Source organism: Mesoplodon mirus, assembly GCF_964341445.2.
Source record: "Mesoplodon mirus genome assembly, chromosome: 7".
NCBI classification, from domain to species: Eukaryota; Metazoa; Chordata; class Mammalia; order Artiodactyla; family Ziphiidae; genus Mesoplodon; species Mesoplodon mirus.
Genome location: NC_138983.1, coordinates 116574230 through 116635177, shown reverse-complemented (window position 1 = coordinate 116635177; position 60948 = coordinate 116574230). Strand labels below are relative to the sequence as shown.

Sequence of the window (60948 nt, the reverse complement as noted above, 5' to 3'; positions counted from 1 at the left end):
AGCCCATATGCTTGAAGGCTTGCTTATATTTCAGGATTTGAATACAGTGCAAAGAAGTGTTGCTAAATTTTCGATCAACATCAAAAAAAAAGGGTGGAAATGCTTTTTCTTTTATTATGAAACTGCAGGAAAGGCAAGCCTTATAAGCAGCATGAGGCCCAGTAGAATTTTCCCTGATGATAGTGGTAATTTAGGAGAAGAAGAAGGATCCACAGCCATAGAACAATTTTGAAAGCAAAATAAGACTGCTGAGTCTTCACCCAGTGTATGAGATTAAGTTTTAACGGCATATGATGAAGTGGCCATGACACAGCCAGCAGAGCTCGTTGAGTTGTTGAAAATGGCTCTTGAAGCTACAGGAAATGGACAGTAGACATAGAACAAGAAAAAGGTAAATCCAAAAGAATGGAAGGACAAAATTAATCAAGAGAAAAGTCAAAAATAGAGGAGAAAAGCAGTAAACTTGACAAATAAAACCAAAACGTTGTCCTTTAGAAAGACCAGTAAAATAAGCAATATTTGGCAAATATGATAGAGATGGGACTAGCTATAAAACAGAGAGAATTTTTTTTAATTACAAAAGAATACTATGCTAGCTTTATACCAAAACATTTGAAAATCTGGACAAAATGGCTTAAGTTTTTCTTGTCTAAATAAGGACAGTATACTATAACAACAAAACATTTGCTGATAGTGATCCTTCATTTTTATTTTTACAAATATTTGCAATAAAACCTTTTGCTTGGATCCTTAGATATCATTATAAAACATAAAATTTTCAGGAGCAATAAATCAGAGAACAAAAATTAATATAAAACTTATCTTCTCATGTTCAGGCAAAATTAAGGGAGAATAAATATTTCAGAGAATGGTTAAAAACCTGGTACCTTAAACAAGGAATCGTTATTTTAGGCCTAGTTAATAACTCTGTGATTGTTTACTTTATAAGTAAACAGTGCACTTTTAAATCCACTTTACTATTTAATATTAATTAATTAACATTAGAGAATGTAATTCCTGGTAAAATCTTTTCAATCAGATTATATATGCACAAAACATCCATTTCAAACTGTCAAGAAAAATGAGTAATATTGACATATTTGGATATTATGGTCAGTTATATGCTAACAAAGTGAGAATGGAGGCAATTATGTAGATACTCCAGTTTCCAGAAATGCTCTGAATCAAATACCTTACAAAATAGTGTTAGCATGGGTTTATAACTTTTTAAAATGCTTTCATTACATCATTCTGTTGTTAATGTTGGTATTTATCCTGAAATGACACCCAATCTGTTCTTAGTTCTTTGGCATGTATGAAGTCAGCAGAAGCACTCTTTCCTGGGTTTTACTGCTTCCTCAGAAGAATGCACAGTATTTGGAACAAAACCACTCTTAACCCCTTCCCAGCCATCCTGAATACAAATTTCTCCCCTTTTAATAAGCTCATATATGTCTCTTGTCAAGATAGTGAAGGATTCCTCAACATTTGTAGCATCTTTTGCTGAGGTTTCTATATACTTCATACCACAGTCTGCTGACAGTCTTTCAGCTTCTTCCCTTGTAACTTGACGTTGTGAAGCTAAATCACATTTATGTCCCACTAGCAGAAATACAATCTGAAATGGCTGTACATGCATTTTTGCTTCTTCTAGCCAATCTTTCACATGTTCAAAAGATCGTCGGTTAGTAATGTCAAATACTAAAAATCCACCAACCGAGTTGCGGTAATAAGATCGAGTTATTGATCTGAAAAATAAATAGAAAAAAAGGTTGTAATTAATGTGATTTAACTACAGTTTATAAGTCAAATATGAAGTGTCAAAGTGAACAAAAAAATTCTATGAAACTAATATGCAAGCCAGTTTCATCCACTGATATTAAAGTAGATATTTTTAAATAGACAAATAAGCACTTACATGTCATCTCACACTCAGGATTACTTGTTTTTATTTTTAAATATCTGATAGAATAATTATCACATTACTGTGGTTAAAAGTAGGCACACAAAAAGATTTGGTGTGGGGCAGAGGTTGCACAGCAGACCAGATCTTAAGAATCTCTCCCTATCATTTAAATCAACAGGCTTCTCTTTCTGTCAGTTAAGGAAGAAGAAACAAGGGCAAACTTGTTATAATGTCAGTTACAGGTTTAGTCCTGGGCTATACCTATTCAAGAAACGGGAAATTGTTCAGACCTGGGATATGAATCTGAGATGTGCATAATTTTATGATCGTTTGCCTCTACAGATCTAGTCTCTCTTTTTTTTTTTTTTTTTTTTTTTTTTTTTTTTGCGGTACGCAGGCCTCTCACTATTGTGGCCTCTCCTGTTGCGGAGTGCAGGCTCAGCGACCATGGCTCACGGGCCTACCCGCTCCGCGGCATGTGGGATCTTCCCGGATCGGGGCACGAACCCGTGTCCCCTGCATCGGCAGGCAGACTCTCAACCACTGCGTCACCAGGGAAGCCCCAGATCTAGTCTCTTCTGATCCAGGTTCCTGTTGGGTAGCCCTTCTCCCATGGCTATGGCTTTCACCAGGTTCTGGCAATCTCATTTCCTTTCCTTGCCCCTTCTGGCCAGGTCGTTAATGGCTTCCCACTGTTGCTATTACTGAATGCATCACCATCCTTTGTTGGTGTCCTTGACCTTGCCCGCATTTCTGGAAAGTCACTTCATTAAACTCTTTTCAGTTAACCTTTCAAGTGTGCCATTTGTTTCCTGACTGAATCATGAGGCAAGGGGCCAAGGCTATACTGTTTTATATTTTTGCCTTTACATATGTTGTTTTCTCTACCTAGCATGTCTTCTACCCTTTTTTTTTTTTTTTTGCCAGCAAACTCCTATTTCTTCTGAGTCAATTCAAAAATCCTGTCATATAAGAAGCCTTCCCTGTCACTGTCTTCTCCCCCTCTACCTCTCTTAGGCACTTCTCTCTCTTATAATTCCATTGAACCTTTGGCCTACCACCAGCCATTATATCAGTTTTCATAATGTGCTGATTGGGTTTGTTGGTATGTCTCCTACTCAATTCAAAGCTCCTTGAGGGTTAAACATATTCTGTCTATGTATCTAAGAACTTCCTGGCAAGTGATGGATGTAAGTTAATATTTGCTATATTGGATTAATTAATCTTATCAGAGAGGGAAAGTGTTAAATGTTGTATTAGCCAGAAATCACATATGTGTCTCAGTTTCCAAGTTGTCAGTGATCTCGTTATTTCTGGTCGTGCCACGTGGCTTGCGAGGTCTTAGTTCCCTGACCAGGGATCAAACTCGGGGCCCCCTGCAGTGGAATCGCAGAGTCCTAACCAGTGGACCACCAGGGAATTATCCCAAGTTGTCAGTGATCTTAAGCATTGAGATCATCCTTAAGCAAGTTCATCTGTTACTTGCCTGAGGCACCAAAGATCTTTGTGGAGGGCCAGTGTGTTATTTGGTACTTTCCAACTTTTACATACCTTCTTTATCCTTATTGCTGAAATCACAGCTCAGTTCAGTGACCTGATACCACAAGTACCACTTGTTGAAGAAAGTTTACCTCCCCTTTCCATATCTCCTGCTTCCCCTTCTCCTCAGAATTCATGGTAGAGAGGTTCTCAAGCGACTACTTAAAAAAACAACCTCTCTCAAGGACTACTGTACCGTACAGTTGTTGACAGTAAGAAAAAAATCTCCCACTATCACTGGCAGGCTACAAATAATGCAGTTCATTTAAGTTGTTGTTGTTTTTTTTAATTTTGAGGGATAATTTGTTATTGTTTTGCTACTCATCTGTATATGTGTGAATTTAGACAGATGTGCAGTGTCTTAAGAGAAACCTAATTAAGGCTGTTATTAGACTGAAAGCTTTCATTTACTCAGCATTACCACCCACCCCCTGCAATTAATTTACCATTAGTATAATTTAAAACAACATGCTTTTGTGTTTAAAAATTCAACATTGAAATGCTTGTCTATTAGGCAGAGGCATATAGGAAATACCATATTTTCTAGCACTTTGTATTTAATTTTGAAAACATATTTGGAACACAGTTTCCAAATCATTCTATAGAATAAAATTATAGTGAAGTATATGTAACATATTCTGTAAAATAGCCCTTATTAATAATTAGTCAGAATAAAAGGTCTTAATAGGACATCTGCCTTTTTCTATATAATAATTTGATCTCCAGTTTGTGTCTGGATATTAGATTTAGAATTCTGATATGGGCCCTCCCTCCCGCCCGGCCTGAGTCCCCGAAGAGGCTGCTCCTTTAACCCTGTCCTGTCTGAGCGAAGAACAGACGCCCTCCGGCGACCTACACGCAGAGGCGGGGCCAAATCCAAAGCTGAGACCCAGGAGCTGTGAGAACAGAGAAGAGAAAGCGAAACCTCTCCCAGCAGCCTCAGAAGCAGCGGATTAAAGCTCCACAATCAACTTGATGTACCCTGCATCTGTGGAATACATGAATAGACAACAAATCATCCCAAATTGAGGAGCCCGGAGTCAGTGCTGTGCCTCTGAGGTGGGAGAGCCAACTTTAGGACACTGGCCCACAAGAGACCTCCCAGCTCCACATAATATCAAACGGCGAAAATCTTCCAGAGATCTCCATCTCAACACCAGCACCCAGCTTCACTCAACGACCAGCAAGCTACAGTGCTGGACACCCTAAGCCAAACAACTAGCAAGACAGGAACACAACGCCACCCATTAGCAGAGAGGTGGCCTAAAATCATAAAAAGTCCACAGACACCCCAAAACACACCACCAGACGTGGACCTGCCCACCAGAAAGACAAGATCCAGCCTCATCCACCAGAACACAGGCACTAGTCCCCTCCACCAGGAAGCCTACACAACCCACTAAACCAACCTTAGCCACTGGGGACAGACACCAAAAACAACAGGAACTATGAACCTGCAGCCTGCAAAAAGGAGACCCCAAACACAGTAACATAAGCAAAATGAGAAGACAGAAAAACACACAGCAGGAGAAGGAGCAAGATAAAAACCCACCAGACCTAACAAATGAAGAGGTAATAGGCAGTCTACCTGAAAAAGAATTCAGAATAATGATGGTAAAGATGATCCAAGATTCTATTTCCCAGATCCAAAATCTTGGAAATAGAATAGACAAAATGCAAGAAACAGTTAACAAGGTCCTAGAAGAACTAAAGATGAATCAAGCATCGATTAAAAACACAATAAATGACATAAAAAATACTCTAGATGGGATCAATAGCAGAATAACTGAGGCAGAAGAACGGATAAGTGAGGTGGAAGATAAAATAGTGGAAATAACTGCTGCAGAGCAAAATAAAGAAAAAAGAATGAAAAGAACAGAGGACAGTCTCAGAGACCTCTGGGACAACATTAAACGCACCAACATTCGAATTATAGGGGTTCCAGAAGAAGAAGAGAAAAAGAAAGGGACTGAGAAAATATTTGAAGAGATTATAGTTGAAAACTTCCCTAATATGGGAAAGGAAATAGTTAATCAAGTCCAGGAGGCACAGAGAGTCCCATACAGAATAAATCCAAGGAGAAATACGCCAAGACACATATTAATCAAACTGTCAAAAATTAAACACAAAGAAATCATATTAAAAGCAGCAAGGCAAAAACAACAAATAACACACAAGGGAATCCCCATCAGGATAACAGCTGATCTCTCAGCAGAAACTCTACAAGCCAGAAGGGAGTGGCAGGACATAATTAAAGTGATGAAGGAGAAAAACCTGAAACCAAGATTACTCTACCCAGCAAGGATCTCATTCAGATTTGATGGAGAAATTAAAACGTTTACAGACAAGCAAAAGCTGAGAGAGTTCAGCACCACCAAACCAGCTTTACAACAAATGCTAAAGGAACTTCTCTAGGCAAGAAACACAACAGAAGTAAAAGACCTACAATAACGAACCCAAAACAATTAAGAAAATGGGAATAGGAACATACATATCGATAATTACCTTAAATGTAAATGGACTAAATGCTCCCACCAAAAGACACAGAGTGGCTGAATGGATACAAAAACAAGACCCATATATATGCTGTTTACAAGAGACCCACTTCAGACCTAGAGACACATACAGACTGAAAGTAAGGGGATGGAAAAAGATATTCCATGCAAATGGAAACCAAAAGAAAGCTGGAGTAGCAATTCTCATATCAGACAAAATAGACTTTAAAATAAAGACTACTAGAAGAGACAAAGAAGGACACTACATAATGATCAAGGGATCAATCCAAGAAGAAGATATAACAATTGTAAATATTTATGCACCAAACATAGGAGCACCTCAATACATAAGGCAAATACTAACAGCCATAAAAGGAGAAATCGACAGTAACACACTCATAGTAGGGGACTTTAACACCCCCCTTTCACCAATGGACAGATCATCCAAAATGAAAATAAATAAGGAAACACAAGCTTTAAATGATACATTAAACAAGATGGACTTAATTGATATTTATAGGACATTCCATCCAAAAACAACAGAATACACATTTTTCTCAAGTGCTCATGGAACATTCTCCAGGATAGATCATATCTTGGGTCACAAATCAAGCCTTGGTAAATTTAAGAAAATTGAAATTGTATCAAGTATCTTTTCCGACCACAATGCTATGAGACTAGATATCAATTACAGGAAAAGAGCTGTAAAAAATACAAACACATGGAGGCTAAACAATACACTACTTAATAACGAAGTGATCACTGAAGAAATCAAAGAGGAAATTAAAAAATACCTAGAAACAAATGACAATGGAGACACGACGACCCAAAACCTATGGGATGCAGCAAAAGCAGTTCTAAGAGGGAAGTTTATAGCAATACAATCCCACCTTAAGAAACAGGAAACATCTCGAATAAACAACCTAACCTTGCACCTAAAGCAATTAGAGAAAGAAGAACAAAAACATCCCAAAGTTAGCAGAAGGAAAGAAATCATAAAAATCAGATCAGAAATAAATGAAAAAGAAATGAAGGAAACGATAGCAAAGATCAATAAAACTAAAAGCTGGTTCTTTGAGAAGATAAACAAAATTGATAAACCATTAGCCAGACTCATCAAGAAAAAAAGGGAGAAGACTCAAATCAATAGAATTAGAAATGAAAAAGGAGAAGTAACAACGGACACTGCAGAAATACAAAAGATCATGAGAGATTACTATAAGCAACTCTATGCCAATAAAATGGACAACCTGGAAGAAATGGACAAATTCTTAGAAATGCACAACCTGCCAAGACTGAATCAGGAAGAAATAGAAAATATGAACAGACCAATCACAAGCACTGAAATTGAAACTGTGATAAAAAATCTTCCAACAAACAAAAGCCCAGGACCAGATGGCTTCACAGGCGAATTCTATCAAACATTTAGAGAAGAGCTAACACCTATCCTTCTGAAACTCTTCCAAAATATAGCAGAGGGAGGAACACTCCCAAACTCATTCTACGAGGCCACCATCACCTTGATACCAAAACCAGACAAGGATGTCACAAAGAAAGAAAACTACAGGCCAATATCACTGATGAACATAGATGCAAAAATCCTCAACAAAATACTAGCAAACAGAATCCAACAGCACATTAAAAGGATCATACACCATGATCAAGTGGGGTTTATTCCAGGAATGCAAGGATTCTTCAATATACGCAAATCAATCAACGTGATACACCATATTAAGAAATTGAAGGAGAAAAACCATATGATCATCTCAATAGATGCAGAGAAAGCTTTCGACAAAATTCAACACCCATTTATGATAAAAACCCTGCAGAAAGTAGGCATAGAGGGAACTTTCCTCAACATAATAAAGGCCATATATGAGAAACCCACAGCCAGCATCGTCCTCAATGGTGAAAAACTGAAACCATTTCCACTAAGATCAGGAACAAGACAAGGTTGCCCCCTTTCACCACTCTTATTCAACCTAGTTTTGGAAGTTTTAGCCACAGCAATCAGAGAAGAAAAGGAAATAAAAGGAATCCAAATTGGAAAAGAAGAAGTAAAGCTGTCACTGTTTGCAGATGACATGATACTATACATAGAGAATCCTAAAGATGCTACCAGAAAACTATTAGAGTTAATCAATGAATTTGGTAAAGTTGCAGGATACAAAATTAATGCACAGAAATCTCTGGCATTCCTATATACTGATGATGAAAAATCTGAAAGTGAAATCAAGGAAACACTCCCATTTACCATTGCAACAAAAAGAATAAAATATCTAGTAATAAACCTACCTAAGGAGACAAAAGACCTGTATGCAGAAAATTATAAGACACTGATGAAAGAAATTAAAGATGATACAAATAGATGGAGAGATGTACCATGTTCTTGGATTGGAAGAATCAACATTGTGAAAATGACTCTACTACCCAAAGCAATCTACAGGTTCAATGCAATCCCTATCAAACTACCACTGGCATTTTTCACAGAACTAGAACAAAAAATTTCACAATTTGTATGGAAACACAAAAGACCCCGAATAGCCAAAGCAATCTTGAGAACGAAAAATGGAGCTGGAGGAATCAGGCTCCCTGACTTCAGACTATACTACAAAGCTACAGTAATCAAGACAGTATGGTACTGGCACAAAAACAGAAAGATAGATCAATGGAACAGGATAGAAAGCCCAGAGTTAAACCCACAGACATATGGTCACCTTATCTTTGATAAAGGAGGCAGGAATGTACAGTGGAGAAAGGACAGCCTCTTCAATAAGTGGTGCTGGGAAAACTGGATAGGGACATGTAAAAGTATGAGATTAGATCACTCCCTAACACCATACACAAAAATAAGCTCAAAATGGATTAAAGACCTAAATGTAAGGCCAGACACTATCAAACTCTTAGAGGAAAACATAGGCAGAACACTCTATGACATAAATCAGAGCAAGATCCTTTTTGACCCACCTCCTAGAGAAATGGAAATAAAGACAAAAATAAACACATGGGACCTAATGAAACTTAAAAGCTTTTGCACAGCAAAGGAAACCATAAACAAGACCGAAAGGCAACCCTCAGAATGGGAGAAAATATTTGCAAATGAAGCAACTGACAAAGGATTAATCTCCAAAATTTATAAGCAGCTCATGCAGCTCAATAACAAAAAAACAAACAACCCAATCCAAAAATGGGCAGAAGACCTAAATAGACATTTCTCCACAGAAGATATACAGACTGCCAACAAACACATGAAAGGATGCTCAACATCTTTACTCATTAGAGAAATGCAAATCAAAACTACAATGAGATATCATCTCACACCAGTCAGAATGGCCATCATCAAAAAATCTAGAAACAATAAATGCTGGAGAGGGTGTGGAAAAAAGGGAACACTCTTGCATTGCTGGTGGGAATGTGAATTGGTACAGCCGCTATGGAGAACAGTATGGAGGTTCCTTAAAAAACTACAAATAGAACTACCATATGACCCAGCAATCCCACTACTGGGCATATACCCTGAGAAAACCATAATTCAAAAAGAGACATGTACCAAAATGTTCATAGCAGCCCTATTTACAATAGCCCGGAGATGGAAACAACCTAAGTGTCCATCATCGGATGAATGGGTAAAGAAGATGTGGCACATATATACAATGGAATATTACTCAGCCATAAAAAGAAATGAAATTGAGCTATTTGTAATGAGGTGGATAGACCTAGAGTCTGTCATACAGAGTGAAGTAAGTCAGAAAGAGAAAGACAAATACTGTATGCTAACACATATATATGGAATTTAAGAAAAAAAAATGTCATGAAGAACATAGGGGTAAGACAGGAATAAAGACACAGACCTACTAGAGAATGGACTTGAGGATATGGGGAGGGGGAAGGGTAAGCTGTGACAAAGTGAAAGAGCGGCATGGACACATATACACTACCAAACGTGAGGTAGATAGCTAGTGGGAAGCAGCCGCATAGCACAGGGAGATCAGCTCGGTACTTTGTGACCGCCTGGAGGGGTGGGATAGGGAGGGTGGGAGGGAGTCGCAAAAGGGAGGGGATATGGAAACATATGTATATGTATAACTGATTAAATTTTTTATAAAGCAAAAAAATTAAAAAATTAAAAAAAAAAAAAGAATTCTGATATGGTTAGCCTTCAGATTCATAATTAGTTGTCCGAAAAGGCAGGGTTTTCCCTAAAACAACTGGGCATCCCTGCTGTCAGTTATTTAGGGGAAGAGACAGGCCTTCAAGACTGAAAAATGGAACTTGAAAGGCAGGTCTTACAGAGATGATGAGGGAACATCTATCTTTCTCTGGAACTTCCTCTCTTGGGTCGAGACACTTAGGTCTTCAGAAGTTCTTGAAGGTATTTTAAGGAGGCAGGGAACAGACCCTAAAAGAACAAGGTAGATAGGCCTCCCTGTAAAGAATCCAAGAGTTGTAAAGAATGATGAGTAACAATTTTTTATAAGCAACAACATCTTTTGCATGTTATTTTATATCTATTTCCTTCTGGGCTTTGAAAGTCTCACTGAATGAATAAATGATTTAAAGAAAGCCTGGGAAAAGTTCCACTGGACAATTACAGATGTGACATTTTAGAATACAGACATGTCCTCTTTGTCATGAGCTATTACACTTTTGAGAGACGGTTCTTGGCTTAAAACCTGGCTTTGAGACTAGACACCTGAACATCAGGTGACTGTGCAATCTGAGTGCTCATCAAGAGCTATGTTCTCTGATTCACCAGGCGGGAACTTTGTCATCAAGAAGAAGTCATATATATAGGCAGGAATAGGGGTGGGACCTGAGGGGACCCAGAGTAACAAGGCTCACACACCCAGCATGTCTACTTCAGCAGCACCCTCTCAACCTATGGCCTTATGTGGATTTCCCTATAGTTAAAGGGGAAAAAAAATTCAAGTGTGCCTTACAGATAGATGGCTCTAAATAATACGCTGGCATCAGTCTACTCCACTCAATAGTGGAAACGAGAAATCCTTCCATTTGTGGAACTTTTCGTGGTACTTTTTCCAGAGGAAGAGATGGGGAGATGAAGGTTAAGGATCTACACCAATTCACGAGCAGAGGCTAAGGGTTTGGCATGTTGGAAAAAACAAAATCAGAAGACTGATAACAAGGAGGTTTGGCATGTGTGGGTGGGTCTTGAGTATGCAAATACTGTATCCTATGTGAATACTCACCAAAAGCCCCCTCTTTGAAAGAGTTCCTAATAATTGGTGAAACAAAATGTTCTGTTCTATAGTCATCAGTCAGTATTTTTATCCCAGTTTGGACTCACAGTAATCATGGTAGGAGGCTGGGACTGGGCTGAGCAGAGACTTTCTCTTGCCTCAACTGTCACTGCTTAATACCCAATTTTCCAGCAGTTACTGACACCTTGGATATGGTACCTTACTCTGGGAAAACCATCACAGAGGAGACACTGATATGTCCTCACTGTAATAGACATTTAACGTGGACTCAAGCCATGCTAGCACCACCATCCATGAACTTATGGAATATGTTATACAAAGTCATGGTATCCCACACTTTGCTATAGAACAAAGGTTTCAGTTAACAGAGGAAGAAATGGGCTGATGCCATAGGATTCGTTGATCTTATGTCACTATCACCTAGAGGCATACACCTATAAAACTGTGGAATGGGTTATTAAGATTCAGTTATGTTAACAGATATACACAAACACACACACACACACACACACACATATATATAATATATAAGCAACAAGGACCTACTGTATATCACAGGGAACTATATTCAATATGTATTACAATAACCTCTAATGGAAAAGAATCTGAAAAAGAATATATACGTATATATAAAACTGAATCACCTTGCTGTACTCCTGAAACTAACAGAACATTGTAAATCAACTATACTTCAATTAAAAAAAAAGATTTAGTTATGCTCATGTCCAGGAGTTGACACCCTGTAAGATTTTAGCATGATTCTTCAGGATGTATACGTTCTAAGCTAGTGAGTAATACAGTAGGTGGTGTTTTTTTCCCCATGAATAGATGCTGTGGTATGGGAAACAAAGGGTAAAAGTGGGGTGATGGTACCTCTTGCAATTACACTTAATGAGTCACTAAAATTTTTTGTTGCTTCTAATTCCTGTGACTCTGAACTCTGCTGATATAAAGGTTTTAGTATCCAAGGGAGAAATGCTTTCACTAGAGAACCTCGTGATGCTTCTATTGAATTAGTAGCTGAGACTGCCAATTGTCCATTTGGGACTTCTTATGGCAGTGGGTGAACAGGCAAAAAAGGGGCAACAGTATCAATCGGGACCACACTGGCCTCCTGTGGTCCTTGCTGCCCAGAACTTCTGGGATCTTTTGGTTCATTTCAAGCCTGGTCCCTCCAGCTATCCTGTCAAGTCTCTGGCACGTAGACATGCTTCCAGTAACTTTCGTTTTTGATTAATGTCCTCAAGTTGGTTTTGTTGCTGGCAACCAAAGACCTGATAGAGGCTACAGATATTTTGTAGGAAAAGAATGATACAAAACAAAGTTGCAAACATTTTATAAATTTCAACATAGCTTTATGAAGCCAAAATTCCTTCATTTAAAAAAATTGTGGTAAAAAACAGATGAGATTTACCCTCTCTGAACAATTTTTAAGTATACAGTATTATTAACTATAAGCACAATGTTGTACCACAGATCTCTAGAACTTTTTCATTCTGCATGACTGATACTCCCATTCCCATTGATCAGCAACTCATTTCCTACCCTCCCCCCAGCCCCAAGCAACCACCATTCTACTTTCTGCTTCTTTGAGTCTGACTACTGTAGTTACCTCATATAAGTGAAATCATGCAGTATTTGTCCCTCTGTGACTGGCTTATTTTGTTGCAGGAAAATGGGGAGCGAGAGGACAGTCCTGTCCCAGGTCTCAGGTGAGTTCCTGGGACAGGCCGCCAAGTAAGGGTCCTTGGCTTTGTGCAGGAAAGAATTCAAGAGCGAGCCATAGTAAAGTGAAAGCAAGTTTATTCTGGGAGATACACACTATATAGGCAGAGTGTGGGCCATCTCAAAAGTCACAAGGCCCTGAAATATGGAGTGGTTAGTTTTTATGGGTTGGGTAATTGCATAGCCTAACGAGTGGGAGGATTATTCCAACTCTTTTGGGGAAGCGTCAGGGATTTCCAGGAATTGGACCACTGCCCACTTTTTGGCCTTTTATGGTCAGCCTCGGAACTGTCATGGCACCTGTGGGTGTGTTGTTTAGCATGCTAAGGCATTACAATGAGCATATAGTGAGGCTCAAGGTCCACTGGAAGTCAAATCTTCTGCCATCTTGGGCCTAGGTTGGTTCTAGCCAGTTTATGTTGTATAGTCAATGTCATTCTTTTAAAGGTTGTGACATTTAAAGTGTGTGCCCACTTCCCTCCTGTCTCAATTTCACTTAGCATAACATTCCCAAGATTCATCCATGCTGTAGCATATGACAGGATTTCCTTCTTTTTTTTATGGTTGAATAATTTTCAACTGTATGTATATAACACATTTTCTTTATCCATTCATCTCAAAGTTTATTCTTACATGTATATTCGCTTTAGAAAAGAAAAATGGTTGCCTTGTTTATGTAAACATTTTAAACTGTTTAATTTTTCTAATTCTTTTTCCTGAAATAATAATATAGACAAGTGAAATTGAGAGCACTGGAATTGGCTTATATTTATAAAGAATTACTTAATATATGGGCAATGCAACCAAAAAATGTGAATGAGATCTTAGATGTTATTATTATGAACTTTATAGGATGTGCACTGGTCTCTTAAAAAAGCAACAAAACATAGAGCACTTGCTGACTTACCTGGGTAAAATGAGCCAGATGGTCCACTGGAAATGCCCTTCTTGTGGCTTTGCCAATTGCCAAATAGGTATTTAGGAGATGGAAGTACTTTGATGACAAAGGCTGTTGGCAGCAAGCAGCCTATGAATGTGTTAGCCTTGTGAGTGCCTTTTTTCACCATGACATTACATTCCTACTGCCCTTCTGGGAATAGTTACTGTGTTGATTCTTTATTTACTTGCTTCACTTGCCTTGTAATCCGGGCCCTTAGAACTGCTTTCAAGAAACTAAAACACAAGTCTCCCCGCTCCTTGTATTATTACTGACTCTAACAGTCCCTGCCTTTGCCTTCTGAAACTTGGGGCCTATAACTGAGAATATCTTTTTTCATACATACAAACATTAAATTTCTCTATGTATAATTCCAGGGTCTTTCCATCAAAAATCAAGTCCGTGGTTGTGGAGGCTGTATGTAATACTGACAAGACCTAATGGCCATATTCTGTCTTTGAATACGTGAATCAATTCCCCTGTGACCATCTTTTATTTTTCTTTCACCACAGATCATCATTTTATGATAGTGAGGCCTTCTTATCACCCCCAGCATGCTCTATTCACCTTTTATCCTCTATTTTCCTCTATAGTAATTAACACATTCTAACGTCCTATATAATTTTTCCAACTTATTTGGTTATAGCCCATCTCCCCCCATTAGAAGCTCCACGAGAGCAAGAATTTTTGTCACTTTTTTTGGAACGCTGTATCTCTAGTGTCTAAAACAGAATTGGGCATGCATGAGGCCTACTGAGAGTTGTAAATAAATAAACAACTGAATTAATAAGTTCAGACTCTGTAAGACTGTACCCAGGCAGCATGCAAATGCTAAGCAAACGGGAGAATAACAGAGGGAAATCCAAAAAAGCTTATCTCCTTTTGATATTTATAGTAGGGATTCATGAAATGGGCTAAATAACAAAAAGAGAAGTGGGTTGAATAACAGTTCACACTATAAACATAAAGGTGAAATCATCCACTTTTTCTAAAGAACTACTATATTTAAATTGGTAGTAATTCAAATTGTATTTTGTAGTGGATTCTGGAAGGCAGAACAAGTTAATGTGAAAATCCAAATAATTTAGAAATTAATGAGAAATGTTTCTAGCTTCACTATTTGTCTGTAAGGTGATAATGAAGGATGCTTATTTTCTATTTGGTATGGTACCAGAAAGTGTATAAAAGATTTTAGCACTTATTCTGACACTTTCTGGCACTTTCTGGCATCCTTTTGCAGAATAAAAATGAGATGATGACCAGCTTCTCATGATTATTTTATTTTCTATACAACATAATACATTATGTGATTTAACATAATTAAAGAACATTTTTTCTTGGGTTATAATCCTCCTACCATTTTTGTGACTTCTGTTTCCATACAACTTTCTCAATATTGCTTCATTTCATGTGATTTGTATATCTCTCTACATTTATAATTTATACTGGTGTTTATCCTTTTCTCATTTCATTCTATATATGAAATTATGCAGCTTTTATTTTCGTCATTTGAATAGACTGTTCTTCTTTTCCATTTTTTTTCTAAGTTTGTGTTTTCATCAAAGTTACCTGTGCACTTACCACACATTCTTATTTTTCCCATTCCCCAAACTTGCCAAAGCTGTACTGTTATATCATAATTTTAGGAAGATCATTTCTTGGCATTTGTGTTATTCTGACCATGTATACTTTTCAATGCTGAGCCCTGGAATAAACTGATTGCTTTTCCTTAGAGTTAATAATTATCTTGCATATTAATCAAGATAGGCCAGGCTATGCTATAGTAAGAAACAACCCACCTCTTGATAGGAAGAACGTTAAAAAATCTGGGCTGTATTTTAAAACTACCACATGTGAGTTCTGCTCACATTCACTGGTTAGAATTAGTCAAATGATTCTAAGTGCAAGAGGGAAGGGAAATATATTCCTCCTGTGTGTCCAGAAGAAGCATCAGATATGAGTGAGCACTCTCTACCACATCTTTTTCTTCCTTTCTTTTTCTTTTTGCTAAATTTTCCAAGTAGTCTTCAATAACCTAACCCCAAACTCTGCCAGTTGCCATTTTTTAAAAAGTTCATTCCTGTTAGCTTTTCTGTCAATTTCATCTTCCTGAGGAGGTCTCTCTTATAATCTTCTGCCCTGCTCCAATCGGGCCTGGTTGTCCTTGGTATCTGTGGCAGAGATAGCATCCTATGATCTCCCTTCACCATTTTCTTGGGCATTTCCTTTGCTTTTCTTCAGGGGTAAATCTCCTGTTCCTCAGAGCCCATGTCTTCATTCTTGGTTTATTCTTTTATGCACGTTATGTGTTTGTCTGTGTCTGTGTGTGTGTATATAGAGCATATCCTCAAGTAGCTTCCTAAAAAAGATTCATGAGGGGAAAAAAAAGATGCATGAGGTAATATTTTGAAGTCTTGCATGTTTTTATTCTGCTTTCACAGTTGAATGACAGTTTGGTCAGATACAAAATTCTTTCAGAATTTTGAAGTCTCTCCATTGCCTTCTAGCTTCAACTGTTGTTTTCAGGAAGGCTGAAGTCAATCTGATTCCTGATCTTTTTTATGTGACCTTTTATCCATGTCTCTCCCCCACCCCACCCCAGAAGTTTGTAGGAACTTCTCTGTGGCCCCAGTGTTTAGAATTCCACGATGATGTCCCTTAGAATGTGTCTACTTTCATCTATTGTGCTAGACCCTTCCAATCTGAAAACTCAGGTCCCTCCCTACATCTAGGAAATTTTTTTTGAATTGCTTTACTGATTATTTCTCCCCTCTGTTTTTTCTGTTCCATTTTTCTGGAATGCCTGTTACTTTTTTATTGAACCTTTTGGACTAGTCCTCTAATTTAAAAATATATATATTTTTCCTATTTTCTAAGTCTTTGTCTTTTTGTCCTACTTTTTGAGAGATTTCCCCAACTTTATATTGTTTTATTTTTTTCTATTGTGTTTCCAAAAGCTCTTTTGTTCTCAGAATAGTCTTTTGAAAAACTAGTATCTTGCTCTTCTTTTATGATTTAAATACTTTCCCACTATCCATCTGAGAAGGTTAAGGACAGAGTTTTTTTGGGGGGGTTGTTTTTTTAAACATTCCCTTCTCCCTTATTAACTTTGTTTTTCTGGTTGCTTTTGGTTTCTGTTTATTTTGGTCTCTAGGTTTCATGTTACAGATTTCCTAGTATTTCTTGTAATCTTTCATTGAGACTAAAAGCCTCACTCATAAGACGATCAGGCTGGATCATTTAGTTGAGGAAACTCTAATGTTGGCCTCTTAAGTCTTTCTTCTTGGCCTGGTCAGATTCATCAGAAATGATTTCACCAATGCCCTGTTTGAAGGGTGAAGGTCTGATTACTAGCATTCTGGGAGCTAAGATGGGGAAGAGGGCTAGACAGTCTTAGCATACAACATGCATACATTCACTTAAAGCCCTTACTTTTAATAAGGGACCCCAACCTCAATTATGCCTCATGCTTCCAGTAAGAGACTCTATGTTTAACTCTTTTCAAAGAATAAATTTCTAGTTTTTTGCTAATGTGGGGGGAGAGGAAGTCACCTGGTGTGTGGAATGGTGGAGGGGATGTGAGGATCCAGTTTTTCTTAAACAGACTGACAATCAATGATCCTTATTTTAGCATTCCCACTTCAGAAGTATCTGGTGTCACCATTTCCTGAATCTTTAAGGGATTCAATGATATATACTGGTTTGGTCTTTAGCTTTTTCCACCCCTAGCTTAGAAGCCAATTTTCTTTAATCTGCTAATTCATTTACCATTCCTCCATCTGCTTTCTTACTTCCAAAATTTTTTTGCTATTGTCTCCTTACCTATTCTCCTTGCTAGGATTTATGGTTAAAAAACAAAACTATTGGGACTTCCCTGTTGGTCCAGTGGGTAAGACTCTGCACTTCCAATGCAGGAGGCCCGGGTTCGATCCCTGGTCGGGGAACTAGATCCCACATGCATGCCGCAACTAAGAAGCCCGCATGCCACAACAAAGGTCCTGTGTGCCGCAAATAAGACCCAGCGCAGCCAAAATAAATAAATAAAATTAAAAAAAAAAAAAAAAGGGCTTCCCTGGTGGCGCAGTGGTTGAGAGTCCGCCCGCTGACGCGGGGGACACGGGTTCGTGCCCCGGTCCGGGAGGATCCCACATGCGGCAGAGCGGCTGGGCCCATGAGCCATGGCCGCTGAGCCTGCACGTCCGGAGCCTGTGCTCCGCAACGGGAGAGGCCACAACTGTGAGAGGCCCGCATACCGCAAAAAAAAAAAAACAAAAAAAAACAAAAAAAAACCCAAAAAAACCCCAAAACAAACTATTGTCAATTTAGTGAGGTTTCAGGAAAAAAAGCTAAAATAGGCATAGGTGTTCAATCTGCTATCATTACTGGAAGCCACTTCTTTTTAAATTGTTATTATTTCCTATTGTTATTTCTCTTACTACTGACATATCCTTCATATCCCAGCATCAAGGACCACGTTCTTTCCGATACATCCTCTGAAACTAGCCCTAACCCTACACACAGATGACAATTCCTCCCTTTGTTCTGCCACCAGAACTTATGTTAGTACTTACTAGCCTTTATTCCAATTATTTATTATCTTTCTTTGCTGTGAGTCTGTTAGAAAGATCTCTAATTGTCCCCCAGTGTCTATTCTCCCTGTCTTCCTTTAGTAATAGAACTCCATGAATTTTAGCTTGTACATAGCAACTCATATAGAAACTATATTCCCCAGCTTTCTTACAGTTAGTTTTGGCATATCACTAAGTTTGGATCGATGGGACATGATAAGTTATGTGTGCAGTCTGAGGTTCATCTGCTTGAAGATGCCATTTGCCCTAGGCTTCCTCTTTCTCCTTCTTGCTTGTTAGGAAATGGCAATGACTGGAAAACCCTGGAAACTGATGTTGAGGCACAGCCACTTGGAGAGTCCAGAACTGCTCACTCTGGACTATTAACATGGGGAGAGAGAAACAAAGTTCTGTATTATTTAAGGTAATATATTTGGTCAGTCTCTGTTATAGCAATATAGTCTGTACTCTACCCAGTATAGAGACAGCATGGACCTTGGATGTGAGACTATATCTTATTTATTTTTATATCTATTTTTGCATCTAGTGCCTGGTATACAGTTAATCTAAATAAATGCATAGATTTCCACACATAAATCATAATCCTGATTGATTTCAGTTTCTCTAGAAAAAAAATGGAAAACTACCTCACAGTACTTTTGAAACTTTACAACATCATAAGCAGTATTTGCTTGTAGCTTTGCCTAATACCCAACATCTCTCCTTGTCTAACAAGGCAACAGACTTCATATAAATTCTTCCACTGCAACGGGCTGGGTTCATTCCTGTTACTAAGTGTAGCAGTGCAGTCACTGAGTACTGCATGGAGGGGAGAATTGATTGTCATTGCAGCCACAAGTGTTTGCTGTCAGTTATCAGTACCGCCTCTATTGTGTAAAGCTATTTCTCCTTTTGTTTCTGAATATAGCCGAAAAATAATGGTTTGAGCAGACACAGTAATTAACTTGGATCTACAGGGATGGGAGTGGGGGTGGGGTTGTATGCAAACAGAATATTTTTCAGGATAGAAACTACACAATGTGCCAATAAAACTCTTTTCAACCATGCCAGGAGGCCTGATGCAGCAGAAAGAGCACTGAACAGAGGAGTTAAGAGAATTATGCAAACCACTAACAAATGATAAGGCCTGGGGCCAGTCAAAGACTCTCTGGACATTAATTCTATCATTTTATAAATGAGACTGTTGGGACTTCCCTGGTGGTCCAGTGGGTAAGACTGCAAGCTCCTGGACTTCCCTGGCGGCACAGTGGTTAAGAATCTGCCTGCCAATGCAGGGGATACGAGTTCAAGCCCTGGTCTGGGAAGATCCCACATGCTGTGGAGTAACTAAGCCTGTGCGCCACAACTATACAGCCTGCCCTCTAGAGAGCACAAGCCGCAACTACTGAGCCTACGTGCCACAACTACTGAAGCCCTCATGCCTAGAGCCCGTGCTCTGCAACAAGAGAAGCCACCGCAATAAGAAGCCTGCACACCACAACAAAAAATAGCCCCCGTCACCGCAACTAGAGAAAGCTTGCATGCAGCAATGAAGACCCAACACAGCCAAAAATAAAATATAAAACAAATAAATAAATTTATTTAAAAAAAAAAGACTCCATGCTCCCAATGCAGGGGGCTGGGGTTCAATCTCTGGTTGGGGAACTAGATCCTGCATGCATGCCGCAACTAAGAATTTGCGTGCTGCAACTAAGAAGTCCACATGCCGCAACTAAGAATTCTGCATGCCGCAACTAAGAATTCCGCATGCCACAACTAAGAAGCCCGCACACTGCAACTAAGAAGTCCGCATGCTGCAACTAGGAGTCCACATGCCGAAACTAAGAAGCCCACATGCTGCAACGAAGATTCTGTGTGCCGCAACTAAGACCCAGTGCAGCCAAAGTAAATAAATAAATAAAGAAATAAATATTTTTTAAAAAAAGAGACTGTTGTACCAGATCCATCCGTCTGTTTCTTCCCAGTCCTATGGTTGTACCAAAATGGCCAGAATGTTGATCTCTGTAGCTTCTTTCATGTGTCTTCTTCCCGCTCGCTTTCTTGGATTCTGTTTTCAATTCATCTTTCACTAATCTTCCTCGCCTCCAATAGTCCTCTCCTATACAATTAGTTATACCTTCTCTTCCACTTTTAATTCTCTTTTTAGAGTCTGTCCATCTGTCCTATCATATATGTCTTAAATTTCACCTCATATTTGTTTCATTAACTTTTAATTTCCTAATCCCATAGCCTTTCTGTAGCCCTTAAAACAAGTACTAATGATATTGCATGATCTGTGTAAAACTGTGACAAGTGCCTAGAAGTCAGGCAAGAGGAGAAACCTTTTAATTTTGAATGAGGGGACAAAAACCAAGGGATTCTCTAGAGTCTATTGATCTGATTAGATCTTGCCCTAAAATATAGCAACCAAGTGTTTTAAAAGGGAGACCTGATGGAGTCATTCAGAAGCACCAGCAAAAGAGACAGAGAATCATATGAGAGAAGAAACCATGAGAGGTTCTCAAATATACTCCTAAAATTTAAGGAATTGCCTACAATTTTTCTTTGAAGTATTCGCTCCTAAAGTGCTTTAATCTTCCCATCTAGGTTCCTAAAACACTCTATGTAAAAGGACTCTGGGTTGGGAAATACCATATCTGTCTTGGGCGTTTACAAAGTATATTAGGATATTAGTATATTAAAAGCTCTGAGAAATCTGGCAACAAGCCAGTACTTCCAAAACTATTTGATCAAGGAAACTTTTACTCAAATTACACCTATTAGTTTGAAAAATGCTACTTTTTTTTTTTTTTTTTCGGTACGCGGGCCTCTCGCTGTTGTGGCCTCTCCTGTTGCGGAGCACAGGCTCCGGACGTGTAGGCTCAGCGGCCATGGCTCATGGGCCCAGCCGCTCCGCGGCATGTGGGATCTTTCCGGACCGGGGCACGAACCCACGTCCCCTGCCTCGGCAGGCGGACTCTCAACCACTGCACCACCCGGGAAGCCTGAAAAATGCTACTTTGAAGAAAAATGATGGGCAATGCCTAGAATTTGAGAATCTATAATCTTTCTTCATAATGCCTTCTCTTATAGCCAGGGAGTTCTTAGTATCTAACTCCCATTGCAGTATTCTCTCTTGATCTCTTCTTAGAGAAGAGGGTTCAGTTTGGGCCACACACTATTCTTTTGTATTTCTGAGGCAGGAGTCTGTGATTAAGGCTGTCCTTCAGCCTTATCCATTTGAAGCCATATCACACTAAGTCCTACGAGATGGAAATACATTTGGAAAAGCTAAAGAATCAGAAGAAAAACCACTTTTAACATTCCTGGTACAGGAAGATAATTTAAGCAGAGATTTTGACCAATTATACAAAAAGCAGAGGAAAGAACAGGCACAGAGAAGGATAACATTTTGCCAAGAAAAGTCACTGATGAATTTTGGGGCATGGTTTGATAAAGACCTTTCTTAGGTGACTCTGATGCACTCATTATACCAGTGAAGTAGAAATAAACCTACGAGAGAAGTCTCTGTTCCCTTACCTCAACATTTTTTTGGCATTGAGATATTTTTGATGGTTTCTTTATATCCTAGCTATTGATATCAGTGGATGGTCTGAAGGACTTACTGCCAGTAATAAAATAATTTTATTTAGCATATTGTTCCTAAATGAAAAATGAATTATCACCATAGGAAGGAAATAGAAAAAAACTTCAGTACTTTTTAAGAATGTTTAAAAGAACACTAAGATTTTAAACCAAAATAAAATAATATGCCAGCTAGCCATCGACATTTACTCAGTCATGCTTGTATACAGAACTACTATCTGTATTTTGAAACTCTTTCACAGCTTAAACTAAAAATATACTTTTAAATTTAAAACATATTGGACCTCTGTTCTGGAACTCCTACAGGTCAGAACAGTACTTCATTACACAAAGTGATTCTTTTCAGAAAACAATGGGTTTTAATAATATTTGTTTCTTGATAAGCTAGGTAGATTGTGTGGTGTAATAATTTTTAAATGAACTTCCCTGAATTATATATTGTCAGAATTGATTAAAAGTTACTGACATTTGGGGGCAGATATATTAGTATCATAAAGCACAGGCTTTGTAGGTATTTCACTTTAGAAAGAATGAAAATATCTTAATAAAGTAAAATCTGATGTTCTCTGGTGTGTGTGTGTGTGTGTGTGTGTGTGTGTGTGTGTGTGTGTGTGTGTATACCTCAGTATTAGTTGAGTAGTTCACCTTTTTTTTTTGCTCTACGCGGGCCTCTCACTGTTGTGGCCTCTCCCGTTCCGGAGCACAGGCTCCGGACACGCAGGCTCAGCGGCCATGGCTCACGGGCCCAGCTGCTCCGCGGCATGTGGGATCTTCCTGGACCAGGGCACGAACCCGTGTCCGCTGCATCGGCAGGCGGACTGTCAACCACTGCGCCACCAGGGAAGCCCCACCTTTCTTCTTCACTGCTTGACAGAGCAGACTGAAAGAATGCAGATTCGCTTCTAACTCAGCTAGGATAAGAATAACTGGCTCTTAAAACACCAAGATAAACATTCTCAGATCATTCCAAGAAGTTGCTCTTTAAACTTTAACATGGCTTTGGAGGCTAAGTTGTTAAGAAATCTTTGTATGCTAACCAAACTGACTGACAATAACTAGAAATTTCTTCTCTCTCTCTTTCTCTCAGACTGAGCAAAGCACTTTTCTTCATGTGAAAACTTTACTGAGTGATTCATGTACTAGCAACATTATCTCTAATTTTTTTTTCTAGCCCTTGTTTTGAAAGCTAAATGTGGAGCCAATGTGTCAGAATAGGTGGTCATCAATGCATCATGATGAGAGGAAACTCCAACACCCATCAGCCATAGATCCATAACTCTGCCAACAGGGAGATGTTACTTCAAGATGAGGTGTTACCTCCTAGGTGGTCATCCTCTTTTAGAATAGAAATACTCCTGTCAGAACCCTTATTAAGTTTTAATAATTTTGTGTCTCTTGGTCATTTATCTACTTCTCTCTCTGAAGCTAAGATGGAGTAGTAAGGGATGGCTTTTCAACTGAAATGTGAGGGAAAATAGAAGTGAAGGATAGGTCAAGGTCCTACTATCCAAAAACAGAAGGAAAGAAAAGTAGAAAAGCCCCAAAGTCCCCAAGAATGAGTTTTACCTACTTTACAATTTTGCCTGCTGCTGGCCTAGGGCCTTCAAATATTGGAGTACAATATTTAGTCTACTATATTTACAATATTTAGTTACTAAATAGTCAGAATGTATAATCACTTTCATATAGCAATATGTCATTGAGGCTCTGGCTATACATGCGAAATCAATTGATTCATTGAAGAAAAAAAGACATTACGAAAAATAATCACAGGTTTTTGAAATTACTGGCTGCTTCTTAACTGTGCTGACTATACAATCACTCAAAATGGTCTGAATGCTCTGAGTGGACAGTGAAAATAACTTTTATCATATAAAAATACATTTGGCTACACAGGTCATCTTTCCACATTCTGCTACACTTGTTAGAAATGATGCTGGCTCCTTCTTACATATAGTTTTACTCTGAAACTCCATAAAGTAGATACTTTTTGGGGTGACTGCTCACTTCCTTCTTCTGTGAATTTCTCTTTCCCAAAAAGTAGACCCTTACGGATTCATTTGCATTGGATGACCCATAATGCATACCTGGGATGTTTGTATTATAATCCCTTTGTGTTTTATGTATATATTATCTTTTTTTTTTTTTTTTTATTGGAGTCATATTCCATTGTGTACACGGACCACTTCTTCTTTGTGCATTCCTCTGTGGATGGACATTTTTATAGCTTCCGAGTGTTGGCTATGGTAAATATTGCTGGAGTGCAGTATTTTCAGCCTGTATCTTTTTTTTTTTATGGTTTTGATTTCTTTTGCGGTACACGGGCCTCTCCCTGAGGTGGCCCCTCCCGTTGCAGAGCAGAGGCTCCGGACGCACAGGCCCAGCAGCCATAGCTCACGGGACCAGCCTCTCCACGGCACGTGGGACCCTCCCGGACCGGGGCACGAACCCGCGTCCCCTGCATCGGCAGGCGGACCCCCAACCTCCGCGCCACCAGGGAAGCCCTATATTATCTTAATAACTGGACCCTGGGGGAGCTGATTCACTGGCCAATCAAATAGCCAATGAGATTCTTTCTTTCAAGAATTTGAATAAGAGGCTCAGAGACTGAGACAGTTGGGAGCTGACAGCATTGGATAATGGAAATAGACTAGAGAGAAAATCCACAAACTCTTGTTATTAGAGCTTCCATATTTTCAGACACTTGTATGTTCAGTGAGATTTTTGTCTCTCATAAGACCTGTATTATTTATAATTTATCCCTTATATCCAAACTAATTTGGTTATATTTCTGTTACAACACAAATAATTTTAACCAAGACAGTATATTATCAGATTACTCAATACAAATACAGTCTAGCTTTCTATTGTTTCTAATAACTTGGAACTACAGTAGACTGCAATGATTATGGGACTTAATTGTGGACAATCTCTGCTCTGTTACCTATGCAATATGAACCCACCAATTCACTATCAGAAAATCTTTTTCTATTAAAGATCATGAACCACAGTAAGGAGAGTGGGGATCAAGTAAGGGTGCTTTAAAAAAACCCAAAAAACAAAACCTATTTAGTTTAGGAATCTTAAAAGATACCTTAAGGAGAAATATAAAATGTTCATGTTGCTTACTTCTAAAATTATGAACGGAGAACATAAATTAAACCACTTTTAAACATTTACTTCATATGAATGTTTTGAAGGGGAAGAGAAGAAAACAGAGACAAAAGGGAGGCAGAGGGTAAATAAGGAGAATAAGTTAAAAAGAAATGAGAGCATAAAAGACACATTAACATAAAAAGGAAGGAGAGGAAAAGACAGAAGTTGGGAGGAAACTATGAGTAGGGACTGATAGATGAAACGGATAAAGGAAAAATAAAAAGAAGTTTAAGGAAGGGTAAGACACATAAGGAAGAGAAAGATACACGGTAGAAGAGGAGCTAGGGGAAAAGAGATTAAGAGGCAGGCAGAGAGTTAGGGAGAGGCCCAGGACGTTAAGTGGTATTAGTTACAGGTCACCTTCAGATTTTTAGGGGGGCAGGGGAGGCTGTCCCTTTTATAGGAATTACTGCTTACAGTCCTTTAGCTGTAACCAGCCCATTAGCTGGTTAACTAATGTCTGCACGTTTTCCATTGCTCCGAACTTCAAAAGTTTAGTTGGTTCTGCTCAAAGAATGTGACTAAAGCAACTCATCAAGGAAGCTTTCCCCAAATTATACTACTAAGAACACTAGTTATCAAAGATTTTCATGTTTTAAGAATAGCCCCTCAAATAAATGGTGGAAATGCTAGTTTAATCAAAGTTAAACAGGTTTCTTTGCTCAATACTTCTTGGAGTCTTTGATATGAATTTCTAAGAGAGAAATGGAATATAGGGATTTCCAAGCTTATTTGATTACAGAACCCATCCTTTAAAAAGAATCAGAAGGTTCGCAGAACACGCTTTGAGAAGCACTACACTAGGAGGACATTATTCTCTGAACTTTACAAACAGTGGTATAACTGTAATACCCCCAAGGCCAGACAACACGAAATAAAAGGCCAAATCTGGCTTGAAGCTTCAGGTTTTCTATCCCTACAGCTAATGTTGCTTTTCTTTATCTGATTTTATCTTCATATTGCTTTAAGTGCTTTTCATGGGAAAAATTCAAAATTTATATTCTTACCTTCTTACATTCGCTCTCCATACTTCTAGCTTTATTTACACTTACTTATCCTTATTAACGCTGTTAAGCAATATTCTTGTTTCCTTTCCTGCTAAACTTCTTCCACTATGATGATTAAAAAATAAAAGTGGTGACTGCTAGTTTCCCCCCAATGCCCACAGTGCCAAATCCATCTTCCCTTTTTCCTAGGCACATGGTAGCCCCATGTAAGTGTGGCTTTGTAACTAATTTCTCTTCACTGAACTGAGAGCTGAAGTGATCTGCACCATGTTGGCCTCACTTGCTTAGAAGAAACATTACTGGATTTAGATCTCTACTTTCCCCTCCCCTGGAACTGGCACACAGTGTGCCTGCAATCCAGCTTTGTTCACACAGAAGAAGATAATGTCCTAGGGATGGCAGAAAACTAAGAGAGAAGGTACTTGAATGATGGCCTGGAGCAGGCCACTCCAACAGCTTGGACAACTTACCTTGAGACTGTTACACAAGACAGAAATAAACTATTGTTAATGAAGGCACTGTAATTTTAAGTATCCTTAATACAGCAATTTAACATTTATCCTGACTAAAACATAGTGTTAATAATAAAAACTTAACAACTGAGTGTTAAGTTACAATTTACAGATGCTCACATATTCATCATTTTTCTAAACCTTCTTCACTTTGATTTTGTTCCTTTTTATTTTTTGTAAGTAGTTATTGACTACTAGCATGTATTATCTGAACTTCGAAAGCTAAGGCTTTATTTGTCGATTATACCTCAATAAAGCTGGGTAAAAAAAAGATAACTAAGGCTACTTATGGTCATAATCATCAGCTCACTATTTTGTTGTTCTGTAACATATTTGTTTATGCTTTTAAGCTATACCCTGAACTGTCTAAAGTAGGTTTCTTTTTGTTAGTTTATATCTAATCACCAATAAACCTCCAAATAGAATGTTTTCCTCAAATTCCTAATGGTATAATTATAACTAATGACAGAACTGTATATTCATGAACTATTTAGTACCTTTCTATGAAACAAATGTGCTTACTCAAAATAAGTATCTGTATTTTCTTAGAGGAAGGTACAGAATGATTTAACATTAATTGTTTTAAATGCAATTTTATGGAGAAACATTCTGCTAAATGAGAGAAAAGCAAGTATTTGGAGGCAGCTACTGAAATATGTATGTATTTAGGAATACATCTTTGGCAAAGAGCCAAGCAAAATAAAGTATGACTCATTGTCAGTAAACATTCCCTAAATGTCCTTGCATTATTATGAGAGAGTTACTGTCTGGTTTTAATAGTGTATATAAAATCAATTTACATGCTTCTTAAAGGCAATAAAAAAAGATGTATTTAACAGAAAAGGTCTTTAAAATCTAACAAATTAATCATCCTTTACTTTCTTGTCAATAAGTTTTTAAGGAAAGAATTTTAGACACAAGAAGATTTTACTACCTATGTTTCTTTTTTTTTTTTGCGGTACACGGGCCTCTCACTTCTGTGGCCTCTCCCATTGCGGAGCACAGGCTCCGGACGCGCAGGCTCAGCGGCCATGGCCCAGGGGCCCAGCCGCTCCAGGGCATGTGGGATCTTCCCGGACCAGGGCACGAACCCGTGTCCCCTGCATTGGCAGGTGGGCTCTCAACCACTGCGCCACCAGGGAAGCCCTATCTATGTTTCTTGTAGCTGCAATTATCAGTAGTTGCTAGAGGTATAAAGAACACGTTTTTATTATTTTCACTTTAGAGGGTAGAGCAAGAGCTATTAGTAAATGCTTTTTTCTGACCATGAGATATCTTAAAGTTCATCTCTGATTGAGATCACAAGTGAATGAATTTGCAGTCTACCTTATAATGGTAAAACTGCAATGAGCCTTAGAGATCATAATGACTCCATTTTACAGATGAGGAATCAGAGTTTGAAAAATTATTTTAAAGGAGGCTTCTTGAAAAAAAATTTTCTTCATGGAATTCTGGGTATTGTACAATTCAAATCAATAACCTTTAACACTTCTCTAAAGGGCAGGCCTTACTATCTTTCCACTTTACACATTGTAAAACTATGGTATAAGCAAGCTAAGCAGTTCACTTATCTCTATGAATCAGTGTCATAGCTGGGAATGGAAGCCAAAACTTTAAAGTGTTGGAACATTCTCACAGAAGTAGAGTCATCTCATTCCGAATAGATGCTGGCTGGAGTGAGGGGAAGCCATGTTTGGGAAATCCGGTCAATAAGTACTCTATTTCACAAGCAGAGTACTTGCTGAAGACTACAGAATGCTTGCTTTAATGAGTTCCAGTTGATAATGCAACCTTTAAAAAGCCCCAAACACTACAATATATCAGGTCCCTACTTTCCTCTAAAAAATTCCTTGAATCCTAGAAATTTTAAATGTGCTTCATATCTGGTTAAATCTTAAATATCTAGGAAATGCATACAATTTACGTTTAGTTTTGGATCCCTCCTCTATGCAGAAAAGTATTTTCTGATCTATTATCACTCTGGAACGTTAAGTACCTATTATAAATAAAATAAAGGAAAAGTTCCTAACAAATCTCAGTATGTACATCTCTCTTTTCTTCACCAAAGCACCAATGATGACAAACTTCTAAAGACAACTCAACCCTTAAAAACAACAAAAAACTCCTCTGCTGTGCCTGTGTCCCTGATGTTACATCTAGTTGCTGTACAAGACACATCCCACGGGTCCTGGCCCAGTATTTCTGATGACCACATTCGGTGCTGTGAGGTGTTCAGACCATTACCGCATTCATCATCTCCCTCTGAACGATGCCCAATGAGCTCATGCAGTAATCTGTGTTGGAGCACTGCTTGCTGTGAAGCTAAATGGATCAATCACGAATCTGGGAACGCTTCTATGCAGTTTTCCTGGGCCGCGTAGATGGGAAGCCGCTCCGTCAGGGGAGGAAAACGGGAGCTTGGAGGAGGGTGGCCAGGTCAGGGTGTGTACAGCGAGGGACACTGAGTTTGGGGAGAAGGCAGCAGGGGAGCCGAAGAGTTGGGGATAAAAATACTAGCAGGGGTAGAGAGCTGGGGAAGAGGGCGCTGGTGAGGGTGACCTGGGCTCAGGCGGGAAAGGAAAGACGGAAAGGGGGCGCAGGAAATAGGAGCCAAAGAAAGAAGTGAGAAACTGCGGAGGAGGAAGTCGTCCCTGGAAGAGGAGGGGCAAAGGGGAAGCGAGAATGGAGTGTTTGCACTTTCGAGAGGGAAGGGCCGGAGCTTCTCCCGACACTGGCCTGTGCGGCAGACGCTTGGGGAAGGTGCCCCAGGCGGATGGAGGGGGCGGTGCGGCCCCTGGGGTCCCGGCGCCGGCGGCCCTACCTGAACCGCTCCTGTCCCGCCGTGTCCCAGAGCTGCAGCTTGATCCTCTTGCCCGGCTCGATCTCCAGCAGGCGGGAGAAGAAGTCCACGCCGACGGTGGGGTCGCAGGCTGGGGAGCGCAGGCCGGGAAAGCGGCCCTGAGTGAAGCGGTGCAAGAGGCACGACTTGCCCACTGTGGAGTCCCCGATCACGATGAGGCGGAACTGGTAGATCCAGATGGTCTCCATCGCTCACGTGCCCAGCTGGCTCTAGGGCCGCCCCACCCACCCACCCGCTGCGGGGCAAGTAAGGCGGCGGGAACTGTCCCTTCAGCACCTCCCGGGCTCCCGCTTGCCGGCTTCCAGCATATTCCTGCGGCTTCGGCCGCCGCCTGGTCCCCGCCCTCTCTGGAGGGACAGGCGGGGCCCGGCAGGGCCAGGGGCGGGCCCTCGGGCCAGTGGGCGGAGCAGGGGCCGTGGTGAGGGGTGGGGGGAAATAGTCTAGTTGCTCGCGGACTCCCGCCCCCGACCTTTGTAAATCACTTTCCCCCAAAGCTCACTGGGCGCCGACGGGAAAGTGGGTGTGGTGAAAGGATGTGACAGCAGCAGCAACCAGTGAAAGTGAAGCAAGGTCTCAACTCTTGGAGGGTCAGCCAATGAAAAGTGAGAATCATTTTCTTACGGGCGTCGGGGCGGGCTTGTCCGATTCCGGCTCTAATTTTGGAAAACGCGGGGGCCGTAACCTGGGTCACTGTTGTGGTTTCCTCTTTTATCGATTTGACCAGTTCTGTGACCACCGTTATTTAAACAGATTTCTGTTGGCGGCTTTCTGCTCTCTAGCCTTGTTGATTGCCACCTCCGAGGCGTTCTAATGTGAAGGAGTTGAGAGCAGAATCGAAATCAATTTGCAGAGAAAGTTCTGGATGCTTCTAGCAGGGGCTTTGGCCATTGCTCCTAACACCACCATTTCTTCCTCACTGCTTTCAGTACTACGGAAGAGTGAGAAAAATGCCAATCGCCTCCATTGTCTCTAGGGCCCTTCAGCGAGGGGAGGGAGAGGAAAGGAAATGAAATGTTGAGATCTTCATAAAAGCTCCCTTTCTTCTCGGAAGAATGGGAGCTTCCGTCTCCGTTATACATGCCGGAAAAATCTTGAAGTGGTCTCTCCTTAGCTTATGCCTGGTCAGGGATCTGAATAAAGCACAGCTGAATTCTGGCGAGATCGACTGCTTTCTCATGCCTCTCTTCTCACTGGTTAATAGTGAATTCAAGATTTGTCTTTTAAAAGTTAAACAGTTTTAAAGTGTGTTTTTGCCAAAGTAGAATTTTAACAATTCCACTTTTTTACATGCCCACATGCAAACTTATACTTTTGTTATTCATCCTTACTTCCTTTCTTGTTTTGGAGGAAGAGGTATTGTTTTGAAGGATGTGTTTAATCCCCTGACACCCATCTTTTTAGAACTTTTTTCTAACAGTTATCTTTATTTCATACCATTCATACCTCAAATCTCCCCTTTGCTAATAGTTTGTACTGCTCAGCCAGTGGAAATACTCGAGTATCCACAATCCTGAAACCAAGCAAAACATCTCTCCATTATGGCTCTCCTTTAGATTTTTGCTTTTTCCATTATTTTCCTTTTCAAACATTAAAAAAGAACCATCTATTTTCATTTCTAACCCACCAGTTAGTCTTCAGCCCTCTCCATGCCTAATACACCCCTGACATTGCTTTTGATAATGTTGCCAGAGACTTTCTAACTACCAAATCTGCTCCTCCCCTACCCCATCATCTATCTTTAGTTATTCTTCTTGCCCTCTCAGTAGCTTTTGTTGATTAAACTCTTTTGCTGAAAGCTGATTGGCTGACCCAACTCTTAAAACCACAGTCCTCTTTCTTCCAGTCCTCCTCCAGTTAGGAATGGCCAAATGACAGACTTCTCACCAACTCTACTAGAGTTGGTCAGAAGCATTACTAGAAGTAGTGCTTCTAGTAAAGCTTCTGTTTTTCTGATAAGGGACCGGCTCTCTTACTGCCCATCACCTTGTCTCCTTTCTTTTTCCTTCCTACCTGGATGGAGTAACAACGATCTTGTGACCATAGAGGTGAAGACTAGATGCTAAAGATGGTGATAGGAGAGAGGGGAACAACCCGAGTCCCGATGGACTTGATCTGTGTTACCAGCTCTGGACATCTTGTTGTTTGAGGCAAGTAAATCAGTACCTGCTTAAGTCACTGATGATGGAGTTTTCTATAAGTATAACCTAAATACTTTTATTTCTTGGTCTCTACAAAAGCATTCTCTCCTATTTTCCTGTTCTTTTTAACTTTCTTCACTGACTCCTCTTCCTGTGATCCATATCCTATATATTAAAGTTCTTAAGAGATCCGTAACTCTCCCCTTCTTTTCCTTCACTTTGAGCTGTTTCTCATGACCTTGTCTACTCCAGTTACTCCCTTACCCAAATCATATGTCCTCCATCCATATGATTTGGGTAAATCTGGGTAAATTGGAGTTTGCTCTGTATTCAAACTCATATTTCCAACTACCTCTCCTCTTAGGTGTTAGATACACATTGCAGACTCGACACAACTGTGTTGGTTAGGATTCTTTGAAAAAAGATTTAGTTAGGGTGATGTAAAAAGATGAGTGCACTTATCATAAGGATACAGAGGTATTTTCACAGAATCCATAGGCTGGAATGCAGCTGGTATCAGAAAGGGGTTGGAACTGGGAAAGGGAAAGCTCTAAGGAACCCAGGCAGCATGTGTCTCTGTCTCTCTCATATTTATTTCTTTCTGACATCTGCTTAGTCATTTTCTCTCTGCAAACTAGCTTTCCCTGCTGCTTACTCCATATGGAAGACTATAGTTGCTTCAGTTTCCAAGTTAGATATCTAGACACATATGGAAACCAATTTCCATTTTTCTGTAGACAACAATTTAGTTGACCCAGTTCAGAAAAGGTGTTCATACCAAAGACATATGGCCAGGGGAATAGGAACATGCAGCAGGTCAATCGTTTTGGATGGGGCATGTGGGATATTAGCAGTCCTGGAGAAAAGATGGGTCAATGGCTTCCATTTGTGTCAAAAATATATTCTTTATAATGTCCAATAATGAACTCAGTAGCTTTTTTTTTTTTTTTGATGTGGACCATTTTTAAAGTCTTTATTGAATTTGTGACAATATTGCTTCTGTTTTATGTTTTGGTTTTTTGGCGGTGAGGCATGTGGGATCTTAGCTCCCTGGCCAGGGATTGAACCTGCACCCCCTGCACTGGAAGGTGAAGTCTTAACCACTGGACTGCCAGGGAAGTCCCTCAGTGGCTTTTTTTTTTTTTAATTAAAAAAAATTTTTTTTTGAGTTTTTTTTTATTAGTTTCTGCTTTATAACAAAGTGAATCAGTCATACATATACATCTGTTCCCACATCCCTTCCCTCATGCATCTCCCTCCCTCCCACCCTCCCCATCCCACCCCTCCAGGCGGTCACAAAGCACTGAGCTGATCTCCCTGTGCTCTGCGGCTGCTTCCCACTATCTATCTACCTTACGTTTGGTAGTGTATATATGACCATGCCTCTCTTTTGCGTTGTCACAGCTTACCCTTCCCCCTCCCCATATCCTCAAGTAGGTCTGTGTCTTTATTCCCGTTTTATCCCTAGGTTCTTCATGACATTTTTTTTTTAAATTCCGTATATATGTGTTAGCATACGGTATTTGTCTTTCTCTTTCTGACTTACTTCACTCTGTATGACAGACTCTAGGTCTATCCACCTCATTACAAATAGCTCAGTTTCGCTTCTTTTTATGGCTGAGTAGTATTCCATTGTATATATGTGCCACATCTTCTTTATCCATTCATCCGATGATGGACACTTAGGTTGTTTCCAGCTCCGGGCTATTGTGAATAGAGCTGCAATGAACATTTTGGTCCATGTCTCTTTTTGAATTATGGTTTTCTCAGGGTATATGCCTAGTAGTGGGATTGCTGGGTCATATGGTAGTTCTATTTGTAGTTTTTGAGGAACCTCCATACTGTTCTCCATAGTGGCTGTACCAATTCACATTCCCACCAGCAGTGCAAGAGTGTTCCCTTTTCTCCACACCCTCTCCAGCATTTATTGTTTCTAGATTTCTTGATGATGGCCATTCTGACTGGTGTGAGATGATATCTCATTGTAGTTTTGATTTGCATTTCTCTAATGATTAATGATGTTGAGGATTCTTTCATGTGTTTGTTGGCAGTCTGTATATCTTCTTTGGAGAAATGCCTATTTAAGTCTTCTGCCCATTTTTGGATTGCGTTGTTTGTTTTTTTGCTATTGAGCTGCATGAGCTGTTTATAAATTTTGGAGATTAATCCTTTGTCAGTTGCTTCATTTGCAAATATTGTCTCCCATTCTGAGGGTTGCCTTTCGGTCTTGCATACAGTTTCCTTTGCTGTGCAAAAGCTTTGAAGTTTCATTAGGTCCCATTTGTTTATCTTTGTTTTTATTTCCATTTCTCTAGGAGGTGGGCCCAAAAGGATCTTGCTGTGATTTATGTCATAGAGTGTTTTGCCTATGTTTTCCTCTAAGAGTTTGATAGTTTCTGGCCTTACATTTAGGTCTTTAATCCATTTTGAGCTCATTTCTGTGTATGGTGTTAGGGAATGATCTAATCTCATACTTTTACATGTCCCTGTCCAGTTTTCCCAGCACCACTTATTGAAGAGGCTGTCCTTTCTCCACTGTACATTCCTGCTTCCTTTATCAAAGATAAGTTGACCATATGTGCGTGGATTTATCTCTGGGCTTTCTATCCTGTTCCATTGATCTATATTTCTGTTTTTGTGCAGGTACCGTACTGTCTTGATTACTGTAGCTTTGTAGTATAGTCTGAAGTCAGGGAGCCTGATTCCTCCAGCTCCGTTTTTCATTCTCAAGATTGCTTTGGCTATTCGGGGTCTTTTGTTTTTCCATACAAATTGTGAAATTTTTTGTTCTAGTTCTGTGAAAAATGCCAGTGGTAGTTTGATAGGGATTGCATTGAATCTGTAGATTGCTTTGGGTAGTAGAGTCATTTTCAAATTATTGATTCTTCCAATCCAGGAGCATGCTATATCTCTCCATCTATTTGTATCATCTTTAATTTCTTTCATCAGTGTCTTATAATTTTCTGCATACAGGTCTTTTGTCTCCTTAGGTAGGTTTATTCCTAGATATTTTATTCTTTTTGTTGCAATGGTAAATGGGAGTGTTTTCTTGATTTTCACTTTCAGATTTTTCATCCTTAGTGTACAGGAATGCCTTAATTTTGTATCCTGCTACTTTACCAAATTCATTGATTAGCTCTAGTAATTTTCTGGTAGCATCTTTAGGATTCTCTATGTATAGTATCATGTCATCTGCAAACAGTGACAGCTTTACTTCTTCTTTTCCAATTTGGATTCCTTTTATTTCCTTTTCTTCTCTGATTGCTGTGGCTAAAACTTCCAAAACTAACTTGAATAAGAGCGGTGAGAGTGGGCAGCCTTGTCTTGTTCCTGATCTTAGTGGAAATGGTTTCCATTTTTCACCATTGAGGACGATGTTGGCTGTGGGTTTGTTATATATGGCCTTTATTATGTTGAGGAAAGTTCCCTCTATGCCTACTTTCTGCAGGGTTTTTATCATAAATGGGTGTTGAATTTTGTCAAAAGCTTTCTCTGCATCTATTGAGATGATCATATGGTTTTTCTCCTTCAATTTCTTAATATGGTGTATCACGTTGATTGATTTGCGTATATTGAAGAATCCTTGCATTCCTGGAATAAACCCCACTTGATCATGGTGTATGATCCTTTTAATGTGCTGTTGGATTCTGTTTGCTAGTATTTTGTTGAGGATTTTTGCATCTATGTTCATCAGTGATATTGGCCTGTAGTTTTCTTTCTTTGTGACATCCTTGTCTGGTTTTGGTATCAAGGTGATGGTGGCCTCGTAGAATGAGTTTGGGAGTGCTTCTCCCTCTGCTATATTTTGGAAGAGTTTGAGAAGGATAGGTGTTAGCTCTTCTCTAAATGTTTGATAGAATTCGCCTGTGAAGACATCTGGTCCTGGGCTTTTGTTTGTTGGAAGAATTTTAATCACAGTTTCAATTTCAGTGCTTGTGATTGGTTTATTCATATTTTCTATTTCTTCCTGATTCAGTCTTGGCAGGTTGTGCATTTCTAAGAATTTGTCCATTTCTTCCAGGTTGTCCATTTTATTGGCATAGAGTTGCTTGTAGTAATCTCTCATGATCTTTTGTATTTCTGCAGTGTCAGTTGTTACTTCTCCTTTTTCATTTCTAATTCTATTGATTTGAGTCTTCTCCCTTTCTTTCTTGATGAGTCTGGCTAATGATTTGTCAATTTTGTTTATCTTCTCAAAGAACCAGCTTTTAGATTTATTGATCTTTGCTATCGTTTCCTTCATTTCTTTTTCATTTATTTCTGATCTGATCTTTATGATTTCTTTCCTTTTGCTAACTTTGGGGATTTTGTTCTTCTTTCTCTAATTGCTTTAGGTGCAGGGTCAGGTTGTTTACTCGAGATGTTTCCTGTTTCTTAAGGTGGGATTGTATTGCTATAAACTTCCCCCTTAGAACTGCTTTTGCTGCGTCCCATAGGTTTTGGGTCGTCGTGTCTCCATTGTCATTTGTTTCTAGGTATTTTTTTATTTCCCCTTTGATTTCTTCAGTGATCACTTCATTATTGAGTAGTGTATTGTTTAGCCTCCATGTATTTGTGTTTTTTACAGATCTTTTCCTGTAATTGATATCTAGTCTCATAGCATTGTGGTCAGAAAAGATACTTGATACAATTTCAATTTTCTTAAATTTACCAAGGCTTGATTTGTGACCAAAGATATGATCTATCCTGGAGAATGTTCCATGAGCACTTGAGAAAAATGTGTATTCTGTTGTTTTTGGATGGAATGTCGTATAAATATCAATTAAGTTCATCTTGTTTAATGTATCATTTAAAGCTTGTGTTTCCTTATTTATTTTCATTTTGGATGATCTGTCCATTGGTGAAAGTGGTGTGTTAATGTCTCCTACTATGAGTGTGTTACTGTCGATTTCCCCTTTTATGGCTGTTAGTATTTGCCTTATGTATTGAGGTGCTCCTATGTTGGGTGCATAAATATTTACAATTGTTATATCTTCTTCTTGGATCGATCCCTTCATCATTATGTAGTGTCCTTTGTCTCTTCTAATAGTCTTTATTTTAAAGTCTATTTTGTCTGATATAAGAATTGCTACTCCAGCTTTCTTTTGATTTCCATTTGCATGGAATATCTTTTTTCCATCCCCTTACTTTCAATCTGTATGTGTCTCTAGGTCTGAGGTGGGTCTCTTGTAGACAGCATATATATGGGTCTTGTTTATGTATCCATTCAGCCAATCTGTGTCTTTTGGTGGGAGCATTTAGTCCATTTACATTTAAGGTAATTATTGATATGTATTTTCCTATTCCCATTTCCTTAATTGTTTTCGTTCGTTTTTGAAGGTCTTTTCCTTCTGTTGTGTTTCTTGTCTAGAGAAGTTCCTTTAGCATTTGTTGTAAAGCTGGTTTGGTGGTGCTGAACTCTCTCAGCTTTTGCTTGTCTCTAAAGGTTTTAATTTCTCCATCAAATCTGAATGAGATCCTTGCTGGGTAGAGTAATCTTGGTTGCAGGTTTTCTTCCTTCATCACTTTAATTATGTCCTGCCACTCCCTCCTGGCTTGTAGAGTTTCTGCTGAGAGATCAGCTCTTAACCTGATGGGGATTCCCTTGTGTGTTATTTGTTGTTTTTTCCCTTGCTGCTTTTAATATGATTTCTCTGTGTTTAATTTCTGACAGTTTGATTAATATGTGTCTTGGCATATTTCTCCTTGGATTTATTCTGTATGGGACTCTCTGTGCCTCCTGGACTTGATTAACTATTTCCTTTCCCATATTAGGGAAGTTTTCAACTATAATCTCTCAAATATTTTCTCAGTCCCTTTCTTTTTCTCTTCTTCTTCTGGAACCCCTATAATTCGAATGTTGGTTCATTTAATGTTGTCCCTGAGGTCTCTGAGACTGTCCTCTGTTCTTTTCATTCTTTTTTCTTTATTCTGCTCTGCAGCAGTTATTTCCAGTATTTTATCTTCCACCTCACTTATCCGTTCTTCTGCCTCAGTTCTTCTTCTATTGATCCCATCTAGAGTATTTTTCATTTCATTTATTGTGTTTTTAGTCGATGCTTGATTCATCTTTAGTTCTTCTAGGTCCTTGTTAACTGTTTCTTGCATTTTGTCTATTCTATTTTCAAGATTTTGGATCTTGGAAATAGAATCTTGGATCATCTTTACTATCATTATTCTGAATTCTTTTTCAGGTAGACTGCCTATTACCTCTTCATTTGTTAGGTCTGGTAGGTTTTTATCTTGCTCCTTCTCCTGCTGTGTGTTTTTCTGTCTTTTCATTTTGCTTATCTTACTGTGTTTGGGGTCTCCTTTTTGCAGGCTGCAGATTCATAGTTCCCGTTGTTTTTGGTGTCTGTCCCCAGTGGCTAAGGTTGTTTCAGTAGGTTGTGTAGGCTTCCAGGTGGGGGGGACTCGTGCCTGTGTTCTGGTGGTTGAGGCTCGATCTTGTCTTTCTGGTGGACAGGTCCACGTCTGGTGGTGTGTTTTGGGGTGCCTGTGGCCTTATTATGTTTTTAGGCAGCCTCTCTGCTAATGGGTGGGGTTGTGTTCCTGTCTTGCTAGTTGCTTGGCATAGGGTGACCAGCACTGTAGCTTGCTGGTCATTGAGTGAAGCTGGGTGCTGGTGTTGAGATGGAGCTCTCTGGGAGATGTTCGCTGCTTGATATTATGTGGAGCTGGGAGGTCTCTTGTGGACCCGTGTCCTGAAGTTGGCTCTCCCACTTCAGAGGCACAGCACTGACTCCTGGCTGCAGCACCAAGAGCCTTTCATCTACCCGGCTCAGAATAAAAGGGAGAAAAAGTAGAAAGAAAGAATTAGTAGAAGAAAGAAAGAGAGAGGGAAAGAAAGGAAGAAGGAAAGAAAGGAAGGAAGGAAGGAAGGAAGAGAGAAAGGAGGGAGGGAGGAAGGATGGAAAGAAAGAAAGAAAGAAAGAAAGGAGGGAGGGAGGGAGGAAGGAAAGAAAAAGAAGGAGTGAAAGGAAGAAGGGAGGGAGGGAGGAAGGAAAGAAAAAGAAAGAGTGAAAGGAAGAAGGGAGGGAGGGAGGGAGGAAGGAAAGAAAAAGAGTTAAAGGAAGAAGGGAGGGAGGGAGGGAAGAAGGAAAGAAAGAAGGAAAGGAAGAAAGAAAAAAGAAAGAAAGAGAGAAGGAAAGTAAGACAGGAGGGAGGGAGGGAGGAAGGAAAGAAAGAGAAAGAAAGAAAGGAGGGGCAGAGGGAGGGAGGGAGGAAGGGAAGGTAGGAAAAAAGGAAAGAGCAGGTAAATTAAAATAGAATAAAGTATAAAATATAGTAGCGTTATTAAAATTAAAAAGTAATTATTGAAAAAAAAAAGGACAGATAGAACCCTGGGACATATGGTGGAAGCAAAGCTATACAGAGAAAATCTCACACAGAAGCATACACATACACATTCACAAAAAGAGAACAGGGGGAAAAATCGAAAATCTTGCTCTCAAAGTCCACCTCCTCAATTTGGGATAATTCGTTGTAAAAAGAGGAAAAGGGGAAAAAGTCTGAAATCTTGCTCTCAAAGTCCACCTCCTTAATTTGGGATAATTCGTTGTAAAAAGAGGAAAAGGGGAAAAAGTCTTAAATCTTGTCCTCAAAGTCCACCGCCTCAATTTGGGATGATTCGTTGTCCATTCATGCACTCCACAGACACAGGGCACATCAAGTGGACCGTGGAGCTTTAATCTGCTGCCTCCGAGGCTGCACAGAGAGATTTTCCTGTCTCTTCTCTGCTCTCACAGCTCCCGGGTCTCAGCCTTGGACCTGGCCCCGCCTCTGCGTGTAAGTCGCCGGAGGGCGTCCGTTCTTCGCTCAGACAGGACGGGTTTAAAGGAGCCGCTGATTCGGGGGCTCTGGCTCACTCAGGCCGAGGGGAGGGAGGGGCACGCAGTGCAGGGCGGGCCTGCGGCGGCAGAGGCCGGCGTGACGTTGCACCAGCCCGAGGCGCTCCGTGCGCTTTCCTGGGGAAGCCGTCCCTGGGTCCCGGGACCCCGGCAGTGGTGGGCTGCACAGGGTCCCCGGAAGGCGGGGTGGACAGTGACCTGCGCTCGCACACAGGCCTTGTGGCGGCGGCAGCAGCAGCCCCAGCGTCCCACGCCCGTCTCCGGGGTCCGCGCCTTTAGCCGCGGCTCGCGCCTGTCTCTGGAGCTTCTTTAAGTAGCGCTCTTAATGCCCTCTCCTCGCGCACCAGGAAACAAAAGGGAAGAAAAAGTCTCTTGCCTCTTCGGCAGCTTCAGACTTTTTCCCGGGACTCCTTCCGGGCTAGCCGTGGTGCACTAACCCCTTCAGGCTCTCTTCCTGCCGCCAGCCCCAGTCCTCTCCCTGCGCTCCGACTGAAAGCCGATACCCGAGCCTCAGCTCCCAGCCCCGCCCGCCCCGGTGGCCGAGCAGACAAGCCTCTCGGGCTGGTGTGTACCTGAGGGCACCGATCCTCTGTGCCGGAATCTCTCCACTTTGCCCTCCACACCTCTGTTGTTGTGCTCTCCTCCGCTACTCCGAAGCTTTCCCCCTCCGCTACCTGCAGTCTCCGCCCGCGAAGGGGCTTCTAGTGTGTGGAAACCGTTCCTCCTTCACGGCTCCCTCCCACTGGTGCAGGTCCCGTCCCTATTCTTTTGTCTCTGTTTATTCTTTTTTCTTTCGTCCTACCCAGGTATGTGGGGAGTTTCTTGCCTTTTGGGGGGTCTGAGGTCTTCTGTCAGCGTTCTGTAGGTATTGTGTAGGAGTTGTTCCAAGTGTAGACGAATTTCTGATGTATCTGTGGGGAGGAAGGTGATCTCCGCGTCTTACTGTTCCGCCATCTTCCTCCAAGAGCCTCACTGTGGTTTTGATTTGCATTTCCCTGATGATTAGTGAACCTATTATCCATTTGTATATCTTATTTGGAGAAATATCTATCCAAGTCCTTAGCCTATTTTTTAACCTGGTTATTAGGTTTCTTGTTATTGAATTTATAGATTACTTAACATATTTTGGAAATTGACCCCATATCAGATATATGGTTTGCAAATATTTTCTTCCATTCTGTAGGTTGTCTTTTCACCCTGTTGACAGTTTCCTCTGCTTTGCAGAAGATTTTTAGTTTGATACAGTATTGGAGGGGAAGAGTGTTTGTTTGTTTGTTTTGGTGCTATTGGGGAGAATATTTCTGTGATTCTGTTAACTCCACTTATCCTGGCACTTATTCTCCACTTATCTCAGAGCTTCCCCTCAGTATGTCTCAGTAGGAAATGCTGCAGAGGTGCTAAGATGCCAAGACCCAAATCCCCTCACTTTTGTGGCCCCAAATAGGGACATAAAATTCCCAGGCAATTTATCCTTGTTTCAGACATCTTTTTCTTCAACTCCATTGTAACATACAAATACCATCATTTTCTATGTATGCCTTTTGTGGAAAGGATAAAGAAGGTGGCCTTTTTGTGACAGTCTTTGGGAGAAGAAAGCTGGTCTTTAGCCTTGGTATGCTTTTGTTAATAGTTTCACACTAAGGAACAATTGTCTATATCTACTCTTGAGACAATTAAATTAATATTTTATCAGATAATAGATGACTCAGGTATTGATGGGGACGTACAATGTTAAAACTGAAAAGGATATTGTGATTTTATCAGATATTTGCTAAATGTATCCCAAACTCAAGACAACTCTCTAGCTGTCGAGTTTTGATTCTAGGGACATTATAAAATGTATTCTTTTAAGTTCAGGTTAACCAAAAAGGTTACCCAGTGGTTCTTGGATTCCTAAATAAACATACAATAAGCTAGACAGAAATTGTCAGCCTGTCCTTATAATACTGGCTGTTAACAACCACAATTAAGGCAGACTACATATCAATTATTATTTGTCTGGAACATCAACTTCCTTAAGCATAAAAGGAAGTGAGGCAGCCTGCATTATTGTCTTCCCTCTTTAGCTAATTAGTACTGTTTTTAATGGCTTCATCTGCCCAGGATCAATTGTCTAATAGGAACAGTGCTCTGTCAGTTAACAAGGTGAGGAACTGTAGAATGTGATTATGTCTGGCCCCCAAATAGTGCTTTAAACAACACTAAAACAATCATGTGACAGAATAAATAGACTAATAGACCCAGGCAGTATTTTTGTCTAATTCTTGTGCAAAGTTATTGTTCTAGTAACATTTATGGAAAAATAAAAAGGAAAGCATACGAGAAAGAGAAAAAAATGAAGGGAGATTTAAAGACAAACATAAGACCATATACACACAAACGTGCACCCCCCCACACACATATACACATATACATAGAGCGTCTCTAAAAACTTCAGTTAAGAGAGGAACCAAAAGTATTATAAACTCGTACTTAACGCGTATTACCATAAGGAATGTTGAGGTGATGATGAACCCTATTTTCCAAAAATGCTTTTTGCAAAAATAAACTGTACCGTGGTTGTGCTGATTGTAACATAAACTATGTTCATTTTCCAGTCACAAAACACATTTCCAGTCAGCTCAGTGAAGAAATGGGCACTGATGATATTCACCTGTATGCAAGTGGCTTTTAGAATCTCTTACCAGACTTATATAGCAATTTTGATTCTAGTAAGTGTGCTAAACAATAGACTGTCTAATAGAGACATATCTGAAAATATTAATTTATACTATTCTTCCTAAGCTGATCTAGGACTGGGCTCATGGAATGAACCAAGACAAACTGAGATGACTGGCAGAGAGTAGTCATTATCCTGAGAGGTAGTATATGCAGTGGTTAAGGACATGGGCTCAGGACCCACATTAACTGAGCTTAAATTCCAACACCACTATTTCCTAGTTTATGTAACTGGGGCAAGTTACTTTACTTCTATCTCAGTTTCCTTATCTGTAAAAAGGGGATGATATAAATAAGATTTTTATCAAGATTTAAGGAGTGACTCAGGAACTTAGAGAACAATCTGACACGAAGCATTACAGAAAGTTTAGCTATTATTAGGAGTATCAAAAAATACTTTATCTTGATCAATTAGTTGAACACAGACACTGACAAAGGTATTTTCTGAGCCAATAACTCTCATCATGCTCCCTTTCTTCAGTTTATCAACAATGCAAGAAGAGTCTGATTTGCTCTAAAAATGTTACGTCTTGAAATATGCCAATTCTCTAAAGCTGTGGTTTTCAAAGTGCTATCTACAGTCCAGAAGTAGCAACATTACCCAGGAACTTCTTAGATATTCACATTATCAAGCCCCATCTAGATCCTACTCAGTCAGAAACTTTGAGGGTGGAGTCTGCAATCTGTTCTAAAAGCCTCCTGGATGATTCTGATGTATACTAATGTCTAGAACTGCTGGGCTAATAAACCCCAAAACTCCAGGCATGTTTCTCCTCACTATGAGATAAATGAATTCTTAACTACTAAAAATACAGGTTTCTTATCAATGGAATAATATAGAATTGTTCAAAATAACTCAAATCTATCCTTGAATCCATGTTAATGTGAAGGGTTTTTAAAATCCTAAAAAAAAAAGTCCAAAGCTATTAACCAAAATGCCTAGCTTTAGTTTGAAAATGTTAACATCATCATGCAGAAGAAAAATTTTAGAGAAAAAGGAAGAAATAATTGAGTTATGAAGAAATAAGACATTAAAGGTGTGAATCAAACACTTTTTCTACTTGGAGAGCTTACATGAGATATGGTATGTTACATAAATTGGTTTAAATAATTCTTATAACCCAGCTTTTCATTTTATTAATTAATTGTAAATAACTAATTGATTACTTATTAAACTCAGAGCCTGAGTTTTCTCCATTTTTATGAAATATTTAACATGGCTCTTAGGATGGTGCAATATAATATACAAATGCCTATGACAACATGGCATCTGTTGAACATATCTGGCTTACAGAATTGCTTTATTTAACCTGACCAGTGTTTTGAAAATCAGGAAATTTTTCATAAACATTAGTAATTCCAGTTTCTCTTGAAAAATTGTAAGATATGGTGATGTTGTGTTTGCGTTACCACAAGTGTTCTGTTCTCTAAGACTAAGTAACATCTGCTTTCTTGGGTGCTGAGTTTGACTGCCTCTAGCTCAGCTGACTTCACTCATCAGACATCTGACCTTGTACTTTATCTTCAAACAAGCCTGGGACAGAAACCCTAAGCAAATGGCAGATCTCTTCCCAGGCTACCTATCTTGCCCATGTCTCCACTGGTAAAATATTAAAATCTATCAAATAGAATTATTCCAACGGCTTGGGGGGGGGTAGGGAAATAACGTGTAGACAAATTTTTACATCTATCACTCTTAGCCTCATTACATGTATAGTCAACCAATGAAGCTATTATATCTCTGTAGATTTCCCTGAGCCTAACACAGAAGAGGGAATAGGTGTACAACTGAAAGTCTCTTCTGGAGTCAATACCAACTGTAGGAATTATGCTTTGACTGTAAAAACCTAGATTTCCACTTCAAAGTTAGAATTTTAAAAATGAGAACATTGGAAGAAATAAGTTAAATCCAAATGTATTAGGTATAAAGTAGTATAGATTTTATGAAAGTTTTTTTTTTTTCTAAAAAGAATTATTTGCTAGAAAAGACAGTTTAGATATCTCTGGAAACTTTGGTTTTAATGTTAGTCCAGCTGTGAGTGGCTTTGTGGATATGAACTAGTCATTTAACCTCTCAGGCCCTCAGAGTACTCTTCTATAAAATGAGGAGGCTGGACTGAGGTACCTTCCAGCTCTCAAAGTCTATTCTGTGATTCTAGGATGCTGGGGGCAGTCAATTCATTTCAGTTTTTTGTATAACTGACATCCAGTATCATGAAATAATGTATCAAGAGCAGCAGCAGGGTCCTTCTATCCTGAATTTGGTTTGAAGCCAGCAGATAAGACTGCTTGAATTCATTTTCTTTCTTTGGTGAAGGGATAAGTTTGATGACCTAATGGGTCTTTTCCATCTCTTGTATCTTTGATGAGGCTACTAGGCCTCTATATTGGGAACTGCAAAGAGTTACTGTGGTGAATTCCCCTTTGTAGTGATTTTTCTCTTTTTCATCATGTTTGACATTTTTGCAATTGTGCTTTTTTTTTTTTTTTTTTTTTTTAAACATCTTTATTGGAGTATAACTGCTTTACAGTGGTGTGTTAGTTTCTGCTTTATACAAAGTGAATCAACTATACATACACATATGTCCCCATATCTCCTCCCTCTTGTGTCTCCCTCCCACCCTCCCTATCCCACTCCTCTAGGTGGTCACAAAGCACCAAGTTGATCTCCCTGTGCCGTGCGACTGCTTCCCACTGGCTATCTATTTTACATTTGGTAGTGGCAATTGTGCTTTGATTCAGATTATATCCACTACATAGCTCAGTGTGCTAGTGAGCTGAGACTTTGCTAAGATATAGATGCCCAAGTATAGAAATTGAAAATGACAATCTCAAGTTCTGCTGCATGCTGTTTATATACATTATTTGAAGTAGCTTGTTGCAGTTCAGTGAAGTTCCATAGTGGTTATATGGGCTTCAACAAAAAATAGTTACTTATTTTCTTGTATACTTATTTACTGGTAAATTACTACAATATCCCTTTCCTTCCTTTTCTCTTTTTTCTTTGAACAATTTCTAAGGTGCATATTCCCTTGCAGTCCATTTCAGGAAATAAAAATGGATATCCCATGAAAATTGACTTTAGTTATAAGGATATTTTGCTTCAAGCAGAGGGAAAAGAAAAACATTTTAAATTCAGTCCTTCCAGCAAATAAAAGGTTGGAAAAAAGCAATCAAATTTGCTTTAGACAAGTCATCATTAAAAAATCATCTTTTACATCTTTCTAAACAGAGGAGAATAGAAAAATACAACAAAGGTGGGAAATTATCCAGAAAATAAAGTAAAAACATTAAACAGAATTTTCATAGACAAAAAAGCCCAGTTTTGATACTGTTAATTCTGAAAATTATATGTATATATATAAGTATATATATATATATACACACACACACACACACACACACACATATATATACACATACACACATACACACTTATACATTTGGACCAAACCCATACAAAGTTTGAATTTTACACATTGCTTTCCAATGCTGTAAGTAATTTAGAAAAACACTAAATTCCTTCAATATTTCAGAGTCATTTCCAAAAACCAACTACAATGAATGAGAGGACATAAAAGGAAAAGCTTCAAGGAAGAGAAAGGAGAGTGAAGTTTGTAATTATTCTCCAAAATGAATCACAATTATAAAGTAATCTAAGAATCAAACATACCAAAGATGAAACAGTGGAAAATTTTCTTTTACCAACATTCTTCCTTAACACTAAAAATGGTAAAAACAGGGGCTTCCTTGGTGGTGCAGTGGTTGAGAGTCCGCCTGCCGATGCAGGGGACACGGGTTCATGTCCCGGTCCAGGAAGATCCAACGTGCCACGGAGCGGCTGGGCCCGTGAGCCATGGGCGCTGAGCCTGCTCATCCGGAGCCTGTGCTCCATGACGGGAGAGGCCACAACGGTGAGAGGCCCGCGTACCGCAAAAAAAAAAAAAAAAAGAAAAAGAAAAAAAAGGTAAAAACACTAAATTTCCATTAACTGAGTTTGTGTTGTTCAGAAAGCATGATAAATTTGTTAATAGTAAATGAATTGAATACAAGTCTCAAATACAATTACAGCTGCAAATAATTGTCAAATTCCTCCTCTATAAACGTTATTTAAAATTCAAATAGGAAAACAATAAAATATTTAAATTCTCTCTAAGTCACTTCAATGCTAACATGCTTAAATAAGGTAAAAGCAATTTTAGTATTAAGTTTTTTTTTTTTTTTTGTGGTACGTGGGCCTCTCACTATTGTGGCCTCTCCTGTTGCGGAGCATAGGCTCCAGACGCACAGGCTCAGTGGCCATGGCTCATGGGCCCAGCCACTCCGCGGCATGTGGGATTTTCCCAGACCAGGGCACGAACCCGTGTCCCCTGCATCGGCAGGCGGACTCTCAACCACTGTGCCACCAGGGAAGCCCTAGTATTAAGTTTTTAGTTAGAAGTAATCTTAGGTAATACCAAGATTGTGAGCACGCACACACACACACACACACACACACACACTAGCATACCATGCCTGTTAACAAACCATTGAAATTATGGTCCATTACTGTATGTTTTGAATTAAATGTTGACTTTTATTCCCCTTGCTTTAAAACAGAACTCCTTCTATTAAAAAAATAATATTTCTACTGTAGGATAAACATGCATGTTAGAATTCAGATTCACTAGAAAGTGAAAGTAGTCTAGATGATGCTAATATTTAAATTAGGCAAGGAATATATGCTTGACAAAGGAAGTTTCCACTGAGCCCCTCTTTCTCCACCCAGGTTTTTAAATTCAAGTAATGGTCAATTAATGGAATTTTCTATTGCAGTGAATACTAGTTTTTATTGTTAGTTTTTTATTCACTGGTCTGCTTGACACTCATTAACTTTTGCCAAGGATTCCTTTTCTTTACACAAAGATGTGCATCAGAACAGATCTTTACATTGATAGAAACAGTGCATGAGAATTTAGTCAGTTATCTTTATTTCACACCAAAAAAAATCATATTGCTCCAGCAGTGAGAAATAAATTTCTTCAAGAGCAACAATGAACCAAATTATACTAAATCATTCATTTGTAATTTTTAAACCCCAGCTCTTTTTAAATTTTATAGCATTAAATAATCTTAAAGCATGTTAACTGAATGTAGTCAGCACACACTTCTAAGTATCAGCTGTATAGGAAATGAAAATCCAAACAATTCAGCTAATAAACTCTTCCTACCCTGTCACCAAAAAAAAAAAAAAAAAAAAAAGAATGATGAAGTAGAAGAAACACAACCATTCCAATTGGGTTATGTATCATCAAAGAAACATTTAGGAATATACTAAAACATCTCAAATCAAAAGTTCAATAATAATACAAATAGATAAAGTGAAAAGGAATAATAAAGTGAGAGATAATTGAACTTGGGAGAAAAAAAGAAGAAAAGATAACAGAAATAAGTATTAAACTAACAGATACCCCAAAACCAATAAGTTTTAAGGCAAACTTATTAAAAAGGACAGAATAACAATTATAAAACAATAAGAATAAAAATAAAATAAAAAATAAGTTAAAATGGTCAAAGAGAAAATAGTCTAAAGGTTAACCAAAGAAGATCTAAAATCTTCACAATTGGAAATCTTGGGGAAAAAAAAAAAAACAATGGAAGAGTAGTAATATTTTTAAACTATGATACAAGAAAAATCCCTGTAAATAAAATGAGAAATGTTGAAATAATGACAGTTTCTATGCTGCATAAAAATTAGCAAAAATTTAGCAGCTTAAAACAACACACAGTTTTTGTCTCACAGTTTCTGTGGGTCAAGATTCCAGGCAAGGATGAGTAAGTCCTTGACTCAGAGCCTCACAAGGTTACAACAAAATCTATAGCTATTTTCTCTTCTGGGAACTGGACTAGGGGGCAATGTTTGTTGGCAGACTTCATTTCCTTGCAGCTGTATGACTTCTTTATTGCTATTAGCCAGAGGCCTCTCTTGGACCCTAGAGACCACCCACATTACATGCTGCATGATATTCCCATAAGCATTTCACAACGTGGTAATTTGCTTCTTCAAATCCAGCAGGAGAATAAGAAGTCTACTAGCAAAATGGTCTTATATACTATAACAAAGTCATGGGAGTGACAAAACATCAAGTTTCCAATATTCAATTGCTTAGAAGTCAGTCACGGGCACCATTCACACTAGAAGATGTATGAATACCAAATGGCAGGGACCACTGAAGAGGTGTCACATTAGGGTCTGTCTACCACAAAAGCCAACTTGATGTGAAAGTTTCAACCAGTAACAATCTGAAACAAGCTGAAAATTCTTTTAAAATTTGTCTTCATAATTCATAGTTCCTCCATAATAGAAACACTTTTCAAATAACTATAGAGTATAAATAAATCAAGAATTTTGAAAATAAAGTTAATAAGAAAATAAAATAACACAAAATAAAACTGAAAAAAAAGAAAATATATTGGCATTAAAAGCCAAATTTAATGTCACATTATTAGAACATATTGGTAATAATTTTTATTCTTTTCCTTGTTATAACCAGAATTCCCATTTTCTTTGCACTGTATTTTCTACTTTCAATTATTTTTATTAATTAAATAATAGCTAATCAGCAAATATATATTAAATATTTGCTACTAATCATTATGTAACAGGCACTGTGCTAGGCATGTCTTCATGTTGAAGTCTTAAAAATGCAATATTTCTTTAAAGCTGGAACTGTCAATTTTTAACTGGAAGTACATTCTGTATTCACAGTTAAGTAATAATAGAAATTCTAGGAAAGCAATCTAACACTCTATCCTTTGTGTTCCTTAAACTCATATCCTTTGCTTAGATTGGTAACTTTGATACCTGTTTCCAATCTGTCCTGAACTCCACCTCTTTATCATTGGACTCTTTTTACACGCTAGAATCTTGACTTCTAATTCATATTTATCTTTGCTCTCTGTTCTGGATTTGCCATATATCTAGAGCCACAGGGGAGAAAGTTTCCATCCCAAGGGATATGGGACCTCACTAGATGGGCAAGCCTTCCCTGTGCCTAATGTGGGAGAAAGAACATTAAGCCAGTCTAGCTTATCAACATTTCCGATGTATTCCTTTCTGCTTCAATCAAAATCACCTTCATTATCATCTTCCCCATCATCATGATCAACACCACTGTATATTTGTCATGCAACTCCAAATATTCACATCAAATTGAATGCTAAGCACTTTAAGTACATTAAATTAAATTAGATAATTATCTCTTGAGATTGTATTGTTATCATTTTAGAACAGTTGAACAACCTCAGTTACACAGAGGTTAAATGACTTGTCCAGTATGTAGTTAATGTCGGAGCTGGGATTCAAATACTAGGCCAGTCTGATTCCAAGACAGACAGTCAACCACTGCACTGAACTGCCTTCCATTATCAATGTTTATTAAGCATTTAGGATGTTTCAAGCTTAAAACGCCATTCTTTCCATGATATAGTTATAACAATCTACTGCAATTTAGATATACTTAAGGGTTGCCATATACATTACTGATTTAATAATATTACCCTCATTTTAGAACAGAGCTGATTTCTCAAAACTTTATAGTTATCATTCCATTCACAAAAGTTAAAGAGTTATAAGATTGTACATAACAGAGGAAAATAAATATCATTGTAATTTTATTGAAAAAAGTTTAAATCTATATATAAAAACTTTGAAATCCATGGTGATGGAAACTGAAACTATTATTAAAAGTAGATGCTTTCCTGAAATGAAAAGAGGCTGTGAAAATGGGAAAAATAATTTTTAAATGGATACAGTTTGTTGCCGTAAAACAAACCAAATCTCTTTGGCCTCTGAAATAATGAAGAAAAGAAGTGAAGAATTGCTGTAAAGATCATTAAAGATTTAACTCAGTGAATAATCAGGTTAGAATAGCCAAGTGCCATACACATTCAAAATGAGCGACTCACATCTTATGACAGTAGATCCCTGACCTGCTGCAATCCCTGGACAAAATAACAGGTATCCCAGAACTAGCCCTGAAAAAACTCAACACCTTGCTTTTGAAGGAAATTTGCTAGTCCTTCAAAAAGAAAATTAAAGAGGAAAGGCAGATATTTAGAGTAAATCGTATATGGCCACTCAACCTAAGAATTACCAACATGATAGTTAATATGAAGACTTTAGAAAATGCTAAAGCTACCTATATTCAGCATGCACACACACATACATACATGCACACATGCATGCATGCACACATCACAGAACACACTGGTTCCAAAACTTTATGTTTCCTTGGTAGAGGAAGATTTAATCCATAAATTAATTTAGTATATCGTGTATTATAAAAATTATATAATATCATTGTTAAGTCACTAACTATTAATATAAAGCTATGAACAGAATTGTGTTCTTAGTACTAAGAGGCTGGTCTAAAAAGCAAGGACAGAGAAAGAGAAAAGGAATTTGGATCAGAGCAGACATACACAAGCAAGCACACAAGTTATTGTGTACTCATCAGATGTTCCTAAGGCCTTGAAAAGTTATGGTTATAAAGGAATAAGCATTCTGGAGGATAATGGGTGTCAAGGAATGAGGTGGGATGGCTTTTATGCGGTTTCCAATAATCAAATAGTATGTTAAATATCCTATGTGATAGAAGACATTGATTACGTTCTGTTAGGAAATATAAACCAAAACAAAAATGATAACTGAAATATTTAACGATTGAGATTATGACAAAATTTTGAATGTAAGTAGGTGCACTAACAGTCTGTTTTGTGGCCTCTTTCAATTTTTTTTTTTTTTTGGCCATGCCACACGGCTTGTGGTTACCTTAGTTCCTTAACCAGGGATCAAACACATGCCCCCCATAGTGAAAACAAGGAGTCCTAACCACTGGGCTGCCAGGGAATTCCCTGTGACCTCTTTCCCAAGCCCTCCTTCAGAGGTAGATGGCTGGGTTGTCTACTTATCTGACTGTCTTACTTGAGAATAATTACATTTAAGCTTACTATTTTTTACTTTAAATCCTCATTACATAAGAAATAATAATCATTCAATAAACATTTACTTACGAATAAGATTATAGCTTAACACACGATTATTAAGCAATAATAAGCTTTTTCCATGGAACATCAGATCTTATCCATTAACATGTTATTGCAATAGACTACATCTTAACATTTACGTGCTTGTCCACATGCACAAGTCCACATGCACAGAATGTGCCCTTCCTATCCATTCTGGCTTAGAGTACTGGGGCCTAAAACTGAACTATGCACACCCATTTCTTCTCCAAGACTCACCAATAAGCTAGGTCACTCTTCTTTCCTTAGGGAGGAGTGGAGATTGGTAGAAATTTAAGCCACATGTGTTACTCTAGCTGAAGTCCCTCCACCATGAGAATATAAGGAGAGGGAAATAAAGGCTTTCATTTAATCTTCACTACTAGGTATTGAGGCAAAGCCAGAACACAAAGTGGAATCCAGGGCAGTGTTCTTTCTTCTGTCCACTTGACTTCATTATGCACTAAATGGAATGGATTGAAGAAAACACAAGGTACATGATATGGACTGAAAAGAGAGGTTAATGGAAGATATATAAACTCATTCCAATTTCAACTTAGTAAATTATTGAAACTTAAAAAAAAAATCACTACTGAAGCAATTGTAAATTTTCACCGTGGTTAGTCCAACACCTGTCCACAACAAGAAGAACTTCAGTTCTTTTTTTTTAAATATTTGAATTATATTTTATTTATTTTTTTATACAGCAGGTTCTTATTAGTTTTCAATTTTATACACATCAGTGTATACATGTCAATCCTAATTGCCCAATCCATCATACCACCACCACCACCACCAACACCCCCACTGCCGCTTTCCCCCCTTGGTATCCATACGTTAGTTCTCTACATCTGTGTCTCAACTTCTGCCCTGCAAACCAGTTCATCTGTACCATTTTTCCAGGCTCCACATGCATGTGTTAATATACAATATTTGTTTTTCTCTTTCTGACTTACTCCACTCTGTGTGACAGTCTCTAGATCCATCCACCTCTCTACAAAAGACCCAATTTCGTTCCTTTTTATGGCTGAGTAATAGTCCATTGTACATATGTACCACATCTTCTTTATCCATTCATCTGTCGATAGACACTTAAGTTGCTTCCATGACCTGGCTATTGTAAATAGTGCTGCAATGAACATTGGGGTGCATGTGTCTGTTTGAATTATGGTTTTCTCTGGGTATATGCCCAGAAGTGGGATTTCTGGATCATATGGTAATTCTATTTTTAGTTTTTTAAGGAACCTCCATACTGTTCTCCATAGTGGCTGTATCAATTTACATTCCCATCAACACCGCAACAGGGCTCCCTTTTCTCCATACCCCCTCTAGCATTTGTTGTTTGTAGATTTTCTGATGATGTCCATTCTAACTGGGGTGAGGTGATACCTCATTGTAGTTTTGATTTGCATTTCTCTAATAATTAGTGATGTTGAGCAGCTTTTCATGTGCTTCTTGACCATCTGTATGTCTTCCTTGGAGAAATGTCTATTTAGGTCTTCTGCCCATTTTTGGATTGGGTTGTTTGTTTTTTTAATATTGAGCTGCATAAGCTGTTTATATATTTTGTAGATAAATCCTTTGTCCATTGATTCATTTGCAAATATTTTCTCTCATTCTGAGGGTTGTCTTCTTGTCTTGTTTATAGTTTCCTTTGCTGTGCAAAAGCTTTTAAGTTTCATTAGGTCTCAGTTGTTTATTTTTGTTTTTATTTCCATTACTCTAGAAGGTGGATCACAAAAGACCTTGCTGTGACTTATGTCAAAGAGTGTTCTTCCTATGTTTTCCTCTAAGAGTTTTATAGTGTCCAGTCTTACATTTAGGTCTTGAATCCATTTTGAGTTTATTTTTGTGTGTGGTGTTAGGGAGTTTTCTAATTTCATTTTTTAAATGTAGCTGTCCAGTTTTCCCAGCATCATTATTGAACAGGTTGTCTTTTCTCCATTGTATATCCTTGCCTCCTCTCTCATAGATTAGTTGACTATAGGTACATGGGTTTATCTCTGGAATTTCTATCTTGTTCCATTGATCTATACTTCTGTTTTTGTGCCGGTACCATATTGTCTTGATTACTGTAGCTTTGTAGTATAGTCTGAAGTCAGGGAGCCTGATTCCTCCACCTCCGTTTTTTTCCCTCAAGACTGCTTTGGCTACTCAGGGTCTTTTGTGTCTCCATACAAATGTTAAGATTTTTTGTTCTAGTTCCATAAAAAATGCCATTGGTAATTTAATAAGGATTGCATTGAATATGTAGATTGCTTTGGGTAGTATAGTCATTTTCACAATATTGATTCTTACAATCTAAGAAAATGGTATATCTCTCCATCTGTTGGTATCATCTTTAATTTCTTTCATCAGTGTCTTATAGTTTTCTGCATACAGGTTTTTGTCTCCCTAGGTATTTTATTCTTTTTGTTGCAATGGTAAATGGGAGTGTTTCCTTAATTTCTCTTTCAGATTTTTCATCATTAATGTATAGGAATGCAACAGATTTCTGTGCATTATTTTTGTATCCTGCAGCTTTACCAAATTCATTGATTAGCTCTAGTAGTTTTCTGGTGACATCTTCAGGATTCTCTACGTATTGAATCATACCATCTGCAAAGAGTGACAGTTTTACTTCTTCTTTTCCAATTTGTATTCCTTTTATTTCTTTTTCTTCTCTGATTGCCATGGCTAGGACTTCCAAAACTATATTGAATAATGGTGAGAGTGGACATCCGTGTCTTGCTCCTGATCTTAGAGGAAACGCTTTCAGTTTTTTACCATTGAGAATGATGTTTGCTGTGGGTTTGTCATATATGGCCTTTATTATGTTGAGGTAGGTTCCCTCTATGCCCACTTTCTGGAGAGCTTTTATCATAAATGGGTGTTGAATTTTGTCAAAAGCTTTTTCTGCATCTATTGAGATGATCATATGGTTTTTATTCTTCATTTTTGTTAATATGGTGTATCACATTGATTAATTTGTGTATATTGAAGAATCCTTGAATCCCTGGGATAAATCCCACTTTATCATGGTGTATGATCCTTTTAATGTGTCGTTGGATTCTGTTAGTATTTTGTTGAAGATTTTTGCATTTATATTCATCAGTGATATTGGTCTGTAATTTTCTTTTTTTTTGTAGTATCTTTGTCTGGTTTTGGTATCAGGGTGATGGTGGGCTCATAGAATGAATTTGGGAGTGTTCCTTCCTCTGCAATTTTTTGGAAGAGTTTGAGAAGGATGGGTGTTAGCTCTTCTCTAAATGTTTGATAGAATTCACCTGTGAAGCCATCTGGTCCTGGGCTTTTGTTTGTTGGAAGATTTTTAATCACCGTTTCAATTTCATTACTTGTGATTGGTCTGTTCATATTTTCTATTTCTTCCTGGTTCAGTCTTGGAAGGTTATAACTTTCTAAGAATTTGTCCATTTCGTCCAGGTTGTCCATTTTATTGGCATAGAGTTGTTTGTAGTAGTCTCTTAGGATGTTTTGTATTTCTGTGGTGTCAGTTGTAACTTCTCCTTTTTCATTTCTAATTTTTTTGATTTGAGTCCTCTCTCTCTTTTTTTCAGGAGTCTGGCTAATGGTTTATCACTTTTGCTTATCTTCTCAAAGAACCAGGTTTTAGTTTTATTGATCTTTGCTATTGTTTTCCTTGTTTCTATTTCATTTATTTCTGCTCTGATCTTTATGATTTCTTTGTTTCTATTTCATTTATTTCTGCTCTGATCTTTATGATTTCTTTCTTTCTGTTATCTTTGGGTTTTGTTTGCTCTTCTTCCTCTAGTTCCTTCAGGTGTAAGGTTAGATTTTTTTTTTTTTTTGCGGTACATGGGCCTCTCACTGTTGTGGCCTCTCTCGTTGTGGAGCACAGGCTCCAGACACGCAGGCTCAGCGGCCATGGCTCACGGGCCCAGCCACTCCGCGGCATGTGGGATCTTCCCGGACCGGGGCACGAACCCGTGTCCCCTACATTGGCAGGCGGACTCTTAAACACTGTGCCACCAGGGAAGCCCAGGTTAGATTCTTTATTTGAGATTTTTCTTGTTTCTTGAGGTAGGCTTGTATAGCTATAAACTTCCCTCTTAGAACTGCTTTTGCTTCATGCCATAGGTTTTGTATTGTCCTGGTTTCATTGTCATTTCTCTCTAGGTATTTTTTGATTTCCTCTTTGATTTCTTCAGTGACCTCTTGGTTATTTAATAACGTATTGTTTAGCCTCCACGTGTTTGTGTTTATTACTTTTTTCCCCCTGGAATTCATTTCTAATCTCATAGCATTGTGGTCAGAAAAGATGCTGAATATGATTTCAATTTTCTTAAATTTACTGAGGCTTGATTTGTGACCCAAGATGTGATCTATCCTGGAGAATGTTCCATGTGCACTTGAGAAAAAAGTGTAATCTGCTGCTTTTGGATGGAATGTCCTATAAATATCAATTAAATCTATCTGGTCTATTGTGTCATTTATGGCTTCTGTTTCCTTATTTATTTTCATTTTGGATGATCTATCCTTTGGTGTAAGTGAGGTGTTAAAGTCCCCCACTATGATTGTGTTCTGTCAATTTCCTCTTTTATAGCTGTTAACAATTGCCTTATGTATTTAGGTGCTCCTATGTTGGGTGCATATATATTTATAATTGTTATATCTTTCTCTTGGATTGATCCCTTATTCGTTATGTAGTGTCCTTCCTTGTCTCTTGTAACATTCTTTATTTTAAAGTCTATTTTATCTGATATTAGTATTGCTACTCCAGCTTTCTTTTGATTTCCATTTGCATGGAATATCTTTTTACATCCCTTCACTTTTAGTCTGTATGTGTCCCTAGGTCTGAAGTGGGTCTCTTGTAGACAGCATATAGATGGGTCTTGTTTTTGTATCCATTCAGCAAGCCTGTGTCTTTTGGTTGGAGCATTTAATCCATTCATGTTTAAGGTAATTATCGATATGTATGTTCCTATGACCATATCCTTAATTGTTTTGGGTTTGTTTTTGTAGGTCCTTTTCTTCTCTTGTGTTTCTTTCCTAGAGAAGATCCTTTAGCATTTGTTGTAAAGCTGGTTTGGTGGTGCTGAATTCTCTTAGCTTTTGCTTGTCTGTAAAGCTTTTGATTTCTCCATCGAATCTGAATGAGATCCTTGCCGGGACAGTAATGTTGGTTGTAGGTTCTTCCCTTTCATCACTTTAGGTATATCATGCCACTCCCTTCTGGCTTGTAGAGTTTCTGCTGAGAAATCAGCTGTTAACCTTATGGGAAGTCTCTTGTACATTATTTGTCATTTTTCCCTTGCTGCTTTCAATAATTTTTCTTTGTCTTTAATTTTTGCCAATTTGATAACTATGTGTGTCGGCATGTTTTTCCTTGGATTTATCCTGTATGGGACTCTCTGCACTTCCTGGACTTGGTTGGCTATTTCCTTTTCCATGTTAGGGTAGTTTTTTACTATAATCTCTTCAAATATTTTCTCAGATCCTTTCTCTCTCTCTCTTCTCCTTCTGGGACCCCTATAGTGCAAATATTGTTGCGTTTAATGTTGTTCCAGAGGTCTCTTAGGCTGTCTTCATTTCTTTTCATTCTTTTTTCTTTATTCTGTTCCGCAGCAGTGAATTCCACCATTCTGTCTTCCAGGTCACTTATCCGTCTTCTGCCTCAGTTATTCTGCTACTGATTCCTTCTAGTGTAGTTTTCATATCAGTTATTGTATCTTCATCTCTGTTTGTTTGTTCTTTAATCTTCCAGGTCTTTGTTAAACATTTCTTGCATCTTTACCTCCATTCGTTATCCGAGGTCCTGGAACACCCTCACTATCATTATTCTGAATTCTTTTTCTGGAGGGTTGCCTATCTCCACCTCATTTAGTTGTTTTTCTGGTGTTTTATCTTGTTCCTTCATCTGGTACATAGCCCTCTGCCTTTTCATCTTGTCTATCTTTCTGTGAATGTGGTTTTTGTTCCACAGGCTGCAGGACAGTTCTTCTTGATTCTGCTGTCTGCCCTCTGGTGGATGAGACTATCTAAGTGGCTTGTCTTGAGTTCCTTTTTAAACAGCAAACAACAAATAACCCAAAGTCTTACATATACTAGAGGCACAAAAAATATTTACTGGGTATCTAATAAACTGATTCCATGATGACCTAAGAATTTACTGCTCTTATCTGTGCCAATATAGTAGTACCTATAAAAAGGAGAAATATATCACTAAGTACTATCCACTATGATTAATATAAGATCCCTCAATGGAAAGAAAAAAGATTCGATTCAATAGTATCTGCAAAAATAATTCCTGTAAATATTAATATAACTTAATTTTTCACCACCCATACACATATATTCACCTCTTATAAAAATAGGAATTAGGGCTTCCCTGGTGGCGCAGTGGTTGAGAGTCTGCCTGCCGATGCAGGGGACATGGGTTCGTGCCCCGGTCCGGGAAGATCCCACATGCCGTGGAGAGGATGGGCCCATGAGCCATGGCTGCTGAGCCTGTGCGCCCGGAGCCTGTGCTCTGCAACGGGAGAGGCCACAACAGTGAGAGGCCCGCGTACCGCAAAAAAAAAAAAAAAAAAAAAAAAATAGGAATTAATACATGTATACATGTGAGATAATAATCATAACAATATTTTTAAATATTTATTTTTTAAACAACCCATACATTGTTAGTATAGACATCATGCAAGGTTAAAACATATTCAAACATCAAGATCCACATTCAGGGGCCTCCCTGGTGGCGCAGTGGTTGAGAGTCCGCCTGCCGATGCAGGGGATACGGGTTCGTGCCCCGGTCTGGGAGGATCCCATATGCCGCGGAGCGGCTGGGCCCGTGAGCCATGGCCGCTGGGCCTGCGCATCCGGAGCCTGTGCTCCGCAACGGGAGAGGCCACAACAGTGAGAGGCCCGCATACCGCAAAAAGAAAAAAAAAGAAAAAAAAAAAAAAAAGATCCACATTCAGGGCTTCCCTGGTGGCCCAGTGGTTGATAGTCCGCCTGCCGATGCAAGGGACGTGGGTTCGTGCCCCGGTCTGGTAGGGTCCCACATGCCGTGGAGTGGCTGGGTCTGTGAGCCATTGCCTCTGGGCCTGAGTGTCCGGAGTCTGTGCTCTGCAGTGAGAGAGGCCACGGCAATGAGAGGCCCGTGTACTGCAAAAAAAAAAAAGAAAATTCACATTCAAAAAACATAAAATAACCACCTTTAACCATAAATAAAGTTAAAAAGATTAGACATATACAGAAAATGTGGGAATGAAAAGCAGATTCTGAAATGCCTAGCCAAAATGCTATAAAGGGCATTTCACTCCTGCTCAGGCCCAGAGATCTCTGCTTGGACATTTCTCTTGGACATAGTAACTGAGGCCCTACACACCTTCCTAGCAGCATGTGCTGGCTCTGTTAAACCTGCGTCATATGTGTATGTCCCCAGTGTTTTTAATTTAACTTATTTTATTTATTTTCATAAGGACCTAGGATGGTCCAGACCACAAACGTCCTTGCTGTCACAATAAGCATCGGTACAAAATTTTCAGTGCTATCTGAAATGACACATACTGTGCATGTTTAATTGGTGTCTGAAAGAGAACATACGAAATACATACTTTTTCTATAAACTTTAAATGGCAGAGCTGTTTTTGTCTTCTTTGTCCAGTGATAACTTTAGACATATTTTCCATTGACAATATCTTAAATGCCATGAAGTTCTAAGCACTTTGTTCAAGTAGTCCCCATGTAAAAACACATAAAATGCAAAACACACTGTCTTTCAATATATAAAATTAATAGAGAATTGACTACATGCAGAAAGGTGAAGAAATCGATTCTAGGCGAAAGCAGAGAAAAGAGCATTATTATGTTATCCTCTTAATTTACACATTACATTCACTTGAAATGCACCACCATTGAATTTTACTTCAGTGCTCTTTCCCAACTCTTTTGGCTTTAAGGGAAAAAATGTGCATGTATATATAATTTTTAAGGTAGAGAGCCCCAAGGGCAGGAAAAATAATGTTTGTCTCTCAAATCTTTCAAAAAAATTCCTATAGCATCCATGGACCCAGAGATGTTTGCACCTTCCTTTAGTTAATTGAAACATTCTGACAAACCACAGAGTTCTGTCAGAATAAGATTATGAAACAAGGTCCTTTTTCTAGTTGCTGCTGTTGTTACGGTTTTTATTGAATAAGATGAAAATTACAGATGTAAGAAAGAAAGAGGAAAGGGGGAGGAGGGAGAAGAGATGTTGCCAAGAAAGAGAGAAAGGAAAGTAAAAAGGAAGAATGGGAGAAACAAAAACTGAAAGGAAGGAAAATAAAGAAAATGTTGTATTTTTATTTGAGACTATCTATTCCTTTCAACATTTCCTATTATGAATTATCATTGGGAAGTAAATAATTTTTAATTCACAATAAAGTCTTTTAATATCAAAATTAGGAAATACCTATGTCATTATGATTTTATCAGGTTAATTAATATTAGCACTCATTCTATTTCCAAGCACTCTACATAAACCATTAGTGCAACCACTAAAACTGAATGATAAAACCAAAAAATGTATAGTAATAATACATGACTTTTAAAAATGTCACTTTTTTTCTAAAACTAGAATTGTGTGGATAGCTTATAACAATTAAAAAGTAGTTTCATAACTTCATTTTTATTTATGAAAAATTCAATATGTATAGAAAATGTTAATCTGCATTTTAAAATTCCCCTAAAATCTTCCAAAACTAGCTGCAGTAATTTCTTTTTTTTTCTTTAATTTATTTATTTTTGGTTGTGTTGGGTCTTCGTTGTTGTGCACGGGCTTTTCTCTAGTTGGGGTGAGTGGGGACTACTCTTGGTTGTGGTGTTCAGGCTTCTCATTGTGGTGACTTCTCTTGTTGCGGAGCACAGGCTCTAGGCACGTGGGCTTCAGTAGTTGTGGCTCACGGGCTCTAGAGCACAAGCTCAGTAGTTGTGGCACATGGACTCAGTAGTTGTGGCATGTGGGCTCTAGAGCACAGGTGCAGTAGTTGTGGCACACGGACTGGGTTGCTCCACGGCATGTGAGATCTTCCCAGACCAGGGCTCGAACCTGCATTGGCAGGTGGATTCTTAACCACTGTGCCTCCAGGGAAGCCCAATAATTTCTCATTCTACACATCCTTCTTAGAATGTGACTTAATACTTCTTTCCATTCAGAGGTGAGGTCAATATTTCCTCTCCTTAAATCTGGACAGGGCTGTAAGTATGAAAGATATGATGCTGTGTGACTTTTGAGGTAAGATCAAAAAGGCTGATACGTCTTGTTCCTGCTTCTCTTGGGCTTTTGTTCTTAGAATCCTGCCTGTGTGCAGTGAGGAAGATCAAGCAGCCTGTGGAGGGCTGTGAAGAGGACCCAATGGAGCAGAGACACACTGCTCTGCGCCCTGCCCAAATCAAAGGAAATTGATCAAAATAAATTATTGTTGTTTTAAGCCACTACGTTTTGGTGTGGTTTGTTATGCAGAAATAGATTTCTGGAACGCCATTATAGACACAATTCAGCAACTTCAGTAGAAAGAGAATGTTTTATTCTTTCATTGTCTTACAATATTCCCAGGAAAGATTCTGAATACACATTCATGTGTGCCACCATTTTATCAACAAAAAGTTGGCTATTTCTGTTTGGGTTACATAAACCTATCACTGTTTCCCCATAATAATAAAGATGTTCTTAACTTAAAGGTAA

At 38.7% G+C, this 60948-nt stretch overlaps 1 protein-coding gene across 1 annotated transcript; it reads right to left on the bottom strand.

The window, feature by feature from the left end:
- Nucleotides 1-836: 836 nt before the first annotated feature.
- RAB39A (RAB39A, member RAS oncogene family) lies at nucleotides 837-29852 on the bottom strand. Its single transcript, XM_082627794.1, has 2 exons — nucleotides 29495-29852; nucleotides 837-1748 (listed from the first exon to the last, which is right to left on the bottom strand). Exons 1-2 carry the CDS (start codon nucleotides 29719-29721, stop codon nucleotides 1322-1324), a joined length of 654 nt encoding a protein of 217 aa, XP_082483920.1. The 5' UTR covers nucleotides 29722-29852; the 3' UTR covers nucleotides 837-1321.
- Between the last annotated feature and the right edge of the window lie 31096 nt (nucleotides 29853-60948).

What these genes read in the sequence shown, in the direction of transcription:
- RAB39A (XM_082627794.1), bottom strand. Translation starts at nt 29,721, where the DNA reads ATGGAGACCATCTGGATCTACCAGTTCCGCCTCATCGTGATCGGGGAC. An exon ending in GCGGGACAGGAGCGGTTCAG is followed by an intron (nt 1,749 to 29,494) that starts GTAGGGCCGCCG and finishes TTTATTTTTCAG; the next exon opens with ATCAATAACTCGATCTTATT.